At 44.6% G+C, this 72,089-nt stretch overlaps 2 protein-coding genes across 2 annotated transcripts; one reads left to right on the top strand and one right to left on the bottom strand.

Moving 5' to 3' along the window:
• Positions 1 to 2,543: 2,543 nt before the first annotated feature.
• ube2ql1 (ubiquitin conjugating enzyme E2 QL1) lies at positions 2,544 to 14,717 on the bottom strand. Its single transcript, XM_068576369.1, has 3 exons — positions 14,425 to 14,717; positions 12,780 to 13,711; positions 2,544 to 4,788 (listed from the first exon to the last, which is right to left on the bottom strand). The coding sequence occupies exons 2-3, from the start codon at positions 13,482 to 13,484 to the stop codon at positions 4,657 to 4,659; spliced, it is 837 nt and encodes a 278-aa protein (XP_068432470.1). The 5' UTR covers positions 13,485 to 13,711; positions 14,425 to 14,717; the 3' UTR covers positions 2,544 to 4,656.
• A 1,394-nt stretch (positions 14,718 to 16,111) lies between these two features.
• med10 (mediator complex subunit 10) lies at positions 16,112 to 18,415 on the top strand. Its single transcript, XM_068575700.1, has 4 exons — positions 16,112 to 16,357; positions 16,447 to 16,530; positions 17,044 to 17,146; positions 17,571 to 18,415. Exons 1-4 carry the CDS (start codon positions 16,236 to 16,238, stop codon positions 17,664 to 17,666), a joined length of 405 nt encoding a protein of 134 aa, XP_068431801.1. The 5' UTR covers positions 16,112 to 16,235; the 3' UTR covers positions 17,667 to 18,415.
• Positions 18,416 to 72,089: the final 53,674 nt, after the last annotated feature.

Raw genomic sequence — 72,089 nt, forward strand, 5'->3', positions numbered from 1 at the left:
CACCCTCGCTCATGTCGGACGAATACCGACGGTTTGGCGTCTTGTTACCTTTAAGCGTCTGTTTGAGATGCACCAGGTTTCAACTGACTGCAATGTAATTCTATACTTTATCATTCTAATCATTGTAGTGAGTATTAGGCTCTTTGTCTTCTCTCTTTTTCGTCTTGTTTTCTCCTCGTCAAACACCTTGCATTGCATTTGGTTTGTTGAAAAGGTGCTGCATGAATACAACATGGCTTTATGATTGATCATTTGACGCTCTTAGCAACAAAGCTGGTATTTGTAGTGAGAAGTCCTTTAAGGGCAGATGGGAGGTGGCGCTTCGCCACTGAGTCACATGACGTCACATCCAGTAAAGCGTACTTACTCTCAACCAAACCATGACGTTTCTCTGACCTCTGTTGCCTGAACAGCCACCGTTTCACAGCGTTACCAATACAGCAACCTCCAGCGCAGAAGGCTTCTACCCGAGCTGCAAAATATCACTTGAATGGAGAAGATCACGCTGCCAGGAGGACGTCTCCAAATACCAGCGATAGAGTCGGAGAGAATCATCCCAGCTGGTAGAAATCATGTCACTGAATTCCCCTTTTGGATTGGTATCGTCTTTTCAATGCACCTTACCTAACCTTTAAAACAAATAGCTTGAGCGTGACGTTCAGTAGGGAGTCCAGCCGTAAGCTCTCAGCGTGGCCCGCACACACACTTTCTTCAACACGTCCATTTACGGCCGCCGGTGTCCTCAGATTAGGGCGAGCGCTTCACGCTCAGAGAAGGGAACACAGTGTTCCCGTCACGCCGGAGGCCGTCTGATAAAAGCCCAAAGAGTCGAGGACGGATGATTACGGTCCGTCCCCCCGCTGAGGACGTTAGGAGACAGCGGATGAAACTAGGACATCGCAGAGGCCACGCAGGCGACACAGCTGCCGGAAGTAGGTCATTAAAAAATACATGCGCGCGTACAGCAGAAGCTCCCAGGAGTGACTTCCAGCTTCATGACGCAGGTGTGAAACAAAAACCACAACCCGAAACAGCAGAGTTTGAATAAGCTGTAACTTTTATTGCACATTCCTGTTTGGTCTTGCAAACGATCTTTCACCTCTTAAACTTTTTAAGACCTCGGCCTCGACCGGACACTCAAGTCGGGAGTGGGACAGAGTCGCCCGGAGTAACTGATCACAGGTCAGATGTGCACATTCCCTTTTACGAGCGAGATTTGAAGCAGAGGGAGGTCATACTGATCCTTGATCTGTGACTGGGGGGAAACTTCAGTCCAGATCGTTGTGTTCACTGCATTACCCATAAGCCAAATCACTGACTAGAGCAGGACCAATGGGGAACAGTAGTGACATCACGGAGGGGACTAGGAAGTATTCAAGGGAGCGTAGACATTTTCTTAATTCCACTTTGATGCACTCCTAATGAAGAAAACGCTCCCTTTTCATAATCTTGAGGCCTTGCAACCTTCTGTCCTTCTTTACTCCCTGACCCCCCCCCCCCCTTCATAAACACACATTCCCCATCACACAAATACATAGGCTATCATTTCTCAGTACATTTTTTTTTTTCCTTCTCATTTTCTTTTTTTGACAATACCTGCAACATGCTTCAAATCTTCATTTTGGCAAACCACAAATAAATTAAAACACAAACATTCATATAACACAATGTGACATTTTTTCAGGACGCTTCGAAATAAAAGAAATACACATACAATACAGAACCCAAAAAAAGAAGAAAAAAAGAACAAGAAAAGAGAAGCATTTTGCATTTTTGTTTTTCCCCATATTTTTTCTTGCTTTTCTTGAAAAAAGATATACAGTAGCTAGCTACCAATCACGATTCACATGCAGATATAATACAACATAATCAGTTCACCCAGTTAGTGTCTGCAAACTACCAATCTAAAACTATATCACAAAATTATTCTCTTGAAACCAGCAAACACTCAGCGTTTGAGATATTTTGTCTCGCTAATAATTCAGTTTATACAGTTTCCTCCGCCGACAAAGCCGAGAGATCACGATGCGATCGATCCTGAAATGACGAGCCAAGTTCAAAGAGGACTAACGCGCTTTCGTACACGATCACATACCAGATGGTGTGTTGTTTCTTTTGAAACTCTGCTTTTTTTCTTCTTCTTTTTTCTTTTTTATTTTTTAAATCCACACGTATTTGCTCACACATGCACTCGCACTCGCACTCACACACACACACACACACACACACACACGGACATTTGTTATCGGCCACGCAAACTACACGCACATGAGAGGAGTGACTTTTGAAACGCGGTGCAGCCCGATCCAAACGCGGCATGCTGGCATCCTCCAGCTCAGCCTCCAGCTCAGCCTCCAGCTCAGCCTCCAGCTCAGCCTCCAGCTCAGCCTCCAGCTCAGCGGTTTAAAGTATCCTGCTGCAGGATTACGGTCGTAGGAGGTGGATGCCCCCTGCTGAGACGCTCCAAGGCCCCCCCCCCTCCGCCTCCCTCCGTCTCTCCTTCCCTAACTCACCGTCTGCTCCTATGCCCCCCCCCACCCAAAAAAACAGAGCAGGAGCAGAAAGTTACCAAATGTCAGCGCCGAGCGGGAGGTTTGACATCCTACCATCCTTCCACTCGTCTCTAATGACGCTCCTCGGCTGAAATGTCAGACCAATTAGCAGCTTTCCCTTCTGACATTTAACTGGCAGACAGCAAAACAAACACACGCGCAGCCCAACCGGACCGGACCGGACAGACGGTGTGCAGCGGGCCGGCGTCCGGTTGATTGAGATTGACGTTTGCCGCGGCCGTAGAGTTAGTATTAGATATTCACAATGTCCTTCTAAAGGTTGGAACTGGGGAACTGTGTGTCTCTTAAGTAATCACAGCAGGTCACAGCAAATAGTATCTGTCTTCGGCCATTTTGCAAGCCACCTGACATTTCCAGAAGCAGCCGGTAGTGATCAAAGCTCTGCCTCCGCTCTCCTCCTCCTCTCCCCACTGCCTTCAGTCTCTCTCTCTCTCTCTCTCTCCCTCTCTCTCTCTCTCTGCAGACATCAATCAGGCGGGCTCTGAAGCGTGCGCTCATTTAAAGCTCCACTCCATCCACAGCGGTGCTCGAGCGCCTGTCTGTCTGTCTTCATTCCTGGGCGTCATCGCCGCCGTCGAGGAGTGCGCACGAGTGTGTGCGTGTGTGTGTGTGTGTGTGTGTGTGTGTGTGTGTGGAGCACAGCTAAACGTCCGAAGCGTTTACTTGCCTAACCTTTTTATGGATCGAGAGAGAAAGAGACGGAAGAGATATTCAGTCACACACTTGTTTACAGTACTAATAATCAGGAGCTGACATAGAAAGTAGGACAAGACGGCGACAAGTAATTCAGCAAAAAAAAAGAGAAAAAAACAGCACTCCCTTTAGGCCTTTTAGTGTCATTCACAGTAAATCATATTATTCTCTGTTTAAAGGGTTGTCTCCCTTGCTCACATACACACAAGCACACACATACTGAAGCCTGGCCTTCAGCTGTACCATCTGGTATCTAAATCATGGGAAATACTTCTTCCTCTCCTACACACACACACACACACACACACACACACACACACACACACGGTAACATCAGAGTAGAGAGAGAAAGAAAGAGGAGATTAACCTTCATTCTATTAATCGTAGTCTACATAGTCTCTGCGTAAAGCAACGAGTAACTTTTTATTCCTCCATTAGAAATCAACATCCATCTACGCAACAGTGAGCTCTAAATGTAGCCGCAAGAGACGGGAGAGAAAGGGAGGAGAAGCAGAGTGAACGAGCGAGCTAAGGAAACAGATGTAGAGAAAAAGAGAGAGAGAGAGAGAGCACAGCTCCATGTAAATTACAATCTTGTTGCATTGAACTGTGAGCAACGGCACAGTCGAAAGAAACGGGAAACGAAGAAGTGACTGAGTGAGAATCAACGCCAGCGAGCTGCCGTCTATTAAACATTAACAGCTCCATTTATATGGAAATGACCCGACAGCTACAGAGAGGGAGAGGCGGCGGGAAGCGATGCCAGTTCAGTGCCGTAGAGGAGAAGGGAGGGAGGAAGGAGAGAGAGAGAGAAAGAGAGAGAGAGAGAGGATGGGAGGAAGAGGACCGAGGAGGAGGATGAGTCTCCTTCATTCAGTAGTCTTTCACATGGGTGGAGGAGTCCACACTGTCCGATTTTTTTCCTGTTTGCTCGTCGGTGTGTGTTATGACGAAAACAAAATCCACCGTACACACTTCGAGTCCGACAAACAGACACACACACACACACACACACACACTCACACAAACACACACACCTCCCTCTCAGGTCTTTCCAAAATGGGGGAAAGTATCTCCCTGGGTGAGAGGGAGGGGAACAAAAGTTGCTTCTAGGTGGAGGAGTGGCGATGACGTGTCTGCTCTCCGCGAGTCTCAGTAGAAATGAGGGCAACAAAAAAAGAATTAAAAAAATCCCAATAAAAACGCAATAATACAAGACACACACAACCAAAAAAGACAAAAAAAAAAGAACATCTTTTGGGTGAAACAGCAGAAGGTGAAGATGGGAGATTGTTGAGTTAGCGTGGTGTGTCGTTTCGCGTGTCGGGGCTAGCTGGGTTTTGCTTCCCGGCTAGCGCGCGGGGGGGTCGGAGGGCCGGCGGCCCGGCAGTCAGCCGTCGGACACGGGCGGGGACACCCAGCCGTACTTCTCGTGGGTCTTCACCAGGGACTTGAAGGTGGCCTCGGCTTCCTTGCGGCTGAACGCTTTCTTGGACTTCCCGGATTTCCTACATATACGCCCCTGTGAGAGAGAGAGAGAGAGAGAGAGAGAGAGAGAGAGAGAGAGAGAGAGAGAGAGGAAATGAGGTTAGCATTGTGCTACAAAATCAAACACCAGCAAACTAATGGAACAAATTGACATGTTCTTTTCATTTCTTCAGGCCTCTTAATGGGGTTTGAACACATTCACACTTTCATAAAAAGCCTCAATATTTGCTCATCTCAGTTCGGGGACACGGTCACAAAGGAAGTAGCTAACGTTAAGGACAGCAAGGTCATGTCTTTCATCATGTCTTTAGCAGAGATCGTTGGAGGGTTTTAATTGTTAAAAAATGAGTGTATATTCTACAAATGTAGCAGCAAAAACACGATCATTTATTAGCTTCCAACACTTTAGTTTTTAGCTGAATGAAAGATACAGCGTGCAGGATTTGTTGGCGGCGCTAATCTACAGAAATGCTACACACGGGTCCATAAAGAAACATAACGTGTCATTTATTCAACTGAAGCTGCTGGTAGAGAAATGTGCTCGCTGGTTCCAGTCTTTGTGCTACGCTAAGCTAACCACCTGCTGGTTTAAGCCTTATATTTAACAGACATGTCAGTGTATTTCCAAAAATGATAGAATTTACAGAAAAAAATGAAGAAAAAATGAATTGTCCAAAATATTATATTCAAATGTTGTTTGTTTTGAAGGTGTTGTCGACTAAAGAAGTTTCTTTCACGCAATCTATTGATTTGTCCGGCTGTCCGTCAGACGGAGAATTATGAATGAAATTTCACCAAATTCAACAAACAAATAAATGTTGAGTCCAAGAACAATTGATTGATGGTTGATGGCGATGATCTCAATGAAGATCTCAGCCGTCATGTGAGTCATGTTTTCTTTGGTTATACAATAATGGAGATAGAGGTTTCCTTCCATCCTGTGGTTGTGTTTGCCAACTGAGCCGCACAGATTTTTAGCTGATAGCAGCTTCTATTTAAAGCTGCAATTATTGCCAGTATTAATACATCTGTCAGTCATTTTGGATGGCCTGTAAAGTGTCAAAAAGTGGTGAAAAGGACCATCACCATTGTTTAAAAGACGCAAAATTATAAAGTTTACAATCATGTAAACAGACAGAAGTGACCACAAATGTTCAAAGTGTCTGTTAGTAGGAGGAAAGAAAGTCTTCAGTTTCCTGAAGTCTTCTTGCATGTTATAAGAGGTTTTACTTTCTGGGCCAAATGAAGAATTTCATGATGTGAAATGTAAATATAAGCAGCCTTATGTCAAAATGATTATTTGTCAGATCTGGATTTGCATTTTCAGATCAAAAGAAAGTTGAATTGTCAGCGGTGCCGTCAAGCTCATTCCAGAAAACAAGAGTTTCCAGTTTCTCCAGACAGAAAGTAGGAAGACAGAGATACAGCCCACGAGACATTGATGAGCTGCCGGAGTGGAGATAAAGTGGTCTGAATGCGGGTTTAACGTTAGATCAATGTTTAAAGGGCTTTTAAGACCTCAGGTCCAGTCTGAAGTACCCTCCACTCCACTGGGCAACAGAGACATGAGGACCAGAACCACCTCACGCCCTGAATGATGGAAGAGTTGAAAATATGTGATCGTGTAACCCTCTTGTGTGAAAAGCATCTCACTCAGGGCACCGGGACATCTCACGGAGACATTTTTAGCCGGGCAACACCTTGATGAAGCCCTCCCTCCCTCACACACTGGAGCTAATAATAAGCGTGGGATGACAAGGGACAAAAAAAGAGAAAAGGAAATCAAAGAGAAAAGAGGCGTGACGATAAAGCTGCTCATTCGGTTTTGTTGGCAGCGTCGCTAATTCTTCCCCAAAGAAAAGCCTGTGGGAGGAACCGTCTTCCCATTTAACTCTCTGATAGAAACAGAGCCACGGCAAAGGCGTACAGCAGATGAAAGTCAGCGTTTGAATAAAAAGCACCTCAGAATTACAGAAACATCAGAAATGGAAGGTAAATTGGTCTGACGGCGCAGCAAATCTCTGGGCGTACTGAGGCAGCATGCACCCGCTCGAGAAATTGGAGCAAACGCGTAGGTGCCTGAAACCTGCGTTCTTTCTAATGGCCATCAGGGGGCGACTCCTCTGCTCTGACTGTATAGACGTCTATGAGAAAATGACTTTTTTACTTCAATGTACAGTGTAAACATGAGTTTATGACCATAATCGCTAGTTTCAAGTCTTCTTCAATACTCATTTATAGCCAAATAGACCTTAAAGTAGGGTATGCTTTAGGGCGGGGCTACCTTGTGATTGACAGGTCGCTATCACGGCCTGGCAGTTGTCTTCATCTTATAATTTCTGTTCATGTAAATTAATTGTAACATTTTGGGCGCCTACAATGTCTTGTTCTCAGCGTTCAGTTGTACTTAGCTCCACCCTCGTGTCCCTTCTGGTTGTAAAAAAAACAAGATGGCGACGGCTAAAACGTCAAACTCAAAGCTTCAGGAAAACAGTCCAGAAACCAACGGGCGATGTCACCGTGACTACGTCAACATATACACTCTCTGAGCTCCACTGATGTTGTTGTCGTCACCTCGCTAGACACTGGCCTGCTACACTGAGATATGCCTGGTAATTTACTGTAATTGTTTGTACGCGCTCTACAACAACACTGCACCACTTCCCTCTACCCAGAATGCTTCTTGGCAGGGAGAAACTGGAGGCCACTCCACTCTGCTGAAACCACCACTAATGAAATTATTGTATATGGTGAGCTCCTCTGCATGCTGCAGTGCAGATAAATAGCCTCATTTTGTGAGACACCCATAGTTAGTCCTGCAGCTGTACGATCCACTGTCTGGAGTGTTTGAGGAGCAGAGCGCTGGGTGAAGGCAGCCATGTTGACGTCGGCCATCGCTAGTGACGCAATGTCTGATGCACAAAAAATAAACTTCTTCAATCTGTTTAATTTGGTGCTTAAAATAATAGTTTGACATTTTGAGAAGTGTGGTTTTGAAGACATCCCTCTCATATTTGTCTGTAGCAGCCGGTTAGCTTAGCTTAGCATAAAGACTGGTGACAGTTGGAAACTGCTAGCCTGGCTCAGCTTACCAGCACTTCTGAAGCTGAAGTTAACATGTTATATTCTTGGGACTTAACATTTTTCATTAGTGTCGTGGTAGAAATCTCAGACATAAATATCTGAAAACCTGAATGAATGAAATCAAACTATTTGCATATCTCGTAGAATACCATGCATTTATCGGCCGTTTTTCTCAATTCATTCTAGAAAGAAATCTATAAACACAATGATTTGTATTAATCCCTGTAATAAATCCTACGAGCTTAATACAATAAGATTAGCAAACTACTAATGCATAGTTTAAGGACAGACACTGTGAAATCCAAAAGGACACAGCTTACATGTTTTTTTCATAACTACTTTTGTCTCAGCACCAACAAAAAAAGAGCCCAAATACAAATTTAGACGAGGACTAGAGAGATCAAACAAGATAAGTGCGTCTGCATAATCTTCAACATTAGCCTTGGGTGAGCATTAGTGCTGTATTTGAAGAAGAAGACAAAGATAAAAAGCTGTCAGTCTCTTGAACAAGACGTGGATTTTAGGACAACAATTTTGATCTGCATGCTTCTTTCTCCATGCAGCGAGACACATCAGACACAGTCCAGCATTAAATCTCCAGTCCCATGACATCTAATGGATGATCGGTGCGTCCTATTGCGTACTCGCTCGGCTATTTTGGGTCAAAAGTGATGCCGGGGATAAAGGGAGATGAGGTGATAACGCTGAATGATCTGGAGATTATAGGGTTACAGTTTCCATTCCTGTAGCAACACTGGCCTCGTTTCAGAGCGGGGCTTAGCGATACTCTCTCTCAATTTGTCCTCCCGCTGCCTCTCTCACACAGACATGCGTATTGAAGAGCCTGCCCTATCGTTTCACCCTTGTATTTGAATCAATATTGAAATCTAGCTTCCGCTATAAACGACCGTCGTGTGACGCGGGGGACGCTCCGAACGAAGGCAGGTTCAAACGAGGCGTCGCAGGGCCGATCTCACCGGCCAGCAGGAGGACTGCGACTTGACCGAGGAAGTTGAATCGCGCTGGGAACGAGAAAACTTTTCCTCTTTCGGCGCGTGACGCAACGAGTGACTCATTCGGATGGATAGAAGCAGCGTTCCTCGGGGACTCGCTTTGATCCGCGCAGCCATTAAAATGGAAAACAAATCATGCGGTTGTCACCTAAGCGACGCTGTCTGAAACCTGCTCTGCCTCTCCGTGCAGCCAGAGGCCCGTAATACAGATTACCAGCGCTGAAAAACACAGATAATGCACCGCTTGCCTACTGTCACGGAGCATCGGTGGAGAGCCCGGATGTGCGGTTCTCCTGGTATCGTCACGTGTCACCAACACGGAGATGGATGGCAGCGCCCTCATCTTGTTGTGAGCATCATGCTCACCTGTTCGTACATGGATGTGTGTGGACACATTTGATCTATTTGTGTGTGTGTGTGTGTGTGTGAGACAGAGAGGCAGATTAGGAGTCTATGTGACTACGACATGAAAAGGGGAAATTGAGCATTAACTGGCGGCATTGTGTTCACGGGCTTCTACAAGAATTGCTCGGCGTGACGCATCCGCAGACGGACGGAGAGAGAAAGTAAAAATATCTGCTCGTGAGAGAAAGGATGGGCAAACAAAAGTGCGTGTGTGTGTGTGTGTCTGTGTGTGAGGGCGTCTGTGTATGTCTGTGTGTGTAGCCAGCTGAGTGAGCGCCCCGGGCCTATACAGTGCCATGTCAGTGTTTATCTATTTCAGCTAAGTTGAGAGGCCCACACTGTGCACACACTGTAAAGTGGCTGCCGGGTAATCGTGTGAATGGAGATCAGTCAATGGGCAGAGGAGAGGATGCCCCAGTGCATGTTGGGAAGCAGCTCTGGCGGCAATGGGGTGTGTGTGTGTGTGTGTGTGTGTGTGTGGGACAGGGGGGGGATTGCATAACGCAGACATGTGCTTAACGGGGTCGGGATAAACAAACAGGGATCAATGTCATCGTCATCCTCTTCAGATCATTAGGAGGTCATTAAAGGATAATACCAACGTTTTTTTTTTTTAAGTTGGTGTCATTGGTTTAGCTTCCTCTGTCTGCACACAGTGTGCATCACACGTTGCTCCCGTTCATCCTTCTACAGAATCTCACAGATTTCAATTTAACAATGAAATCACAGGAAACAGGAACATCAAGGGTCGTAATGTAAAACAAATAACCCTTTTCATGTCATGGGAGGGAGTCATCTCGGCTTAGGCGTGGGAAGAACACACTTTTTTCTAGAGTCTACATTACTTACAAAACATTGAGAAAAGCAGCAAATGTAGTACATGTACACGTCTGTGTGTTTTTTCGCTTCATAAATGTCTCACAATTGTTGTCACCTCGCAAACGGTGTCACATCTTGTTGACTGGGTGTCGTCTTTAACACTTGATAGCGGCTGAGTTCAGGTTACGTTTGTGATATAAAATGAGTGACGCGCCGCTGACAGTTGATTGGTACGCGACGCAGGGCTGAAGACGTTGTCAGCGTGAGTGTGAGTGACTGACAGTTTACAGAAATGAATAGGGAATCAAAATGGTTGCAAAGAAAATCTACCTCGCCTCCTCGTCTTCAGTGCAAAGTGAGAAGAAGAGAGAATGTTATGAGTCTACTTCCTGGTGCCTCCAGCGTACTTTCTAAACCGATGGACAGATCAACCACCACATTGGCTCCCACTACAAAGGCACCTGTGTATCAAACATGAGGCAGAGTAACCCCCCTCCCCCCCCCCCCCCCCCCCCCACACACACACACACACACACACACAATTGCTCCGACCACCGGCACAGCACCAAGAGACTTCATTCACTGGCATACAAGATGGAGTACAATGTGCCGTGATTGTCTAAAAATCGGAAGGTAAGTATCCGAAGGCCAGACTGGTGAACTGATGTCGAGCTTGTGTGATTGTGTGTGTCTGTGTGTGTGTGTGTGTGTGTATGTCTGTGCGTGTATGTGTGTTCCCTCACATCCCTCACATCTGTAGATGGAGACGCGTGAGTCTCTGTTGACTTTCACCTCAGCGCTTTGTCACCGTGCGCTTCCTCTCGCACTAGAAATAGGCAGGAAGCTTCTAAACAAACCATATCACGTATTGTCGTAGCGAAAACCGCTGCCCAGGGACGAATAAATCCACCCCGTGTGTTTGAGCGTTATAAATATAGTTCCTTGTTTGTCATGAGACACGGGTGACGAGTACGTGTCCCAGAAAATTAGGACATGCGAGGGCCTGCGTGGGCTCATAACCCCAGAAGAGGCGAACAAAGACATGAAGAAGTGCGTGCGGACACACAGCCACACACACACACACACACACACACACACACACACACACACACACACACACACACACACACACACACACACACACACACACACACACACAGGAATAATTAATCAATATTGTTTCCATTAGCAAACTGGAGAGGGAAGACACTGCACCATAATTAGGGAGCACTGCGGAGCTGCCAGCTCATCTCCTCAAGCTGCAAATCAAGAAGAACACACACACACACACACACACACACACACACACACACTTCTATTTCTCTCAGCTATGGGTACATCTTTTTGTCGTTGTTGCTTGACCTCGCTTGGTCACAGATGCTTAATGACAACAGAGGACTCAGGAATACTGCTCAGTTATATCATCCACAACCAAAAGAAGCCCTGTGGGACTCGGGGGGGTTGGGCAGGAGAATCCAGTGACAGTTTACATAAGGTCTCCTGCCACAGCGCTGTCATGCTGCTGACGTCACACGGAGAGTCAGGGGAGGAGAAAGGATCAAAACTCTACAGAGGAAACGACTGGGATACAAAGGCAAAAGTGAGCATTTGAAGGAGAGAAAAAAAGCTTATTAGAAAACTGTGATTCTTGTCGTGGTGGAAACCAGACAATCGATTCAGAGTTTAAACGATTGGAGCCCGGAGTGCATTCGGAGATGCAGCTTTTTCCATCGAAATTGCAGAGCTGCTGCTGCTGCAGTGCACTGAGGATGTGAAAAACAGATTTGACAGGATTACATAATCCATTCAGTCTATAACAGAGAACCCTGCTGGTAGGCACATAGGCTACCTGCTGCCTCCCGTTATTCAAATATATTTCCATCCATCAGGCACGTTGAATAACTTTGTCCAATAATCTGCCCTAGCACAGATATTGTGAGGCTGCATTAGAGAGGGGACCGCTCCATCGCATGGCAAGCCCGTCTTTGTTGTCAAAGCATTCTGATTTATGGAGGCAATAAAAGGAGAGCTGCAGAGAAGAGCTGGAATCAGGGAGATACTGAGGTTTGCGCTGCATGAAATGGCTGCTGTAAAGTCACATAAAGATTAATAATATTCACATTCATGGGTTGGCTCCCAGCAGGGAGGAAAGGGGAGGAGACTATACAGGCCTGCGACGTGACAGCACAGCAGCAGCTCACACTGAGCATAACGGATGCTAAAAATAGGCTAAACATATAGCAAAAACATCAATACTGAATGTGTTTTTCATCTTTCAGCTGTCTAGCATTGAGGCATATTTTCTACTGGGATAAACTCATGAATTTTGGATGTTGTCTTGAGAGGCCACTCCACTGGTGTCCGACGAAAATCAGGAACATGATAAGTAGATCAACAAATAGAGGACATTACTAAAAACACATTTCCAGATATTTCTCCAGATGTATTAAACGAAATACTGCTTTAAACATTCATATTAGACTAAAGCCTCACCGTGGTGGACATGTGTTGTGCGTGCGTGAACGCAGTTCTTTATTACGCATGACGCACGGATGCCTAATAACACATTGCTCACACTTCCTGTGCGTGTCCCGGTGGAAAATTAATCTACTAGACATGATGAACATGCTGCATGGTTGATGGACCCCTCCCTCCCTCCTCTCTCCCTCTCTCTCTCTCTCTCTCACCCGCCAGCCCCCCTCACCTGTCCTTTTACGAGGCTGGCCGCAAACTGCCTCATGACCGCCTCCACCGTGTAGGCGCTGGACCATCCGCGCGGGGTCAACAGCTCCATGCATATGGCCCCGCCGTCCAGCACGTAGCCGTTCTCCAACCGGGGCGTCAGGACCCGCATGAACGGCGGAGAGAAGGGGAAATTGTCGGGAAAGGTGACATTGAGTAGTATGAACTCGGTGCTGGTCTCCTTCATGTCCTGCCACAGCGCCGAGTCCTTGTCCACCTGGTGCAGCTTGACGTTCCAGTCGTACAGGTTGTCCTCCACCAGCTCCACCGTGATGAAGTTGTCCCCTAACCTCCGGATCTCCTGGAGCTCCTTCATCAGCCTGCGCGTCCGGACCTGGGTGCAGTGTTGCCGGTGAGGCGCCAGCGGAGGTATCGAGGAGGCACTGGTGGCTTTACTCCCGCCTCCTCCGGTCTGCTGCTTCTCCTTCGCATCCTTGCCCTGCTTATCCTTGCCGGACGGCTTGTCCTTGCCCTGCAGGTCCAGCTTCCTCGCCTTAATCTCCGGGGTGCTCAGGATGTTGGTTTCGTTGGCGGTCTGACAGTGTTTGTTGGCGTTGTTCTTCTGGTTCCCTTTAGTCCCCTTTAGCGAGCCCTGATGGTGCTTTGGGTCCTCGGTGTCCCGGTCGTGCAGGCGGATGAGACCGATCTTCCGCAGTAAGGTGGCCATAATTTTCTAGAGATCTATTGTTTCTCCGCCGGTCTCTCCCCCCCCGCCCCCGCACAGGGGCAAGAATCACCCTTTAAAGTCGGGCCCTGCTCACAGAGAAGACCTTTCTTGATTCTGAAGATCAACCTTGTGCCGCAATCGCCTCCTCCGCTCACTGCAGCCACGGGATGAACAACCGGGGAGCCTGTGCACTTCTCTCCTCAGCGCATCATGTCGACGCGGCTCGGCTGAAGGACAGAGCAGCAGAACGAGAGTTTAGGTAGAGTATTCACTTAGAGACAACACCAAAATAAAACAGCTCTGTCTAAATAGATTCATGGAGTACACCCCCCCCCCCTCCCTCCCTCTCCTGTCACACACATACACACCTCCCACACACACTAGTGGACCGACACCATGACTGTCACTGCAGTTATTCAATGAGAGGTCGATACATAACCCACGAGCACTCGGGATATTGTAAAACATATTAACAACTGAGCCTCTGTTGTGGGTTTAATCAGAATAAAAGACATGCATATACTCGGGATGTCATAGAAGAAAGGAGGGATGTCAACGGAATGAACGCCAAGGGAGGAAAAAACACCATATTGCATCACAAGGTTGTTTCAACAAATGATCCTCTCACCAGTGATTAGACACACTAGGCTCCTACAGGAAATACATATGTATATAGGCACATTATATAAACACTATGATTAAAACACGTACATATTCATATGACTAAGGTCAGCAAAGGCTTTGAGGATATATAAGCCGTTTAAAAAAAATGAAATGGATTATATTATTATAGGGAATTAAAAGGCCATAAATAACATATGCGGCCAAACAATATCCCACATTGCATTTCTATCATTATGACTCGTTCTCCTTTATCTGTGCTCGGCCGCCCACACAGACACAATATCAGACCAGCAAACCGTCGGCAGCCCGTGCTTACCGTAGACGGGTGAGAGTCGAAGTATGTCCGTTTCAAAAAAATATATCTTGTGTTATTATATCCCGTTATGTGGACCGAACAGCGATCCCGTTGTGAGCAAAAGGAAGAAATGTCTCCACCATCCAGAAGACGTGCCGCGGGACGGGAGCTGCAGCGAGGAGAAGGAGAGCCTTTGATGTGTGTGTGTGTATGTGTGTGTGTGTGTGTGTGTGTGTGTGCGTGTGTGTGCAGCTGCGGCAGCTCCGGTTTTAATGCAGCCGAGGACAAACCAGCCCCCGGTAATCCTTCTCAGCCAGTCTGTTCTCACCGGTGAAGCTCTGCAACAGCTAGACCTTTTGCTTTTCAAAATAAAAGCCCGGAAGTTGCGTTCAAGGTAAACTGAGCACCAACATGGATACGTTCATGCTGAATCGTGACAAGGTATAGAGCCAACTGTGTGTGAAAATAAAATCCAATTGGCAATCGCAATAAAGACCAAAAATGGATCAACTATAAGCGTCTTTACGTTGTTAACCTTCTCAATAAAACGCTCCACATCTTTAATGCTCCATCATTTGACTAACTATTTGGTGTACAAAGAAAGTCAACAAGCAAAATGATAAGATATGATTTAGATCAGGGAAAAATAGAAAACAAATCTCCTTTAGCATAAGGTAGGGTTGGACACTATAACACAACCAAAGATTCCAATGCATCACGATAAAGAATGGAAATATTAAAGAATATGAGCCACAACATTATGAGCAGTTCCACAGCAGTTGAACAAAGGTTTATTACAATAATCACGTTTTTTTACAATGGTACTTTTAGTTTGAAATGCAATGGTATATTTCCTGTTTTAATCTGTCTCTGTCTGTACAGCTTGACTTTCTTGTGCAGAGAATAGACTATTCAATAGCATCAAGGGAAGAGGATGCCGGAGGAATGTAATCTCAACGTCACTGACAGTCACTTTCACTAGTCTCCCATTTTCCCCGATGCTGTCAGCAAATGTATATATTACCCTGAGTAAAAGTTACTGTGCGCAGCGAGCAAAGCTCAGATTTATTTTGGAGGACCGTTGGAAAATACAGGGAAAAGCTCTCTCTCTCTCTCTCTCTCTCTCTCTCTCTCTCTCTCTCTCTCTCTCTCTCTCTCTCTCTCTCTCTCTCTCTCTCTCTCTCCTCTCTCTATATATATATATATACATTGATAGATCGATAGACAAGACCAGTGTCTCTGCATTTGTCAGACATGCTTACATAAGTCTAATTTTGAATGTAGAGTTGCATTGCAGTAATATGTTGTATCTTCCTATGTATTGTGTGAAATCTCCCCTTGCACTTTGTAAAACGGCGGTAGGTTAATCATGTATATAATACAAAATATAGCTGGATGAGACATGTTGGCTATGAAACAACAAGTGTGATTTTTGTTTCTTTTTCCGATAATTTATGTATTGACATACATTCTCATTATGATTAAAATCAGTAAACCGATAACATTTGGCTTAGTAATTGTACAATACTGGCTTACATGCAATACAGTCCCTCTGCCGTAATGAACTCAATTCAGTTTATGGTTTTGACAAAGAAGCCTCCTTGACTGGCAGCGCGACACTTTGAGACTTTACATGTCAGTTAACGACACTCTGTCATTGGTCGTTGCCTTGGCAGCACACCAGCACCCATAGGGATTGGCCAGTACATTGCCGTAAAGCACTTCGGCGTTCTGACTGCCGTTGAGTCGGTGGCTACAGAGGCAATACCGATAATTTGACAAAAAGGGGGATATTTTCTTTTTTTTTAGTAGTTTGAGAACAGTCAGCTGAGATGGCTGAAAAATTTGATAACCTGGAGGAGCACCTGGAGAAATTTATCGAGAATATTCGACAGTTGGGGATCATCGTCAGCGACTTCCAGCCTAGCAGCCAGACGGGGCTCAACCAGAAACTGTGAGTTATAACCGAGACCGTGACGACGACGACAAGTCCGCCGGTTGAGCGTCGTGTTTGACCGGCTCTCTTCTGACTTTCCCTCCCAGAAACTTCATGATATCCGGACTGCAGGATATCGAGAAGTGCCGTCAGCAGCTCCACGAGATCAACGTCCCGCTGGAGGTGTTTGAGTGAGTCCAGTGACGTCAACGTAGCTGTTATGTTATTGTGCCTGTCCGTTTATGACGTGTGTGTCTATATATACGACTATCTTATTAACACGTTTGCTGTTGTCTGTCATTGCTGTGACTACACGTATGTGTTGTGTTGCAAGGAAGAGGAATACAAATAGCTTTACGTTAAAGCCACGCCAAACCCTATTCGAAATTCTGAGGATTTTAAATTATCATTCGTTGTTGGCAATCTAGTCATGGCACATGCCACTTTTTGAACTTGTACTATGGTTGTTGAGAGACCCTTTTAAATTCGGCATACACATATATAAAAAGAGGGAAATAATTCCGTTGCCACTGTGTTTCTGATGAGGGTTGCTGAAATGATAATGAATAAGCAAACCAAAAACTATATCAATAATATACACGAAGTTACCCAAATATAGCTCATGGAATTCCTACATCCTTATCTTTTGTCTTGAGAGCTTCTTCACGGTTCCCTAAAACGATATTTGGCCTTGTGTTTCGTAGATACATTGACCAAGGTCGAAACCCGCAGCTGTACACCAAGGAATGTCTGGAGAGGGCCCTGGCGAGGAACGAGCAGGTCAAAGGGAAGATTGACACTATGACGGTAAGTGATTGGGTCCCATGGTCGCTGACATTCCCCACCAATGACACAGCAAGAACAAACAGACTACACAAACACACTATTTTACTAAGGAAATGCTCCCCAGTGTATTTCAAAATGTCCTCAAAGATCAATATAAATGTCTCTTAGAAGCCTGGCCTTAATTATACAAAGATGTACTTGAGTTATTCCTCCCTGTTAAGTCGCTGATTAATTAATTGTACTGGGACTCAATGCTTGAATAGTTTTGTGGTTCAGTAGAAGCTCAGCTATTTGATTTATTTACATTTATTCTATGTTCAGATGCTCAATTAAGCAAATTTTTGTCGTTGTGCCGATCAACGCGTCTGTGTCCTTGACATAAAGGTGGTTATCAGTGTTGATAATAAACCAACCTCTTCTGCTGTATTGTCTTTTTTTATTCCAGAAATTCAAGAGCCTTCTGATCTCCGAGCTCGGCAAAGTCTTTCCAGAGGAGATGGTAAAGTATAAGGCTATACACGGAGAGGACGTCCCATCCTAGTGACCGCTGCCACACAGCCCCTCTGACCTTCAGCCTGTGACCCTTGAATTGAAAGCCTGAAGGGAGTTGGACCAAGCAGGCTCCCTCCGCCAGAATATGATGAAAACCCATTATTATTTTTCATAAATATTGTGACGAACTTGCTGACTACGTACACCGACGGACGAGGAGGTTTGAATTTCCGCCGAGCGCCCGTGACTCAGCCAATCCGGTCCTTTCTCTCCATTTAAATTTAATTTTAAGAAACGTAAATCAACACGCCAATACACAGGAAGAGTAGAGAAAGGGAAAACCGATAATATTCAGCACTGGGTCGTTGTGTGTTGCCAGGAGACACATTTGTTTTAATGTCCCGTTGATGCATCGGCACTCAGCGGGCGGCAGAGGCCATTTCCACAACTCAAAACTGTACAAAATCAAAAGGTTCAGGAGCGCCCGGCACCTGTCTGACTCTGCATTAGTTACTCCATCAGATGTACATACAGTATATTTATACTCTTACACTTTGCCTTTTGTAATGCTTCCGAATATTTGTGCGACCTGCATTTGTACCACAACACAGTTCATGACAATTTGTGTCGAGCTCAGGTTTCTAAAAGCCACGATAATTGAATGCAAACGCTCTTCGATGGTAATTCTGTGCCTGATCGCATGACGCGGTCAGAAATGAGTCCACTCTTTATTTGTAACTTGTTTGTATTATAATATGTTTTTTGTTATTAAATGATCCTTGTTGGACTGGTTCTGTAGTTGGACTTTTGTTGGACACGCTCATTGTACATGCACAGAAATACAACAAATATAGCTTCAAAACAAGGACAATGAAAAGATGAACAAGAGTAAAGAGAATTTCTATACATATATAAAGTATTTATTTATAAACAAAGTGCAATAAGTCAGCCTGTTTCTGTGTATTGTAAACTATATTCCATTAGAGCAATAGTGCAGAGTGAAAATATGCTACAAAAGACATTTAATAATTAATGTACAGGTTTCTTTATGTACAGTACAAGCATTTATATATTTCAGTTTTTTAAAGTCTTAATGTATACAACAACTTATATTAGACAGTGATGTACACATGTTACAAATTGAATGGTATATCTAAAAATAATAATATATGAAATATTTAGTGTCATCTGATATTACCTGTTCATCAGAGTGACTGCATCTGGGAAAGACTTTTGCAAATTTAAAATGGCATTTTAGTATTTGACTATTTGTTAAAATGCAAGTATTCAAGTACATGTTTTCCTGGAAAATCTTATTTTAAGGGATGAAAAATACCAAAATACGAAAGAATAACAACTGTTGAAACTAATGCTCCTGAAGTATACAGTATGTCTATATACTGTATATACAGATATATATATATATATATATATATATATATATATATATATATATATATATATATATATATGTTTTTTTCTTCTATGTTTCCTGTTGATACGACAAATAATATTTATAGCATCCAAAACATATAAAAAAGGTAATTTTGTGTAATTCTTTTCCACTCCCATGAATCGAGATGATTGTCAAAATAAAAGTCTCTAACACGGCTAAATGTGTCAGTGGGCCACCAGCCAGAGTCTCCTCTCATAGACATCCTGTGTGTGTGTGTGTGTGTGTGTGTCTACAAAAGGGACAGATGCTCCGGAGAAAGGGCCGCGTCATCAGGCAGGTCACGGCCCGCCACGCCTCCTCCTTCCAGGGGTTCAATCACGACGCCGCCCCCCCGCTGACCCTAGAGGCCGATCCTCTGGGAGAGAAGGGAGGGAAATGAGCTCTGTTATTGGTTTGTGATCTGCGCAGCGACGTGATACGGGCAGCCCTTTCCCCTCGCTGTCACTCTCCCCTGACGTCTACCAGACACGCGTGCCGTTTAGTCAGAGGACTCGGCTTCCATCTTTTATGAGAGGAGGAGCGTCCTGGAGGCCATTGTTTGCATCTAAAGAATTCCTTGTTTCTCAACTTGGTTTTTTAGTTTTTAGATATTGCACGTATTGTAAAATATTTCTCTTAATTCTTGCTTTTTTTTTTAAAAAAAAGAAGGGATAGTTTGTTCTTCTGATAAATACACTTATTTGGCCATGTTGTGTGAAATGGACAGACGGATACTGACATCTCTGAAGTCTGCAAGAAGTTGTGAATTGAATTAAAAGTAGCAATACACACAACATGGGAGTTGTCATGAACACTGGCTCGACTCCTCCTGCTCCTCTTGAGTCTCTTCCTCGGCCTTGTTTGCTTGCATCGCAGTTGGGAGGGAGGAACTGAGATGCAAGGAAAGGAGAGAAGGAAAGGAAATGTGGATGTACAAACTGAGAAATGAGGATGAGCTGCTGGCAGGCTCTCTCTCTCTCTCTGTCTCTCTCTCTCTCTGTCTCTCTCTCTCTCTGTCTCTCTCTCTCTCTCTCTCTCTCTCTCTCTCTCTCTCTCTCTCTCTCTCTCTCTCTCTCTCTCTCTCTCTCTCTCTGCAATTAGCACACACTATTCCTGTTGAGTTCATACTTTCTCTTAGCGAGGGCACGTTTGTGCACATCCACATCACCTGTGGGACAGGTGGTAGAGACAGAAAATAAAACTGAATACAAAAGAAAGATGTATTCAGTGTGTTAAAAAACAACGACAAACCATCAGGGAGGTGTGATTCCAGGGTGCATGGTACCTTTCTTTTGTATTCATCATTGTATTCCCATGTCCATGCCGTTATTTAAATGCACTGTGTGACTGCTGTGAATAAAAGCGACACATAAAATACAGTCCTTTGAAAATGATTTTACAACATGAGAGCAGACCCAGAAGGGACCCATGGAGATTTAGACCCAATCCAAAGTGTTGTCAAGCGGGACCGAGAGGACCATCAACACCAGCAGGATGATGCGTCTCCTCTTTTTCTACACGGACCCCGTCGCCGACAACAGGGAAAACATGCAAAACTCAAATTACCGTGACTCTTCGGATAGTTACGCTATTGACGTTTATCCAACGCATTCTGAACCCTAAAGCTGAGCTTTCCATTTTTCTTATGAGGAAGAGAAACATGATGAAAATATGTTTCTTCATTTTGAGTTTTTACACATTGTTTTAAGCCATTAAAACAAATAATAATGACAAATACTTGCCAGACTTTGAAAGTTACATTTCTCATAAAAAAAAGCTAAATAATTTAGCCAAAGAACATTTTCCTTCATATTCATTAAAAAAAATAAGACAAAAAAGGACTAGCGCATTGTCATCATTACATATTTAAAAGGGTTACAGCATCTTTGTCTTAAAGGAGGAGCGATACGTTTCATTCTTCCACTGCTCGAGTATGACGGCATGAGGCCGCAAAACACTCACGTTTTTAACATTTCTACAACGTTGGCCCTCAGCCACTTCTCTATTCCTCTGCTCCTCTCTTCGGGCATATTTTTACCCTTTGACCACGCTTCTCTGGCTCCAGATGACGAACATCCTCTCTGCAGCGAGTCACAGTGGCGGTGGTCAAGGGCACCCTTTCAATCCAATAACAAGCCAATTCGGAGGGGTGAGGAATGAAATGAAATGCTGTTTTTGTCCAGTTTGGGGTCGTGTCTGCTCACCCTCACATTACTGTAACCGGGTGACTCTCTGACTCTGTGTGTGTGTGTGTGTGTGTGTGTGTGTAGTGACGCTTGACTAAACAGAGACAGTTGTGCTGTAAATGTGTCTCAGTATGAAGTGCTGAGGTGTGTTGGATGACTCATCCAAGGTGACTGAGTCTTTCTCCCTCTTACTTTTTGTGCTCTCAGGCCCTTGAACAAACATCATCTTCCTTTAGTTTCTTTCTTACGTCTTTTTCAATGGCCGACGTTTCTTTTTGTTTGTCTCCTGTTGTGTCCTTTGCTGCAGTGGTTGCTTTGGGACACGTGGAGGTGGGCTCTCTTTCCCTTTATTTAAAACGGTATTAGTCATGTTCATTGGCCTGAAGGGTGCTTTACTGCAGGAGAGCAGAGTTCGTGCAACACGCTGCGTGGAGTAAACACAGCAACAGCCAGAATCGAGAGATGTTTCATTTCGTCTGCGAGGAGAGCCCCCCCGTTCTCCAATTTCGTGGTGTAAATGGGCCACTCGACAAATTGCTTTTCAAAAACAAAAGGCATGCGCTGCAGTGCCGGCGGCGTCTTTGTCCTGCAGGTATCACATCGTGCAGGAATGTTTGGTATCAGGTGAGCTGTCGCCACTGCGGCCTCTAAATAGTTTATTGGATTCTCTGAAAACATTAATCCGGTCAGGAAGCGTGCTGGAACCAGAAAGCTGATCCTCTTATAAAGCATATTAAATAAATATGATTTGCTTATGTCTGTTCTAACTATACATTTAGTTTATCCAGCCTTGCATCTCAAAAAAGACACTTAACTCGAGCTTTTTAAAACAACCTTTATTGTCACCTCTTGCCCTTATAAACCAACACAGTGCAACATAAATAAATTGTATTGTGTCTGCATAAATCATGTTGTTATTGTGCATTCTTTACTGTTTTTATTACCGTTTTACTGTTGACTCTATATTCTAGTATTGCTGTCTTTTATCGCTATTCCAAGTGAGTATGCTGACATGTTAGAGTCAACCCTAATTATGTCTCATATCAGTGCTGTGTACTTCTATTAAAGTACTTTTCCTTGAATACAATCTCCTTAAAGTACTTCTAAGTGGAATATTCAAGTCCTGTTTTCATCCCTGTCCATTAGACCAGCTGTCTTCCTTCATTCCTCATGGGCCTCCTCGCTCCGTCTCCGTTCGTGAGCATCACACCAGTGACACCAGTCCGTCACGCCGGGAGACGCTTGACCTGCAAAGGTGTGAGCCAGTGTGCACCTCGGACCCAGAAGCTGAGCGGCAACAGCGGCTGAACGAGCTTGTTTTAGAAATCCTGGAGGGGTTGGAGGAAGAGAAATCTGAGTGCGTTGCAGCGGAGCAGGTAGAGAGGACTCACGGGATCACAGGAAGGTAATGAAGCCGAGGCCGAGGCAGGAACTTTACATAAGCTCTTTATTCCGGCCGCGGCCTCGCCACCACGCTGGCGGACCGGAACGAGCGCACATCCGAAATACCGCAGGAGCTGGATGGGAGGATGGATTGCAGGTGTGCAGGTTGCTTGGCGGCAGGAGTGGAACGAAGAGCCAAACAGACGGAGAACGAGAGGGAAAACAACCGAAGAGCCCACAAGAAACTCAAGGAATGCGGGAGAGTCGCAGCAGAGAGCGTTGAGCTGGTGGGGATTAAGAAAGATAACACTTTAAATGAAGTCAACCGCAAAAAACTGTTGAGCGAGGTTATCACGCTGGTTGGGATTCTCAGGACTGTCGTTACAAACGCCAACAAGACTTTGGAGGTTTGGAGAATGTGTTTCTACCCCTGGACAGTCCTGTCGCCTCAAAAATTGCGTTCCCTGACAACATAAATTATATTGAGAATTACGTTTCAAGGGGAATTTGCTTTTGAGGAATCGCAAGTAACATTTAAAGGAGTCAGCGAAGGTCAGCGAAGGTCAGCGAAGGGAGGAGGTCAGAGTGGTGGATGCGTCGCAGGAGACTGCTGGGAACCAAGTACTTTGCTGCTGAAAGCAAAAAGTAGAAGTTTTGATGCTAAAACATAGTCAAGTCTTTATGGTGTGCTTTTGTTGAATGTCATTGTCTTTTAAACCAAGCCATTGTGTATTTTATTTGATTCTTTTAGCTTCTGTTCCAGTTTGAACCTCACGTTTCAAACGGTTTCAAACCGTAGTCTGGGAAGAAATCCTCTCAGTGTAACTGAGAGTTCAGTTGGAGCCAGGCTTGTCCTGACGCAGAAGTCTTGATTTCACTTTGACTTGCCCGTGTTTCTTGTACAGAGTTGGGCTTGTGTTACCCGCCTGCCTCCAAGCCTTTTCCTCTCCGTGTCTGTGCGTAATGTGTCACATTTAACTCTATTTTACCTCATTTCATCTTCATGCAAATGCTCTGGGCTGGAACGGCGGTTGAAATGTAAAATCCTCCCTTGCCCTTGGGTCGCGCCCAGGAAACACAAAAGTGTGGGGAGGGGAGCTGCCGCCTTTGATCCTATTAGCATAATGTCTTTCTGATGCTAATGCTAAGTGCCTCAGACTGAAGCTCTCGCAGGCCCGCAGCCATGACGGTCTTCCACGGCTGCCGGTCGCTCTCTCTCCCCTCGCTCATTGTGACGACACCGGCCGCCTCGGCCTCAGCTTTGTGATCGTCGCTCACCTCGATGAAGGTCAGGAGGCGGACCCCCTCTCCCTTCTGTCGCCCAGGTCACCATGGAAACACCCCTCCCATTAGCCATCACCCACTCTTTCTCTCTCTCCTCTCTGGACAATGGCCTTTTCTGTGTGTGTGTGTGTGTGTGTGTGTGTGTGTGTGTGTGTGTGTGTGTGTGTGTGTGTGTGAGTGTTGGGGTGATAGGCTCTGTCTCATCACAGCTGATTTGTGTTGCTGATCCTACAGTAGGCCGGAGCTCAGATATGAATCACATCAGGAGTTACACTCCTACGCGGCCCTCACTGTACATCTATTAACTCCATCCCCACACAAACAAACACACACACACACACACGTGTACGTGCATGCATAAGCACACAGCGTGAGTCATGCCACGGAGCTCCGCTGCGGAGGTGAGCGGAGCCGGATTGTGGTGGAAAACAATAATGAGACACACAACACAAAAGGCTGCTGAGCAGCACGACTGTTACACCTTGTGGGACCCTCTCCGGGGTGCCAGTGTTTGTTTATACGTGTGTGTGTGTGTGTGTGTGTGTGTGTGTGTGTGTGTGTGTGTGTGTGTGTGTGTGTGTGTGTGTGTGTGTGTGTGTGTGGGCGTAATGACCAGTAATGGCGAGATAAAGGCGCTAAATGAAAACTATAAATTAGCCAAATTCTATCTGCTGTCCGGAGCTGCTCCACCTGCCGCGTGCAGCAGAGCATCAGCAGCAGCGTTTGCTTTACTGAGCCAAAAAAAATAAAAAGGTGACAAAGAGAAATATGGTTTTCATCCACGCTTTGTGGATTAAAACTACTTGCCATGCTCTTCTCTCCTTTTTTTAAAAATGATTTAGGATCGCCATTTTCATCTGCAGCCGGGCGGATTGGCTGACGAGCAGTAAGAGCGGGATAGTGAACAAGACAGGAAGTGAGAGAAAAGAAATGGAGCCGGCGATGGGAGGACGGGGCTGTGTTGTTATAATTTCCCTGTGGTTTAATTATCTGAGTGTGCAGACATCCCTGCTCCTTCTCTCTTGTCGTTAAATGAGCGTGTGAGACGTCTGATATCTGCGTATCCGTCTCCATGAGAGTGTTGCCGGCGTGCACAGCAAAGCACCATGGGTATAGCTCTTATCCTTACCCCTATGAAGTTTACACCTTGCTGATTACGAAGTGAAAAGAGGAAATCGATCATTTCCGTCCCCCCCCGCATGATTACAAGTCAATGAGCCATCATACTCAGTTATGATTTACCGTACCCTCGTGCAGCGCTCCCTCCGGGCGCCGCAGAGCTCCCAAAATGGTTCTTCCTCTTTTTTTTTGAACAATGCGTGGGAAGACAATCGGTGGAGATTCTCACATTTTTTTTCTTCTTCTTCAACAACGGCTGTTTGCCAGAGGCTGTTTTGGCCCCGGGGCCGTGTGTGTTTTCAGGGTATCAAGACGAGCGCTGCGGGGAATTGTGCTTCGCTCGGTGTTTGCTGTTGTCGGTCTCTTTGTTTCAAGTGCGGTACGTCTTGTGGTGGGAATCCGTCTGTTATTATTAAACATATCAGAATATAGAAGAGAAGGAGAACGGACATTCCTCTTCAAGTCCAAGGGGCAGGACGGTGGCCAGGTGGCTTCAAGACTAATAACGTGATAGTTTCTGACATTTTGTTAACCAGATAGATGATGAATAGATGTACGGGGAGCAGTGTCTTGCTCAAGGACTCATCAACATGGATAGCAGAGCCAGGGCTCGAACCGCCGACCGTTTGATTGAAAAATTGGGACGCTAACACTGAGCCACAGTCGCCGGTGACCACATTGAAACCTTATTCTGCCAGGTCCTCCTTCCACACAGAATTACAATAACGTAAAGGACAAATGTGAATTACAATTTTAATAAAGGATACACAAAGTGCTATGAATGCTAATAGTAGGAGAAACATATATACAATAAGACATATTACACAATCAGCTTCACTGAGTGTATTAAGTGCACTATCCATTGAGAAAATAAAACGTTTTAAATGAGCAGGTTGAATCGCAGCTGAATTATAGTCTGTAATAGTGAAACAGAAGCGTTTTATGAAGCGACATGAGATTAAGAGGCGGAGTCCCAAGTGGTCGAGTGAAATGTTAATTTGTTTCTTGAATAATTTCTCCTATAGTCAGCTGCTACACACAACCTTTTATTATCCTCAGGGTGTCTCTTTTATCCCTATGGACACACACACACACACACACACACACACACACACACACACACACACACACACACACACACACACACACACACACACACACACACACACACACACACACGCCAGGCTCCATAAAACTCACAGCCACGCCTCGCCTTTGTTTCGCCATTTGGCATCAACTTCTGCCTTCTGATGTGACCTCCACAGAGGTCGTCATATAAATGCCAAGCTGCCCCCCCCCCCCCCCAATAACATGCAGCACACACACACAACCACACACACAAGGTTACCTGGTCACATGCACAGACTTCTCACCAACGCACAGCTGAGCACCAGCCCCCCCCCCCCCCCCCCCCCTCCACACACACACACCCAAACGTCAAGAGGGCTGCATGGATGCAAGAAAGGGAGAAGACTTGGAGAGGAAAATGCAAACTCTATGGCACTAGAAGTGATTGTGTCTCCACAGGATCTGGAAAGAAATACATATTTGTCTGGTTTAAGTAATCCTGCGCTCACATTTCATGCTTTCTCTCTTGATTTGATCAGTTCAGATGTTATCAACACCCTTTATTGCAGAAATGCAACATGAAAAAGGGACAAATATTCCAGTTTTGGTCCAGCAGTGTTTGTTGACCATCAGCAGGTCGCAACCAGAGGGGAGTGTGTGTCGAAACCCTGAATGAAGCATTCTGGGAGTTCTTAGGGATGCTGGTGATATGTATAATGGGCATATGTGTGTTCGCAGGGGTCGTGTGTGTCTGTGTGTTAGGAGAGGGGGTGGTTTGGAACAAAATGAGGTTGCCACCAGCATAATGAGGGCAGAAGTCTGTGTGTGTGTGTGTGTGTGTGTGTGTGTGTGTGTGTGTTTCCGTCCGACTGGCCACTGTATAATGGGCCAAATGGGCCATATTGTTTCCGGCTCGTGCTGAAGTCCCCGTGGCAGCAGATGTGGTGTTACACAGCAACAACAAAAGCTCATTAATCACTGTCTGGACCGTATGGATTGGTGTGTGTGTGTGTGTGTGTGTGTGTGCATGTGTATGTGCGTGTGTGTGGATTCTGAGCTGTTTTGAATGCATACATTTTTTCGTCTGCCTTTTCAGTGCGTGAGCATGTGTGTATTTTTTTGTGTGCATTTTGCATGCACAGTCACTGCGAACTGTTTGATCCCACTGCGGCCTGACGACTGTAAGGGTGAACTCCCCGCTGTGTGTGTGTGTGTGTGTGTGTGTGTGTGTGTGTGTGTGTGTGTGTGTGTGTGTGTGTGTGTGTGTGTGTGTGTGTTGGGACCGGGTGGGGTCTCACAGTAGTCTAATTCAAAGTCTAGCTGGGGGGGAGACTACATGACACCAACATCATAAAACACCACTAGCAGCTCTAAAGCTACTCTCTGATTCTGTTTATACACACACTGCACCAACACACAACACCACACAACCCTCTTCTATTCTTGTGAGGACACTGGCTGACGTACAGTGTACCACATCCCCTTAGCCTAACCTTTACCATCACAACTAAATGCCCACCACTTCCGCTCTCTTTCAACTCAAAGCAACACGTTCTTCATCTCATCTTGTCACGTTCTGGGCAGCTATGAGGCTCTGTGTGATTTAGGCAACAACACCACTTTGTTTGGTCGAGGAAAAATCATGCTAGGGCTAAAAATAGAAGGTATTATAAGTAAGAAAAACAAATAACCCAACACCGGTCTCTCACAACTGCTTCTTGGTTGAAAGTCCTGAGTTTTCTTTACTCATCCGCCTTCCAGTCGTCACTCTTCCGGTGTAGTTTTCTCTGAGTGTCTTGTTATGAAGTGGATGAGTTTGTATTGCAGTAAAAAAGCCTCGACCTGCACACATGACATGTATTGCTTCTGTCCATTTGAGAAGAGGGATCTTCCCGTCGCTCTCCCGAAGGTTTCCGCCCTTTTTTTTCTCCCCGTTAAAGTTTTTTTTGCGTGGAGTTTTTCCTGAACCCATGTGAGGGTCCCAGAACCGAGGATGTAATTTATACGTGTACAGATTGTTAAGCTCTCTGAGGCAAATTTGTGATTTTTGGGCTATCCCAAATAGATTTAACTGGATTGACATACACCTGCCCGTCCCGAGCCTGAATCATCAAACATGTTTTACGAGCTAACAATGCTTTCAGTGCGCTAACAGACATTTAGGACAGACGTGTGCTTTCTCTGACAAACGGTTCAGCGCACACCAAAAATATGTCATATGAGAGACTATAAGGTCTGCATTTTAAAAAAAAGCCACAGGAAATTGGTGCAAACACGACCAATAAACCCGCGGAGGAAATTACAGTGTTGCAGAGAGAGCTGCTGTAATCTGATGAACACGACTCACTTTGTTCCCTTTCCCTGGATCCTCCAAACAATTACGTGCGATATCGGATCCGGTCGGAGGCAGTTTTTGCCGTGATGCCCACACACTCAAACACACACACCTCCGCCACGGATGACTCAAACCCACACTGCCCTGAAACCTCCCCGCTGCCTACACTTGACTTTTTCTAAAGTAGTGAATTGACAAAAGAAGCACAATCACCCCTCATCTCCCACTCTCTTCTTTCCTGCCCTTCTTCTGGCTCGTGCCTTCGTCAGCGCCGGCTTTCTTTTCCTGATCTGCGGTGGGAGGATCACACCGGTGTTTGCCCACGCGGCTTGATAAACGACTTTTGATCATACGATGTTCTGGCAGGATTCGTCAAAGTCCTAATGATTATAGAAGAGGTCCAACTGTTTGCTCACGGGCTCAGAGGCTCCACTTTACAGCAACATTAACAAGTTTAATTTCCATTTCCAAAAAAACAAACACTTTTTGAACTGGAAACATTGTGAAATTCATCGTGGGTAACAATACGATGTGATCATGCAGATATCTGTTGTCTCCGACAAAAAAGATTTTAGTTTGATGTTTGAATATGTCTGTATGTTAAGTAGCCAAGACCGAAGCATTATAGCAGTTTTAAACAGCCCAAAAATGTCTTTGCAATTAAATTAATGTGGATGGATGGTCTGCGTACAAGTCGAGAAAAAAACATGATATGAATCCCCCCCAAAAACATGTTACCTATCAAATTAAACTTAAAAACCAGAGCTACAATAACATATCATCCCCCTGTACAACCTCCAAACACAACTCAAACAATAAACAGGATTAGGGGTTCGGGTGAGGGCTTAAATGTCTTCACTGTCTCCATGATTCCCACTTTCTCAAAAACACTTGTCATCGCCTGTTTGATACTGCTGTCGATTGACCGCTGACTCCTCACTCACTACTCCAATCAGCCCTGCTGTAGAAATAGTCTCTTGGAAGCCACTGGAGTGTTTTGGGTAGGACACACAACCAAGCAGCGCTTAGCCTGGAATCACACCCAGTCAGCCAGAAACGTAGCAGCCGAGGGAGGAAACGCTGCCGCTATCAGCATGTCACATAGCGGTTTTATTTTTTTGGAGGCCGACGAGCCCTCAGCGCCACCGAACACCTAAATCCTGCAGCGTGTTACCTTCACGGCGGCTGCGCTTCGCCCTCCGACCCCCTGCTGTTCATCCAAACACACACCACGCACTATCGCGCTGGAGCCAGAGCGAGCTTGTGCACGGAGTAAAAGCCGCTTTTTCGGTCAGTCAGTGCATAAACGCCTGGTTGAGCCTCAACCGTCAAATGTAGACGCTGTTAACGTGTGCTCACGGGGCGAGCGGCTCAGCGGCAGAGCGGCAGCGGCAACACTGGCCTTCCTCTCTCGACTCACAGCTGGGACGCTGCGGTTCTTGGACCCATTTTGAGACATAATCCGAATGTTAGGCCAGCGTTACTTACGGACATGAAGGTTCGTGCCGTCCTAAAGGAACCTCTGCGAGCGCAGCGGCGAATTCATTAGACCTGAGAAAAACCTGCCAAGACAGGGTCATCAAATATTTAGGATTTTTCTCATGGAAGTTGCAATATTTTCACCTTTCCGAGCCCCAAACCAAACACTTTTGAGAGAGAATGCACTCAGTCAGCTTCATGAATAAGTTAAGTTTGCGTGGGTTTGAGTGTTGTAAATGGTTGAAAGGACGACAATTTCTCCTGTGGTGGTGAAAGTGTCTCCTCCGGGTTTAGAGAACACAATGCCTGTGAACTAGCAAAGCAGCAGCGAGAAGCTACAACGTCTGCTTAAAGTAACGATGCACGTCTGAAACAATCCTTCCAGACAGACTGAAAGTTCTTCACGTGCCTGCTGCACGTTATGCACCACGACGCATTAAAGTCAGGCTCGGCGGCTGTCCACACATCTGTGACCGCACGTGTGCGACTGACAGCTCTACCTGTGTGACGTTAGGGAATTATTACAACATCGGGGATTTATAATTGCTTTGTCTGTGCTTCGGTCCCTGGAGTGTTCGGGTAGAGGTGGGTGGGAGGGATTGGAGGGGGTTATTTTAAAGTGCACTGTTGTGAGCTCGCCAAATTTAGACTGAGAGCTAAACTGCTGACTTTCCTACATCGTCAGCGATTTGTCTGGTCAGGGCAGAAGAAATTAAGGGAGACGAGAGAAATAAGGGGGTAGAAGGGAAGTCCATGTGGAAAAAGAAGCTTCTGTCCCAATTAGCAAAGATCCAGAAACCTCACTTTATGTCTCCTTTTCACACCAAGGCTCGTTCCCTGGTCATGAGAGGTATTAGGGTTCGTCGGGATAAAACAACCCGCATCATTATATGAGACAAATTTATAACAGGAAGCCTGCGTTGCAAACTGGGGTCATGGTGGCGGACTTTTAACAAGATGTGCAGGGCCAGCGCGATCTCATAAAAACACTACTGTTTTTGCATTATGGGAAATGTAGGCTCCAGCATTTGACCCTTTCAGAGGACTGAAAGTCAGGTTATCTTCGCTGCAGAAGAAGGACTCGGCTTTCTAGATCTGGGCCCAAAAAGGATTGATTGCAGCTATCGTTTAACTTTAAAGGTTGCATACTACCTGGGACTGGGTTATTTTAGGCGTTGCCACAAAGGTAACGAGTACCGATACCCAATTTGTGCCATGAGGATGATGATCAGATCCTCCATACGTCTGGGACATATCTCCAGAATGATCACTTCAAGAGTTGAGCCAAGGGGATGCGGGATTCTTCATCTGAAACACACGTATAAAACAACAAAGACCAACACTTTCATTTGGTAGAACATGAAAGGCTGCTGATGTCATCGGCCACGACGCACTGTGATTGCTGGAAAATAGTCATTATCCCGCTAAAGGTTCCTCTGACGCATCAGCGAGCTGTTGAGGTCAAGGCTTTACGTGTCAGATCAGCAATCATTCCTCTTTCCCACAGACATTGAAAATGTGTCGGAGACCTTTGTGCATCAATCTTTTCACCCTTATAATAATTCTCATGTGATATCTTGGACTTAAACCCGCGTCTTCGACGACAGACTAATCCCTCGCCAAAGACAGAGCAGCTTTGCATAACATTTTTCAGCTCCTCTGCCTTCATCTCTCTTTCCCCTCAGCCCACTTTCTCCCTCCTCGTGCCGCCACACAATGAAAACCACCAGTGCGCTGAGGATGTCTGGCTTTTTCTTGTCCACGTCCATAAGCTTGTTTAAGACAAATAATCTGTCTGTGTTTACAGGTTTTAATTCTCATGCGTGCAGAGACTGTGTTGCAGTGAACGCAGGTTTTCTAAGCACTCATCTGACTCTCTGCCTCCTTCAGAGTCAGGACTACAAGTGCAATCCTCTCAAATATCACACTTGTATTCACACCCAAGCACAAAAGGGCATGCGTGCACGAATACATCTTTTTATACATATTCATCACTCAATCACTTCAAAGGCCTTTTTTTTTTTAGAAGTTACCCTTTCTATCAACTTGCAGCTGCTGCTTTTTTTTAAATATTGGTTGGCTTCTCTACCACAATCCCCAAATAAAAGATCCATCACATTGTGTCTCTTTGAGGTGCTTACAGGCTGGCAGACCTGGAAAAAGCTTGGACATGTGTGATGATACTCTCAGAAAATCCTCACAAACGACACGACGTCTATGTAAAGACTTGCTAAAGGTTCTGCGTCTTTATTTAGAAGCACGGGTCATCCTCACTGCTTTACTCCGTGCTGTTCACCTGACAGGAATAGGACGGGATAAAGATGGATTAGACGGTGACGTCATGAATTCACGCTCTAGGAAAATGTCAACCAGTGCTGGAAGTGTGTGTCGCAGAGCTTCCTGGAATAATAAAACTGAGTCCAACTGCATGGGTTGTGTGGGGAGGGGCGGGGGGATCTTTGCCTGGGATTCGTCCTGTCTGTATAATATACAGCTGATCATTGTAAATTACAGCAAACCTTCTTCACCTCATTTTAGTATTAGTTTCACTACCATTGGCACTGGCTTTAGTGAAGCTAATTGTAGCCAGCAGAACTCCTGTGTCGCTGTTTGGAGATTTATAATGCACACTGCTTTCCAACAGACCACTTCACATTCACAGCCACTCTCACTCACATTAGCAGCTCTGTAGTATTAGTACTGTCTTCTACTTGTACCACAGAAGGATGGTGTTAGTGTTTTACACAAGGGCACCTTGATTACGGCTGTCGAGGGAGGGGAGAATTTATTCCACACCTTGAACTTCCTGGTCACAGACCCTCTTCTTTTACCTTTAGCTGATGCAGCTCACAGCTTTCATCTGACACCAACAGGCCTGCAGGATGATCAGCCTGTGAAAAAAATACATCAGAGTACAAGCTATACCCAGGAGCAATCTGAACCACCAACTGAAGGTAACCAGTCCTCCGTCTGTACGGTTATGACAGTAATCACTGTTACTGCATTGAAAAGAAGTACGAAGCGCACAATCCGGCGTCAAATTCCATGCATGTGAAAATGTACATTGCCATTAAAGATGATTCTGATTATATTGAGATCACGGTTATTTCTTTCGATTATTTATTTGCTTTCTTTTGCTTTTTAATCAACAGAGCGCTGCTTTCACTTCCATGTCGCTTCGCAAGCATTGCATCAAAATAGGAGTTTTAGTCGAGGAAGCGTTTGATCTGCTATGCAGCGGTGTTTTGTTTGAGCGGAGCAGACATTTCAAACGTTAATATTGCAGTGGGTCATGTTCATTTAATATTTGATTATTTGTGCAGCCCTATTTCTGACAAATTCTGCTGCAACTTTCAAACCAATGAACACACATGAAATATTTAATGAAATAACTACAGCCACGCTAGCGGCATGCTAACATGCTAACATGCTGCTGTATAGCAGGCGACGTTCATTGTCTTATTTTAGCTCGTTAGCATGCTAACATTTAATGATTAGCACTCATTATGAAGTTCACTTGATGCTGATGATGCGGGTCATACATCAAATGCAGGGACATTTTGTCCTGATGATGGCGCTGGATTAACAGTTAGGGATCCTGGATATAAACACAACTCATCCAAATAGTTTCCAAAAAAGACGTTTACTCGAAACCACAAAAGTTGAACTCCTTGTGATGCGAGAGGAAAAGTCAAAGGGTGAGCAGAGTCATATAAGCCAGCTCCTCTGAAGATATCTCGCTTATTTAATCTGGAGCCTTATGTGCTGGACGCCCTCTTTCTCTTCATGCTAACATAAGCTAACGTAGCGTCATGTTTAGAGGTCAGATATGAGATGGCTTTTAATCCTCTCATTTAATGAAAGGTGAATAAAAAGTCAGCCGAACTGTACTCAGTCGATTGAAATTCCGATATGGATGCTGACAAAAAAGATGGCCGGACTGCCACAAACAGAAATACAGACATAAATACAGAACAAACGGACCACACACAGCCATCTGGTTGCATCTGATGTGACAACATTAAAGCGAGACATGTGAGGGTCCACAGCTCCACTGCAGCCTCCGCTGTGAACCTCAGACTCCCTCGATGCTTTTGAACTCAGCCACCTAAAAAATAATGGACCACCTGCGGCCTTTCCCTCTGTGAGCCGGTGACTGGACACATTGAGTTTGTGGAGCGTGTGTGTGTGTGTGTGTGTGTGTGTGTGTGTGTGTGTGTGTTTGTTGGACCCAAATCACATTTCCAATGAGTCTTTTTAGAGAGAACACCTCTGGGAGTTTGCTCTGTAATGGAGGTAAACAGAATTATACCTTACAGATGCTGCTCGGGAAGAGATGAGGTATGATAGATACCACATTATATCCGTCACACACACACACACACACACACACACACACACACACACACACACACACACTCTCACACATCTACCCAGAACTCCTCCATACATGCAGGTTGTTGCTATTTATACCACGTCACCCGTTCTGGCTCATGACTACGTGTGCCGCACATGAATTGGTTGTGTGGATTTTATACACGTGAAAGTGCAGCCAGCAAACACACAAAACACATTTGCACTCTTCTGTTCATCATAACGACACTCACACTTATTGAGAGGGCTTGGACTATAATTTCTGCGTGATTAGTTTAGTGTGTGTGTGTGTGTGTGTGTGTGTGTGTGTGTGTCTGTGAGCGTGAACATGGGTGCCATATCACCCTTACCAGGGTGTTGGTGAGATAACGTTCATGTTGATTGATGGGCTTGTGTGCACATGCCTGCTATATGTGTTAATTATGGAAAGCAGTCACACTCCATCTGAAGAGTAGGCCTGTATGTACGCATGTATACTCTCTAACCTATAATTTCTAGCTAATGAGAACATGCGTAAGTGTGTGTGTGTGTGTGTGTGTGTGTGTGTGTGTGTGAGAGAGGCACAGATTGAGTGCAGTGAAGACAGTCAGACTGTGTGGAGGGTAAATGACGCAGACGGGTTCATAATGTGTCATCTGGCCTTCTGCTCTCTTTGAATGTCAGTGTGTGAGCCTGACTGCACACACACACACACACACACACACACACACACACACACACACACACACACACACACACACACACACACACACACACACACACACACACACTCCTACTAATACACACTCAATGTTTTGGTCACTTAGAGCGGTTCAGCTCCTTAAGCCTTTGTAAGCACCTGTGTGCTGCAGTCGGCACAGACACAGGAATAGACCTAATAAGGGGCTTAAACACAGTTACCGATCTTTGAATTGGCCTCAGGTGTTTTTTTCTTTTTTAATTAAAGATCCACGATGTTATTTAGGACTCAAGATCTTATTTCTGGGAGTTATCTCAACACGTTTATATGATTTTATTACCCTAAATAGAGGCGCTTAAACCCCCTTACCAGGGTTAATTGGGTTTGGCCTTACGTAATAGAAAACACACTTCAATCACATGTATAATTCTATAAAATAACAGCCAGTGACCTGTGTCTGCAGTCCTGCCCAGGGCTGCTCTTATGTAACAGGCTTTATGCAACCTCGCGAGTCGCTGGTGATTCTCCCCTAATTTGGCAAACGGCTGACGGTGACACCGCGAAAAAAAAACACACTGCTGCCATGCCGCGTCATCGCGAAGCTATTTTAGGATAGCATCCTCACTTGGCTCCATGTGAGGCGTCTGTGAGTTTTTCATCATCAGAGTGCCTTCTCATCTGTTTAAAGCTCGGCAATCTGTTTTTGTGTGCAGGCCGCCGTGAGTAACAGGGTTTAAATTTAACCAAAGTTTTATAACTTTCTGCATACAAGTGTGAAAATAGCACTGCACAGTGCAAACAGAGGCAATCGATCACGCAGTACTGTGACCACGAGGTCCAGGCAGTCAGTTTAGTTGTAAAGTAATAACAGAAAAACATTGTATCCATGTTTCTTTTTTTATTTCCTCAACCTTTGCTTTTGATAGAAAGGGGATGTTTAAAAAAAACAAACATACTTAATGCTTGATGGTTCATCTCCAGCGTTACTTTTTGAGGTGTCCAAAAACATTTCAGATGTTGGTCCAGGTGCGTAACTATGAATCTCACTGCTCTTCATGGCAACACTCGCCTCGCGTAGCTGGTTAAGGCACAGACTGTTACTTCCAGACCTCCTGGGTAGTTCTGTGTTCACTGTGTGTGTCTGTTGTGTTGACTGTCACTCACCTTGTCTCTGCTTCCAGGCTCCTCCCTCCTCGTGTGCCAGCCTCATGTGTGGTTGCAAGCCCCGCCCTCATTGTTTCCACCTGTGTCTCCTTACCTTGTGTGTGTTGTCTGTGTCTACTCTCTTTCCTGAACCAGTGTGTCTTTCGATGTCGTCTTGTTGTTGTGAGTTTCGCCAGAGTAAACCTTGTTTTTGCAACAAACTACTTCGCCTTGTGTGTCTGCTTTTGAGTCCTTGCTGCCTTGGTCCTGTTTCCCTAACAGAGACGATTGGTTAAGTAGTTCGGGTCATCGTGACCTGTTTGTCAGGGAATAGGAGCTAAACAAATCAAGTTACCTGTACCTCAGGGAGCATCGACGCCTCCCGGAGAGCCTGAATGCTGCACAGGGTGAGACTCACCAGACACTCACACGGTCCAGACCCGTCGTAGATGTCGTGTTATTAGTCTTTTCACTGAGGAATTGTATATTTTGTTACTTTGAAGCAATTTTTCGTTTTATCTAGATTGACTCTGCAATACGACTCAGGCAAAGATCATCTTTAGCAAAGTCGGGTGTTTCCTGTTGTAAATGCAGGTATAGGAAATGCAGCGCATTTGTCACAGAGTGAGCGGAGCTTCATTAGCGAAGCCGGTGAGCACAACAGCAACAACAGTAACGTTCTGCATATTTTATGTTTGGAATAAGGCAAGCAGAAACAACCACAGTGGAGCTAATGTAGAGCTGCAGGCGACCGGCTCGAGTATCCCCATCCTTACATAACAATATTTTTGCAAAACAGGACAAAAAAAGAGCATGCCTGGGCTTCCTGGAGAAAGACTGCATTCATATTTACAGTTGACGACGATCTTTTAAAAACATTTTTTTCGACTAGTCAAACTCAAGCATTGCTTGCTGCTCATCGTCAGTAAAACCAACATGAAGGGAGCAACAAATACACAATGACAAATGATTCAATCTTGCTTTTTTTCATTTTCATTCACATTTTCACGCCCCATACTTTCCCGAGGATGATAATTAATAGCCTTTGTTATGTGCAATCCTGCGCGTGCAATAGTCCTGACATCTTGACAGCGCTGAGGTATGCAGAAAGGAAAGGTTGAGATGTTGGGGGTGGGGATGGGGATGGAGTTGGGTTGGGCGGGTGCAACCCCAGCCGAATATAAAATGCTATCAAATTACCATGCTTCACATGTCTGGAATTAGCATACATCAGATCAAACAGACAGGGACTCCTCAGCGATTGAGCATCAGGCGGATGTTCAGTTTCAGACCTATTTTACTCCCAATTATCATATCATTATCATAGCATTGCAGTGTAGTCAATTTAGTCCACAGTGCACTCGGGGGAGTGGTAGACATGGTGTTGCCAGACAGACTGTCTGCATATCAATCCGTCCATCTATCTCCACTTTGGTTTCAGTTCAGGGCTCCATTGAGGAAGACAAAGAAAGAGACAAAGTGATACAGAGAATAAACACAAACTCCCAAATAACTCATGCTGATGTCTGCGTTTTGTTGGACTTCGCTGTCGTGATGCTTTAAACTCTGAATCATCCCCCCCGCCGCCGCCGCCGCTCCAGTTTGACCTGCGGGACTCGCGCTGCTTTTCTGACGCAACTCTGGGAGACAAAAATGTTCGAATGCCTTCCTCGTTTGCACGCACAACATGAAAGCGCTTTTCTTGTTGGGATTCTCAGTGTTTGCTCGGTCTATCATTTTTTTTTGTGGCGCACACAATGCTCTGATGCATTCAAAGTATTTGATGTGCGGATGATCTCTGGGAAGCTCTGCACCAAAAAGGCCACAGCAGTGAAAGCCGAGCACAAATGCAAACCAAATGTGAATTGAGCGTCTCCGCAGATGAAAAGGTTCATCACGTGACGCTGACCGTGATTTGGTGTCCCGCAAAACCGCATCCGTGAATAAAAAAGGCTGCACCTTGTTAAGGTGAATTAAAAGCAGCAGCAAGTTGTGAATTATATGAGAATTTAAGTGACGCAACGACAAGCTCGCACCATCCTTGACTGTCAAAAACCACTCAACCTGTCAGTTGGCCGCGGCAGACGCATACCCGCCGTGATGCACGGCGTTAATATAAGCGAACAAAGAGAGTCTGAAAGCGGCCCCTAGGAGGAGAAGAAAAAGGATGGTTTAATAAAAGGACTGAGACAGACAGAGACAGAGAGAGGGAGGAAATACTGGGGAGAGCATGCGCTCCTCAGAGACGGCGATTAAGATTTGATTGGCTGTCTTAGTGAACTCCTGCCACGCTGTCAGGGTCCTTGGAGGAATTAATGCGTTCGATTGTTTAGGGTTGAACAAGGAAAAAATAGAAAAAAAGAAAGAGAAGAAAAGAAGGGCGGGGTAACAAAGAAGAAGGAGAAAAGCAGGAGGGAGGGAGGATGGAGATGTGAGGGAGGAGTGCGTTAATTAGAGGAGAGAACACTGGCAAATACCTGTCAGGTCTGTTAACTCTTAATGGGCCATATGGAGCGCCACCATCCCCCTACGAGTCCCCGTCCGTGATTACACTAAATGATGCATGATACCGGTTGGGTTGTTGGGAGGAAGACAGAGTGAGAGAAGGTAGAGAGAGGAAATGGACGGGACCGGAAAGGGATGGAGGCAGAAAAGGCAGAGGACAGGACCAGTTACATAACCTGCCGTGGGACCCAAGGGGATCAGGGAGGCAGGCTGTGGGAATGTCCCACAGCCTGCGTCAGGATTTCATCTCCTCCTGTTGAAGGTGCACGCAATGATATTTAGTTTCCATATTTCCAATAGAGTTGGTTCTGTTTTGTTTCTTCGTGGTGCTTTTCCAGGACCGTAAAAAACGATTTTTTCTATGTTTGCTTGAAACGATGCAGAAAACACTGCAAACACACGACGGACGTTACTATGGTGAATTCATCAGATGCTTTTTTTTGTACATATCTAGCAGACAAAGGGAAACAATGGGAGACATTTGGAGTTGTTTCTTCGGCAAAATGAAGTCCAATGTTAACCACACTTTTAACTCCATTTTAAATCACCACAAACAGAGTGCCTGACAAACAAAGCTGTCAGCCGCTATCTCACTTGTGCATTGCCGTTGGAGTAAACAGAAAATATTGAACGCTATATAACCCTAACTCAAAGAACAGCAATAGATGATGTTTGATGTGCAGAAAAGACTTTTAACACAGAGGCGATGAAGGAACCTTTAGAAAATAAATTGTATTTGGCTACTACTAGCAGCAACACCCAGCGCGTGTTGATGATCCTCGTACTCTATCCTGCTTTGGTGGGGACAAAAACTGAACCAGACAAAGTGTTGTCGCTGCCGTCTTGACAAAGTGGTCTGGGATGCTTTCGTAGATCGTAGTTGTCCTACTGGGATAAGACATTTCCAATTTGCAGAGCTTACAGAGCGCCACACTGTTGGGTCTCTGACTGAAACACTCCCACAGTTGAAAAGGTCACAGGCAATCTTTTTACGCTGCAGCTCGTTCATCGAGGGGGGCGAATGCTTCCGGCATGCTCTGACCCGGCACGGACACTTCTTGCCAAACGCTGCAGTCCGGAAGCAACGTCCAGGTCTGAAGAGTGAAGTCAATGCAGAAGCGCCTTAAACTTGGACTCTTTGTCATTCTTGTTCTTCAAAATGGCCATCAGGGATCAACTCCTCTGATGGATGCAAACGTAAGGCTTCAATCACTATTTTCAACTCTTCTTTAACACAGCTTGATGTTCATTTAATAAATTATGATCCCATTTTAGAGTAAAGCAGGGTATGCTTTAGGGCGGGACTAGCTTGTGATTGACAGGTTTCCACTAGGGCGTTTTCCAGTCTGGGAGCCGCACACACGCAGTGTGTGTTCAGTTTGTGAAAGTCCATTGTCTCGACCAGCGTTCAGCGGTCTTTAGCTCCACCCTCTCGTTTCACCACTGGTTGCAAAAAAACAAGATGGCGTCGCCCCAAATTGCTGCACTCGCGGCTTCAAAGTGACAGTTCGTGCGTGCATTTTCTACCTAGGCCTGCTGTCGGATATCGTGTATATATAGACATAAATACGTCATCCTATTAGAGAGCAACTGTGGCTCAGTGGTGAACAGGGTCGTCTTTCAATCGGCGGTTTGATCCCCGGCCCCGCTAGCCCATGTCGATGTGTCCTTGAGCAAGACACTTAACCCTAAAGTGCTCCCGGAGCTGTGCCTATGGTTGATGATACTGATGTGGCACCTTGCACGGTAGCTTCTCTCATCAAAGGGTGAATGATGTCATGCAGTGTTAAAGCGTTTTGACTGGTCGGAAGGCTAGAAAACCGCTATACAAGTACGGATCCATATTATTAAAAAAATAATCAAATGTCATTATGAAATAGCTATAAGGACTACGAGGCATGGCATGCAATTCGACATTTGCAATTTGCAATACCATTATTTTGGTAATCACAGATGTCGATCGCGTCTCAAAAGTCCCCCGGTCCTACAAATGAGATGAGGTGACGTAACTGTAACACGCCGTTGTAATGCTCTGTGTCAGATGAAGCCGTGGTGTGATCCCCTCGCATGAGCCTCCCACTACTGCTCTCTCTAAATCAACGGCTCCTGTATGGATCCCTCTGTCAGGAGATGAAGGAATGAAGGGAGACGAACATTGCAGCTTGTTACAGTGACGGACAGATGAGATGGAGGTTGTGAAAGAGGGAATGAAATATGGAAGGAGCAAGAGGGGGAGTCAATGACGAGGCATATAGGGGAATGAAAAACAGAGTTTAAAAAAAAAAAACATTTCAATTTACGGTGCTACAAATGGATACCCTTTGATCTCCGTCACGCGGTATCCGTTTGTAGCACCGTGAATTGAAATTGAATCTTATCATTTCATTGATTTGCGGGAGAATTGGATGAAAAGACACCGAGCATCTAATTTTCTGTCAAAAATACAGGCAGCCACTTCAGAATATCGCCATATATACACTGTTTATTAAAAAAACCTGTTGTTGGTTATACATACAACTCGTATGCCCGAAGCATGTATCGTCATATGCAACTCATTTATCCGCCTGTTGTGACAGTGAGAGCGAGTGTGAGATTTAGCAGCATCCGAGTAAAAAGTAAGTAATACCGGATTTATTATTCATTTGATACGGGGTGAATATTTCATGACCTGTGAGTAGAAATTGCCCCGAGATTATTTCCCAGTCTTGGTCAAAACTCAGTGGAAATCATAGGAGTCTGAACCAGTAAAAAAACATTTACGTGTTCCCTGTGTTACTGTAAATCTTATCAGGACAGTTGTTTTGGGGAACGAGCGACGCACACGTCTGCTCTCATGTCTGCAACAGAACAGGAGCTCCTACGCAGCGTTTGAAGTGTTGGCTTCAACTAGCGAGTGAATAAAATATACCACTTATTGTCTATTTATGATGTTGTGGTTATTTTGTTGTTGGAGCATCCAAAGCCCCTTCGGTAGCTTCTCTCTGTGGTCTCGGTAATAAACAGTGACTCTCCAGCACGTCGGTATGCTACAGGCATCACTGGAGAAAGATGCAATGCACCAATTTGTTGTACTCACTGTAACAGCATGATTCATAGTGTCTGTTTGCCCACTCCAGGCCCCCCCGCACAGAGGAGCAGGCCGCACTGATTTTAAATAAAGCCATGACGCTGTCGCGATATCAATTTTCTCAGAATCATTTAAACACCAACGCGCCGAAAAAAAAGAGACATAATACCGTTCCGAGCCGCCACGTCTCCGCGTTTCCAATCCTCGGAATTGAACAAATCGGTTTTGCATTCTGTTGAATATTCGCGAAGGCTGCGAAGAAATGAAAGGTTAATGAAAGATTTCTATCTACTCGGGCTGTTGACTTCCGCGATGACCTCTCAGGATAAGCCCGTAGTGTTTTTGGAATGAAAATGAAAAATGTTCAATTTAGCGCTGAAGTGCACTGGCTGAGGACGCCGGTGTAGCGCTCTTTGTGTGTTTGGGCCGAGTCAAAAATAATGTGACAGGATTGGAGACGAAGACATTTATTTACCACTCAGAGCCCGACTTCTCACTCTGCCTCTCCCCTCATGAACGCAACAAGATTCACCTTTTTTTGAACGTGACTGAAATTTAACATGACGCCTTCCTGACAGTGAAGTCTACAGTACGCCGCTGACAGCCTCCACGCTGACGGCCTCCACGCTGACAGCCTCCACGCCAACAGCCTCCACACTGGCAGCCTCCACGCTGACAGCCTCCACGCCAACAGCCTCCACACTGGCAGCCTCCACGCTGACAGCCTCCACGCCAACAGCCTCCACACTGGCAGCCTCCACACTGACGGCCTCCACGCTGACAGCCTCAGCACTGACAGCCTCCACGCCACTGACAGCCTCAGCACTGACAGCCTCAGCACTGACAGCCTCAGCACTGACAGCCTCAACACTGACAGCCTCAGCACTGACAGCCTCCACACTGACGGCCTCCACACTGACGGCCTCCACACCGACAGCCTCAGCACTGACAGCCTCCACGCCACTGACAGCCTCAGCACTGACAGCCTCAGCACTGACAGCCTCAGCACTGACAGCCTCCACACTGACGGCCTCCACACTGACGGCCTCCACACCGACAGCCTCAGCACTGACAGCCTCCACGCCACTGACAGCCTCAGCACTGACAGCCTCAGCACTGACAGCCTCAACACTGACAGCCTCAGCACTGACAGCCTCAGCACTGACAGCCTCCACACAGACAGCCTCAGCACTGACAGCCTCAGCACTGACAGCCTCCACACTGACGGCCTCCACGCCAACAGCCTCAGTACTGACAGCCTCCACGCCAACAGCCTCAGCACTGACAGCCTCCACACCGACGGCCTCCACACTGACAGCCTCCACACTGACGGCCTTCACACCGACAGCCTCCGCACTGACAGCCTCCACACTGACAGCCTCTACACTGACAGCCTCAGCACTGACAGCCTCCACTGACACCAACATAATGCAATTAAATCGCAGCATGTTGCACCTGTGGCTTCTGTGTGTGCGACTCTCTCTCTCCATCTGTACTGGCTTCCATGGCAACTATGGTCAGTGCGCTTTAGCAGAAGCTAATGAGCGTTACGCGCAGCAGAGCTCGGGCAACAAGCGAGTGTTTCCTGGTGAGGAAGAAACACAGAGGAGACTTTGCAGGGAGAAGCTAGACGAGGTGCGGCGGCGGAAAAGGAGGGAAAGAAACGGCCGACTTTAACTGAGGGCGGGAAACTGAATTATTCCTTCTGAAAGAAAGAAATGATGAAATATGTTTTGTTTTGCGCATCAGATGAGTTAGATGAGAAGATTGACGCCAATCCTATTTCTGTGGACTAAATAAGATGCTGCAGCCAGCAGCCGGTTAGCTTAGCTTAGCTTAAAGACAGAAAAGAGGGGGAAATCATGAGAAGTGACTGGAGTCACCGTGACGTCAGCATTTTTTTTAAAGGGCGAATTACACTCTTGCAACTACAGCTGTGGCTGGTCACGCAGTTGCATCGACGGACTCGTATTGGTTTATGGTTCCCGTGCGTTTTCCATACGCCAGACCAGCAGGTGGCGCAACGACCGTTTAAGAGTCGACCTGCACACTGACGTTGACCGACATCTCCCTCCAGGAGTTCACCTCCATCTGCGTGTCCTGATACTCCGTCAGACGGGTTTTATAAATGCTCATATTTATGGACCTCTTCATCCAAACGTTCTTCAACAGGATCCATTGTTTGTGTTTCTGCTGTGGCTTTTAAAAACAGCGGTATTATGCTATGAAACCGGAAATGAGACTCAGAAAGGACGTGGTTAGCGTCACAGTCTTTTGGTCTGCGAAAGCCTCGCGTTGCTTTGACGGATATTCAGAAATTTTGGGTGACGCACGCAAGATGGCTGACGGGATGACGCAAGGGGGTCCACGCGTGTCTTGCGTGCTCGCGTCTCTGCGTAAAACCCGAGTATAAATCAGCCTTTAGGCTTAAAGTTTGTCATTTTGTCTGTCGCCATCTTGGTTTTTGCTAGACGCCATCTTTTTATTTTTACAACCAGAAGTGACACGATAGGGTGGAGATAAGTACAACCGAACACTAAAAAGAAATTATGACACCAACATAGTTAAAAATAACCTGCAACTTACAGTGACTCCAATCACTTCTTACTTCTTATTAACTGTAAGAGCAAAATGTGGACAACTCTCAGACCGGTGTGGCAGCGACGAGTCAATATGTGTTGTTCTACAATGAGAGCGGTATTAATCTTCTCATATAGCGCTCAGCAAAAAATTAAATGAACACATTTTTGAAAAATGACCTATTCCTTTAATGTTCACGGGGGAAAAAAAACCTCATCCCTGAATTTAATTCTGGAGCCATCTTCTTATTCACACGCTGACTTCCAGTCTGAAGATAGCGGGAGACATTTCCTTCAGCGCCTTTTGTTTTTTCATTCCAGGCAGTGCGTTTCACAGTCGCCATGGAGATTTATATCAAAAAAGTTGGCGCTCCAGAAGGGAAATGAACTGCATCACATTGAAAGTATTCACCAGCCTTGACTTTTCAAACTTCTCTGTTCCTCCGAAATCCATTATTTATAGTTTGTCAGATCACAAGGAGTCAGATTCAAACGCTGCACACCTAAACTCTCAACATGGCGAGGCAGGTCTCTTGCACTGCTACGTCTTCTAAATGGAGCCGAAAACCCTTTTAAATCAACTCCCATCTCCCATTTTCTCTGAGATTTGAATTTGTATTTTTTTTCATAATGACGCGTCCCGGTCTGGCTGTTTGATTGCTGCTTCGCTTTGTTTGTTTGGATTATCGCTTTTTTTCATAAATTCTTTTGTTCTCGTTTTCCTCGTGAGACCGGGATCTCGGTCTGATTGAAAGCACCTGATGAAATAATGCCAAACAAAAGAAAGCAGACAAGAGGAAGACGAGGAAGAGGAGGAAGAGGATGGAATAAGGAACGGTGTTGCAGAGGAGTGACTCAGTCCCTCTGTCCTCACGCCAGCTGTGTTTCAATCTCTCTGACTGATTGGTTTTTGGTTCAATCGAGGCTCCGCTGGTGCGTTTAGAGTTTGACGGACAGGTCATTGGCGCTATCGGTTGATTTCATCCAAAGGCCACGCCGTTCTGGAGGGGCGGGTCTTATCTCTGCAACGGGGAAAACAAAAACAGAGGACAGTCGCTTCGCCTTCACAAGGATTGCTATTCTGTCTGACTCACATCTGGATCTACGTCAGACGAGAGAAAGAGAGAGAGAGAGAGAGAGAGAGAGAGAGAGAGAGTGTGTGTGTGTGTGTGTGTGTGTGTGTGTGTGTGTGTGTGTGTGTGTGTGTGTTTACAGACTTGTAAATGAACATTGATTTCTTCAACTGTCTACCTCAACAATCAGTGATCAGCCTGCGCACTGAGAGCACAGTGGGAGAGAGAGAGGGAGAGATAAAGGGAGCGCGACCCTCTCTGCTGCAGTTCACCTTATCTGTGATTGACCGCCCAAACCTGTGTGTGTGTGTGTGTGTGTGTGTGTGTGTGTGTTTGTGTGTGTGTGTGCGTGTTGAAAATCACAAAGCTGAAGCGAGAGGACATGTTACATCGGCAGCCACATATGAGGACTCACTATAAAAGCAGTGGCGTTATTATCTGGTGCATTGTTCACGTTGCGTGTGTGTGTGTGTGTGTGTGTGTGTGTGTGTGTGTGTGTGTGTGCGTGTGTGTGCGTGTGGTTCTTTTGTGGGGACTACACCACAGAGGAGGTTTTGAAGTACCTTGCCAGGAGTTTTTATTTGTGATGATGTCACCACGTCGATGTGTCACAACCGTGCGAGTTGCAATCACAAAAATGTCCAGGTGTGTCATAGCGGTCATAATGAAGGCCGCGGGAGAAGACGGGTGTGGCCTCAGCGAGGAAGTATGGATGTAGAAAGAGGTGAAGGGACCAGTGGTCTCGAGTTTATAGTATCAATTATTTGGACAATTAATATTCTTGTATAATGAATTCATATATATATATATATATATATATATACATATATATATATATATATATATATATATATATATATATATATATATATATATATATATATATGGAAGCCACAGTGGGCGGGCACATCCTTAGAAAAACACACCAGTTGGAGATATTGGACATCACATCATCATGAAAATTGATTAAAGATGAGATGACCTTTTCACATTTCCAAATCTCTTTGCCCTCCAGTCTATCAATATACATTTTCTTCTTTATATTCGGGCTTTGCCTTCTTCCCTCGTCTTCCGCCTCATCCCCATTATTTTTGTGGAAACCTCCCTCACTGTGGGGGAGTACGAACATTACACAGCATGAGAGGAACTCTTCTCTCGTCTCTGCCCACAACCTCCCCATGCAGCGGACACCATATGCCCCACACACACACACACACACACACACACACACACACACACACACACACACACACACCCTGGGGTTAGGTGCTTAGGTGCAATTTTCTCAGCATCTCGATAAGCTTTCTGTGTTGCCGTTGCCATAACGACGCGATGTGGTGGAGCAGGGGGCGGTGGGGCGGAGGGGCGGAGTAATGAGGTGTCACAATACCGCCGTGGGTTACCGGTGACCCCCTGACCCCCAGGGCCAGGGAGAACATGGCGACGAGGGAATCCAGGGCGGTAATCATCCCGCTGAACCTAATCCCACGCCCGGCTGTTTACACCTCCGACTGTACCTGGAACAACACGGCGGCCGGCGGGCGGAGGCAGGAAGTGGATGGGAGGGGATTCGGCGAGGGCGAAAGGTTGACACTCACCTCGCCTGCTTTGAAGAGATGGATTCTCCGCCGGCTGCGTGGCGCTGACGGCTGCAGCGACCGGGACGCGTGCGTCTTCAAGAAGAAGCCTGATATTTGGTATTTGGATACAACTCTCGAATCTGTCTGTTTTTTTTTCCAAAATATTTGGCTTCAGCCGGCCAACCCGGTCAGCTCGAAGGCCTTTAAACACGCCGGGGACGCTTTTTTGTTGTGCGAATAAATTAGCTGGGCTTCGATAGACGATAAGCGGAGACTTTCAGGTGGAAGCTGGAGACAGATTGCTCGCTCTGACAGACTTCTTTCTTCCTCAGTCAGTTTATTTTCTAGTTTTATGTGGACGAGCACAGAGTTGAATTGAGTCTAGGTGTTTAACTTTCACTATCCGAGTGTTTAAGATGGTCTGACAGAAGGTCTCTCCATCTTTTCCGACTACACCTTGAATAAAGAACATAGCACTTAAATGTCTCCTACTGACAGCACTTTGTAGTCTTGCTTTCTTGGAGAGATTCTTGTTGTTCTGAGTTTGTACTCACGATTGATTGTCGCTTTGGATAAAAGCGTCAGCTGAATGTAATGTATTGTAATGTCATATGTTGTTGCCAGACGGGAGCACAAGCCTCTCCGCCCTGCGAGTACAGTCCCTCCATGAGCTCGCTACGTTCCCGTGTATTCTTCCCCGCCGCTGAGATCTGCACGTCCCCCCCCGGCTGCAAAGGAAGCAATCAGTATCTCGGGTAGAACTTCAAAGCAGGTCGGGCAGGAAAAAGAAGGTGACACACTTTGACGTACGTTCACTTTGCAGTGTGAGAAATCACACCAGACAGAAGCGGCTTCGGAAGAAAGAAAGAAAGAAAAAGGACGGGAAAAGGGGGACGAGCGTCGCCGGTGCAGCTGCTCATGAAATTAAATTCTGCCGCCGCGGTAACGTACACAACCCGGAGAGATTCTCGTTCCTCTCGGGTGGATGCCGGCTCCCCCGCCCCCGTTCTCGCTATTTCAGCTACTGTATCTGGGTCAGGGTGATAGACAGACAGAGAAGGAGCCGGGTGACTCACAAGTGTTTTTTGTGTGTGTGTGTGTGTGTGTTTTTGTGTAGATGTATGCGTTTGTGGGCTCCTGGACAGAGCTCAGCGCAGCTGTGACACACTTCTCCTTCGAATACAAAGTTTTTTTTCCACAGTCCTCGTCCTCTCAGGATGGTCGGGCCCGTCTGCAGAAAACCCATCAGGGTTTTGTGACGGCAACTGCGTCAGAATCCGTTGTGCTGGTTCTTTGTGTGCGCGTAGCGATTCGCGACGTATTTTTGTTGTTGTTACGATTCCTGATGAAAAGAGAACGCGCGGCAAGGTGTCCAGCTGCCGGTTTAATCATGAATAACACAACGATGTGTTGTCGTGGCAGGTATCAGCTTGAATAGTTGCCGTGATTGCCTTCGGCAACGGTGATAGCCGCACACCAAAAATGAAAGTGGAAACCACAGCTGCTTCCCTCCTCACATTAACGCCTGCAAATCACTCTGAGGAGCGCGTACGGAAACACATCCTCCAGCTTTTTCAACTTCAACTTTTGCCTCGTCATGAATGCGCGTTATGAATATGTTGCGCTGCGCCGTGTTGAAGGTGAACTCCATGAACATATCATCAGAGTATAAAGCGGTCGACGCTTAAGGCTTCAACGATGTTTCATTCTTCTTGGACAACACAGACCGGGCCAGCGGAGACGCATGGCGGTGTGGAGTGGAGTGGAGTGCTTTTCAAGGTTTTTTTTAAGACCGTAGAAACCTTTTTGAACCACAACTACACATGCACTTAGTGACCATAAGTCAAATGAAGAGGAGAGAAGGAAACCTTAAGATGGTTTTAAATGTAAAGAGCTGCCTTGACTCTTTTTTTATAGAGGATGTATTTGTTTGACTTATTTTTATGTGACGGACCTTGGAGCTTGAAATACAATAATATTTCAAACAAATGAAAGATGAAATGTTGATGAAAAAGGCACCGGTGCTCTAATGTGTGCGAGCCAATTCACAGTTTGCAATCATCGCTGGCCGACGCACGGAGATTGTCACGAATCCGAGCGGACTGCAGCTGCCGAGAAACGATTTTACAGCCACCTGTCAAGTCTGTGAGGACGAATGTTCTGCTGAGATTTTGGGCCGAAGCGTTACTTTACATCCCTGAAACACTGAGAGAAACGTTGACGGAGGGGGGGTTGTGGAGCGGCGGGGACTGTGACGGTCAACACAAGAAGCACAGCAGCAAATATTAACACTGCGATATTTAAACTGCTTATGGAAAGGCGAGGCCGGGCAAGTCTATTTGTAGAGCGCATTTCAACAACAAGACCTGCAGCTTTCAGGGACCTTGTTCCAGATACGTGGAGCAGGAAAGCAGAACGCTGCTTCTCCGTGTTTAGTTCAAGGACCCATTTGTTGGGTGTAGTACCGACAAAAGGAAAGAATTACCATGAGGAACTTTTAATTGGTCCTGAAACGGTCTCAAGGTAATTCCCCTGAATGACCTACATGAGTTAACCAGAGCGTCAGAGAGAAGATTGGCTATTTGGAAACAGTTACTGTTAATGCCTCTCATCCGTTCCACCTGGTCGGGTCCCTGCAAAGTCACACAAAACCCTGCAGGTCCACCAGAACCAGAAGGCGACGCGGGGCAGACTGTGAGACCCTGCTGCATTGAAGGGACTTTGCCGCTCGGAGGCATTACCGCTTTTGTCCACAGGGACCGCCAAAATCCTTGTCGTAAATTTGAGGCCTACGCTGGTTGCAGTCATCAAACAGCTGAGCGACTTTACATTTTCCAAATGAGTCCCTGCGGGCATATTGCGGTCGTTATTCACGGTTTTGTCGGCCTCCTTTTTGTGTCTATATTTCATGTGTTCCCTCGTGGCGATACCACACTCCATCAAAATGAATTGTGCGCGTGTGTGTGTCGAGACAAAGAAAACGCGGCCTTTGAAAAAAGTGAATATTTAGCATCTTGTGGGTTTGCCTGAGAGTCAAGAGTACAAACAGTGATAATAGAGTCATTGAAATTCAGCTTATCGTGGATTTATTTAATTACGTGCTCGCTATCAGCGGCTGGGTGATTCTTTGTCCCGTTAGCTGGCACGCTTCCTGTGCGCTCGGTCCTCTCACCTTTGATCTCTCCTCATTCTCTCATCCCCTTCTGTCTTTCTGTGCCAGCGGATCCTCGTGAGTCATCTGAATCACAGATGATGCTCCCTCGCCTGCTCTAGTCCCCTCCCTCCCTCTCCCTCTCTCTCTAATGCATTATTGATCAGAGCGATCCGAGCAGACTCACCCTTGTGACGCTGGTGTTCACACAGAGCGGTCGGACTCGCCCTCCCCTCCTCCCGGTCATGATTTCTGTTGGATAAGACCGTTAACTGAGCCAAGGGAGGGACAAAAGGTTGTTCCTGTACAGTGTACCGCAATCCCTCATTTGTGTGTGTAGGTGTGTGTGTAGGTGTGTGTGTGTGTGTGTGTGTGTGTTTGTGCAGCAGCAGTAAACTCGACCTGAGTGATGTCTATAATTGAACACCATATTACATCTCGGTCTGCTTCAAACATTTTGTAAAGGCCAGAAAATCCATTTCATTGTCCTTGGTTATGATGAAATGGTTGAAAGCATTTTTAACTTTAGTTTCGGGGATTAGTGAGCAGCATTTTACTCTGTGTATTTTGTAGTATTTATGTACTTTGGATGCTCTTTTTCTGGTTATGGGGAGCAACACTTTGAAGACTTTTTGCTGTTTTCTTCCAAGAAAGGTAGAATGCAAAATAACATTAATGAACCTCGTTCAGATTTGTTGTGGCAAAGAGTTGAAACTAAATGTTTCAGTGTGGCATTCAAAATAATGTTCTGAACACCATGAATTCACAAATTCACGAATTCATGAAAAGTTGAATTACATACAATGGCCAGAAATAAAAGGTTCACTTGAAGCTGCAAATAAACTAGATCCTAAAGGTGCACTACTCGGCTGATGACGCTTCATAAGCTCGTTTTGCCTTAAAGCTTCAACATTCACAAGGTATTTACTGACTTATCTTATAGAACATAACTTCAAAACTATTCAACAAAAGTGCAAATATGCTGACTCATGTTGTGTTTTTAAACTCACTCCTGCAGCACTCAGGCTGAACGTGGTTGTGAATTTGAGTGAACTTCTCCTTTAACGCTTGGCGCTCAGGTTAACGTAATGAGAGAGGAGATTTTACCAACGCGTCGTCACACACGCTACGCCGGGTCAACATGTTTGCGGGCTCCAAATCACAACATGAATGCAATAATAACCTTTAACACTGTCGGTAATTAGTCAAAACTAGAGCAGTGTTCGTGCCACGCTGCTCACCGTGTTAAAACCCCATCAGTGTGTGTGTGTGTGTGTGTGTGTGTGTGTTTTTAATTGCTGCAATGCTTCCTCGTTACAAGCGACAGTGGAGGGACGGCTGCCAGTGTGGTAGGAGGTGGTTGGCTCTCGGAAAACAATCTGATCACAGATGCCGTGCTCGCTTTGCTTGTTAATCACTACCAATCAAAAATACATCAGACACACACACACACACACACACACACACACACGGTCACACAGTTGCGCATGTAAACGAGGTGATTAAAGCTACATCTAGAATGAACATTTTTCTGGATCACGTTCCAATAAAAATGATTTATGTGCGATTTTACGCAATTCAGCATGTCAGATTGGCTTAGTTGTGGCCCGCGTGATATTCCATTAACCTCATCAATGCTGAAATGTAAAGACTGCGAGGCTGTGAAGACATCAGACGCGCACGTCTCGCCGGTGACAGCAGAGCCCCGACAGGACAATAAGATCACTGTGATTATTCAACACCGGCGTGTGGAGAGCAACGCAAACACGAGCGCAGAAGGTCAGAGCAGCAGAAGACAACACACACACACACACACACACACACACACACACACACACACACACACACACACACACACACACACACACACACACACACACACAGGGGAAGCAAGAACTATGACATTTGGCCATGAAGGCTATCTGGACCTAAAGGGTGATACGAACATAAGGTCATTGTTTCCTCATCGGCTTTTTTTCTTCATTTCTTTAGGTTTTTAGGTCAGATGTGACGAGTGTGTGTTTGTGTGTATCAACTTTTAGCTTTTGAGTGTGAACAGAGGTGCTGTTGCAAAAGAAGCACTTATTCACGTTTTTTCGTTTCCTTTTCAGACCCCAATCCTGCATCAGCGTGATTTAAATCATCAAAGATTCACATCAGCGCTAAAAAAAGGTGTCTAACCTGACTCTGTGCGTGCGATGACGGCGCCCGGCTGGCGTCTGGATCCATAATTCAACAAGGACTTCTTTAGTGACGCTGTCCTAACCCAGACAAAAGCACAGATGAGGGGGAGTCATCTTCTTCATCTTCCCTTTAACTAAACCCCCTCATCCAGCCATCCACACAATTACACCTCCCTCTCCCACGTTTTTTCCCTCTTCTCTTTATTCCCTTTTCCCTACAGTACAGCGTCTCTTTCATCTTTCTTTCATGTTTCTCTCTGCCCCCTGCTTTTATTCTGTCATCTTCTTTTTCACCTCAGAGCCTGCATGCTTCATCGCTAAGTTTATCCCTCCCCCCTTCCATCATCCTTCAGGGTCATCCATTTCTCTCCTCCTCTCTCGTTTCTTTCCCTCTCTCTTGTACTGTACTGCATCAGCCCCTCACCCACTGTTACTTTTCTCTCTGGCTCTTTTCTTCCATCTCCGTTCTCCGTGGGGGGGGGGGGGTTCAAGGCTGCCAGTCTGTCTTGCGCGTGCGTGCACACACACACACACACACACACACACACACACACACACACACACACACACACCCCTCCCCAGGGTGCGTAGGGCATCGCCCTGTCCTGCTGGGGTACCGATCTGCTCACCAAGGTGAGGGGGCGTCTGTCCGTGTTTCATCACTCTGTCCGCTCAGCTGAGAGGAGGAAGTTCTGCCTCTCTGGGTTCGGGTGTGGTCACCACCATCAGTGCTATAACAAGCAAGTGGGTCGGCATCGTAGCACATCTTTAGTATGATCACCATCCTAGTTTAGCCTTGTAGCAGGCTAATTAGCAGCAAGCATACAGTTGAGGGTGGAGGGACATGTCCTTTGTTTAGCAGGTATTAAACATGAACTAAATATACACCTTTAGAAGAATACACTATATACAAAGTGAAGGGATCATCTAAGTTTTTAAAATTCATCCTCAGGAGGATAAGAATATATGTACCAAAATGTTATGACAACCCATTTAATAGCTGTTGAGACGCTCACTGAAATAACACAAATTTCAACCTCAAAGGAAAGGAAAAGTCTGAGGATCACTCCATACGTCAATGGGATTCATTCTCTCGGGGCCATGAAGATCTGAACCACATGTCACTCCAATGCATCAGACAGTTGTTGAGATGCTTCAGTCGGAAACAAAGTGGACCGACTGACGGACCGTCATGGAAATTCTGCTGACACGGCTAAAAACACGGCTAAAAATACAGCTAGAAACAGTCACATGGGCGATATTGCATACACGGTTTGTGCCCGTACACTGAGGAGGAGGTCAGGAGGAAGTTGGGCTGAATTATTGTTGAGAAAATGAGAGTAAGATTCATCCCCAGTTTGGCTTTCAAGGTGCCAAACCTTCAGCATGTTGAGCAAATTACCAGATTCAATCTCAAGTCGGGAATGTGAATTATCATTCAAACTTCTCACTGCTCAACTAATCTGGTGAAACCTGATGACGAGTTACTGATTATTTAAGAGATCCCGTTGAATATCTGAACATCTAAGTTAAAACTAAAGAGTTTTGTAGCCTCTTGTTTTGCATTCTGACAAATCTGCATTATGTGAGGTCACATCTTCTCTCAGTTGCTGTTTGTTTACTACGGACAGCTACCAGTTGATTACTTTTGTCACCGGGGACAATGCAGCTCTGCATAAAGAGTGTGTTCAGCTCATCGGAGCGGTGTGACGCCTGCGTGTTTCAATTTGAGTCGCAGAAGATGTGACGGGGAAGAACCAAACAAAGCGGCAGAAATTCAGATGCTGTTCGTAACCGTTCACAGCACACGCAGGTGTGAAGGCGGGTAAGTGTGTGTGTGTGTGTGTGTGTGTGAGTCTTATCGCTGTTTTGTCTTCACCACACCGTAAAAGCTGTATACACAAAGCGACACCGGCTCTGTTGAAATGAACGAGACATGAAAAGACCTTTAAGCTCCGCTGCTTTAGCGTTCATTCAGTAAAGTGCTCCCAATCACTCCCTCATTAGTGATGACTGATTGCCTCTTATTTATTGTCCCGATCGTAATAACTCAAATTATCAAAGACTTGAATTGCACTTAAATGCCATACTTAATTCTTCCAATCTTTCACTGTGAACAATCGAAAATCATCACTTGTGTTCGCCCCCCCCCCCCTTTTATTCCCCGTCTCCCAACAAAGTCAGCCTCTACTTTCATTACTGTCTTTTTGTTCATGCACCACTTACAACGCCACTCACTGATTATGGCCTCTCAGTTTCCATAGTGATGCTGAAATGAATGATGGTTATAATTTGGACAAAAGAGAGAAGACACTCCAATCCTGCTCTGCCCCGTCCTTCTAAACGTTCACTTTATCTCCATCAAGGCCACACAGCGCCGGCCTTCACTGCATTAGCCCGCTGAACCTTTTCTGTGAATACAGACCATTATTTTTATTTTTTAGTTGTGCCTGGTGGGCGCTTTAAATGACGAAATTTGGGATAAATTACATAAACATACTGTACCCATAAATGTCATCGGCTTGTATAAGTGTCTAAATGATGTACCCACATTGAGCTTGTCCTTTAAAAAAAGAAAAAAGGAACATGTTTTCCAAATCATTAGGACCATGTTTGCACTCTCCAGCCTCTCATCGCTTTTTGTAACGATGATGCAAAGAGATGCAATAAAAGCCTATTAAAGTAATTCTGCTGTGAGTCATCTAAATATTTCAGTAACCGTAATGAAAATACCTTTTTTTTAATCATATCTTTAGGGTTTTACAGACAAAGAATACCTTAAAAAATGTAGCGTTTCCAGCAGTTTACTTGCAAACATTTGCAAATAAGGCTATTTGAGGAGTTGATTGCTTGAAGATTTCACCAATGACATCACGAGCAAGTCATGTTTAAGAAGCCTTTAGGACTATCTGCTGAAGGTGACCTGAAAACCATGGACATTTGTTTTTACAGGCGCTGTAGATTGAATTATAGCCAATTTATGAGTGAAGGATCGCATCCACAGTCAACACAGTGACGGTTGAGCCGGCAGCTAGCAGCTAACAGTGCTAACAGTGCAACAACAGCAACAGTGCTAACAGAGCTCTCGACATGCGGTGTGTCTACTACCACACTTGAGCACTTCCAGCACTTCACGCACTGACTTTTACTGCTTAGGGCGCCACGCTGACAAAACCAGCAGCATTACACTAGCAGCTAACAGCGCAACAACAGCAGCAGTGCTAACAGAGCTAACATAGTTCACCAGAGGATATGAGCATGTTGTACTGGCAGCAATAAGCTAGCCTTGCTAGCACATGGACACCAGGCTCGGCTATCAAAACAAAGCTCAGAGAAGTTCACATCACAACATTCTCTGCTCAGGTCGACATTACTCCAGGACATTTTTGCATTACAATAATTACTATTACTGTTATTTGATATGTCCTGAATGTCATCTAAAGAAACTGTAGAAGTTGTACTGTAAGTTAGAGTGGAAATTACCCCTCGAACACATCAGCTAGTTCTTGTAGTGTGTAGGACGCAGTTGTCGTTTACATAAAACTAATCAATTATGACATCTTGAGGTGTTTTACTATTTTGATATTTGTGTAGTTCCAAATCGCTTGTGGAAAGATAAACCAACCAATCACAAGACATTGATTCCTGGCTGTTAAACCGACTTCATCCGGCCGTAACTGGTTCAAACCAAAGCAACTCTTATTTGGCATTTTGTTGTAATATTTCATTATTACTCATAGTTACGTAATGACCTTTCAACCTTTTCACTTCTGCTAAATTTGAGATAAGTCAGAGGACTTGAGTCACATTACTGTATTTCTGGTCCCCTCTCCACCAGCAGTGAGTAAAGGGGAAGTTGAGTCAGAGCTCGGCTCCTGTGTTGAGTGTCGGTGTCGCAGACGGTCGGCCGCTCGGGTTGCTTATGCACAGAGTAGTCATGCTGCAGCGCAGCGTCAGGTTGCACGCAGATGATGTCACCACATCGGTGAATAGCTTTATGCAAAAAAAAAAAAAAGGTGAAGGGATGGTTTGGGGCGAATGAGGGGGGACGCGGGTGGTTTGGCTTGCTAGCGACCGGTAAGGTGACGAATGAGGACCTGCGATTGGGGGCTCGGTTGTGACATATGGTGGCGGGGTGACTTCCTCAGTTGGACGTATTTGACCACCAACTCTCCCACTGAGAGCAAACACAGTGTGTGTCTGTATGTGTGTGTGTGCTCATGCACCGTGAAAAGCACCCCCATCTGCAGACCACAATGCTATCGTAGGGGCAAATAAAGGTCACACTACGAGTATGTGTGTGTTCCATTTGGACCGAGCAGGTAGCGGCGCTGAAGCACTCAGCTCGTCATTACAGCCTCCATGAAACATTCAAAAGTATCCTTCAGTGAGCGGGAACGCTGAACCATGACAGCGTCGGAACGAATCCGATGTCTATTTGTTTCTATTTTTCAGCACAGTGGAGCGAGAGGAAAATAAGGGAAAAAAATAAGCACAAAAAAAGCTCTGGAGATGTCTTTTCTGTCTCCGCTTTCAGCGCGTTCAACACACCGGAGAACATGAGAACAAGGGAGGTCAGCGGGGAGAGAAAATGATCGAACCCGGACAGACAAAGAGAGAGAGAGAACTACGTAAATAACATTAGTGCACCTGCTGTGGGGAACGAGCTGAGAGAGGGAGATTGAAGTATTCTTTTAGACTGAAAAAGTGAGAAGATCGCTCAAACCAAGCGCACCTGCATCCCCGTGAGCCTCTTCCCGTTTGTCTTCCTGTGTTTCATTGGAGTCTTGTCTCTGTGTCCATGCCTCCCCTCCCCAACGAGCATCATGACACCCAGCGGTCTGCGGTCCAGATGGACGGGCATCGCTCATCCCTCTTTCATGTGTTTTTGTTCATCTGGTAGCGCACGTCGATATGCATGTGTGTGAAGGTTTACAAACGGGTTGGGATCACAGTTAATTAGACTAATGCATGCGGCGCCAATTATTCATTTCATAGTAGATCGTCTGTCGCCTGCATCACATTTATTTTATTAGATGTATTATACATAACCGTAGATGGATGAGTAAATTAAAATGCATGTGGGACTTTTCTGGGAGGAAGTGTCTGTCCATATGTATAAGGAAGCTGTTTTTTTTTTTCCATGAATAAGCTCTATACCGGGTATCAGGGCCTTGTTCTGTTTGACTGAGACCGGCCCACCAAAACAGACCCAGCGATACAACACCACCCACACGACCCACGCCACACTTTATGCAAACAAATTGACTGAGCGATTGTTGTGACTTTAGTCAAATAGATGTTTAATAGAACAAGAAGAATGATTTCACAGCAAGGTGGCAAGAATACCCGGCACCATCTGACCACTGTGATATAATGATATCAATTATATAATGTTATAGGGCACGTGTCTAGGATAGTGTAACACTTTAAGAACCAACGGTCTTGTTGTTCCAGGTATTGCTCCTCTAGATTGGTGGTTAGTCTCCGATGTGTCAATGCTAAAGTATAATCACACTCGTTCATGCAAAACAATGAGATCAACATTTTGAACGTTTGCTGTCTCACGTCAAGCTGTTTATTTTAATGCCCCATCCAGGCGGTGATTAGTCAGCTAAAAAAAGTGCTATTAATGCATTTCAAGAGTGTTTCATGGGTGTTGTTGTTAGGGTTAGGATAAAAAACACTATAGTATGTGCGTAAAGTAAGTAAAACACAAACAATGTAACTTAAAAATAAACAAACACAAAGGTCTCTGGTTGTTTGTTGTCTCGTTAGATGCTTTCTGGTATTAATGTAAACGGGGTAAAGGAGGAGTGCAGTATGGGATCGCCTTCCCTGTTCCACCTGACAACAACAACAACGACAACACATCTTTATGTATATAATCATGGATTGTATATTAATGGAGGGGAACCTGAAGCCATTCGTTGTCATCAGCAGTGAAGGATTGGCTCCTGTTCCTCCCCCGGTAGGTGGGAGAGGGGCGATGTGTTTGGATGCACCGCATACAGACACATCATTAACTCTTCTGTCCGTGCAGATCTTCATCTGCTCTCTTTCCCTGCCAGGTCGTCTCGTGTGCATCCGCTCAGCGTCTCCAGCCATCTGCTCACCTGGCTGCTCCACCCTTTTCCGTCCGACCTTTTGCACTTTGGGTTCCCCCGGCTGCCCCTCGTTGGATTTGTTTGCCGGTCGCGTTCACGTCACTCTGATGGCGCTCTGCGCCGCGCTTTTGGGTTCTCGTCGACAATGAACAATTCAGTCATTTACAAACACAATAGTTTGCAATTCATTTAATATTCCTGTTCCCAGCGCCTAGCTATTTTAGGAAATGTAACACAAATATCTTTTAACTAAATGCAAAGCAAATGAATAGACTTTTAAAAGGCAGTGATATTTAAAACCGGCAAATGTATTCATTCACTGAAACTGAAGCCCTTTCATCCTCATCAGTTATTGTCATAATTAACTGGCCTATTCATAGCTCGACATGCAGTTTATTAAAATGTCCGTATGGAAACGTAACAATTTTACTGCTTTCTCCTTAATACACTTGTTTTTATACAAACAGATAAATGATACATGGCAGCGTGCTTATCGCAAATATCGAGCATGCACGTGTCAATTAAGAATTATTAATATTCACCATCATTTGTGCGAAGAAAAAAGCAAAATTTGCGGGTTCACTCCTTTTGTACGCAAAGAACGAACATTTCTATGCACATTAGTGACACAAAAATAAGCTGACACATAGAAACATGAACAGACTTTTCTTCAAAATGGTAAATATATATATATATATTGAAAAAAGAAGAAAATATTATGTAAAAGGTGCAAATTTAAAACATAAGCCTAACTTTGGAGCAGTTCATGTGTTACTATCGTGCTGTGGAAGGAAAACATTTATTCAAGGCTATACTGACAAGAAACTCAACTCTACTACAAACATGTTGTTCACTGGATGATTGATTTTGTTCATGGACAATTTTACGTGTCAGTCAGTGTTGTTTGACCCAGTTTTCCAGTCGTACAGTTGAATGAGCCGAGCGAGAAATAGCATCTTTATTGAACAGCAAAAGAAGCTGAGAAAATCAAGTGAGCCCGAGTTCATGTGAGCTCTAATTATGTGATATTCGGGTTGTGCTTAAAGGCTTGCTCACGTTCCCGGAGATGTCAATCAATCCATCCATCTAATTTAATCATGCGTTCAGAATCTTGCTCAACCTTTCCAGATGGATAAGTGCAAGTCACATGACTCGTAATCCTCCCACTTTCCAAGCTGTGTTGAGGAATACATTTTATACAAATTTAAATGTCGCTTAATGTAATTATAAAAGCCTAAACTGAGCCAACAGAGTGATGCGAGGTATCATATATGAACATATACCAATTGTGGAGCAGCTTTAATTACAAAAATCAATAAGTTGGAACGTTTGTATGGAGTGCGACCCTCATAAGGAGTTTCATCAAGTCAGTGGAGAGATCACAGGGAGAGAAAATGAAATTTGGGAAGTGGCGACCGGCCCTTTGATTCACCTCCCTCAGTCTCATCCCTCGTCTTCGTGCTCGCTCTTCCTCGCTCTCCTTTACTTTGCCAGTTCAAAGCAAATCCTAAGAACCCTGCTTCACTCGTGTCTGCCTGGGTCTGTTTGATCTCTGTCACACACACACACATGCACACACACACACACACACACACACACACACACACACACACACACACTTAACACATGCCCAAATATCCACCAACTCAAAGGGGACACCATGCACTCAGAGGTACACACATCCACGGACAAACTTACAGACACACACGGTGCATTATTCATGGGAACAGTAAACACAGATTGTACATTATTCATACTTTGTGTCATTATGTAAGGCCCTCTCTCTGTCCTCCCGTTCTCTTTTCATGTCTGCTGCCTTGTCCTGCCCATGTGTCGGCCCATGTCTCGCCACACACAGAAAAAAAAGAGCTTCATCACACAAGTGGGCCTTGAATCTGCACGTATGTGCGTCATCGCCGAGCACGAGGACTCCAGTCTTGATCACCGTCCCCTCGCGTCGGCCATAACGCATGTGCGTGTTTGGATGTCTGCGGATTCATTAAACAGGAAGTCGGCCTCATAATTAATTTCCTGTCTTAACGTCAGTAAGATGGATGAGGACGATTAGCTGCAACGGAGACAAATTAAACCCAAAAGGCAGATAGCAGAGGATTTGGCTTTCTATTGCCAAATCGGCGAAACTAAATGGAAACTCTGGGGACTTTTTCTGCTGATAAAACGTGCGTCATAGCGAGAACAACAGCCACGCGATATCTATTCACTTTTTCTAATCCTGCAACTATTAACAGATGTAAAAACATGTCATTTGTGACGCTAACACGCGACACACATGAAGGATGTGGCACCTTGTGCTCACACGGCACGTTTTAATCTGCCGGTGTGTCATTTCGCCTTGAACTAAATCGTTAACGTCATTGCTCTCTGAGTTACCTTCTCTCGACTTGCTGTCGCTCATCATGTGAAACCATAGAAAGTCCAAATACCGTTGATTCTCACACGCAAACATGCACACAAGCAAGAATATGGGCACAAACACAACCACCTGTGTGGGTGTGTGTTGTGTGTGTCCACGGCTGCAGCGTTCACTCACAAACACGGGAAAAGGCAACTCCGCCTCGTGCCACTTCACAGCCGTCCCTTTACGCACACATACGACATCGATTGGTCACACCTCATGTTTTGCTTGTTGGAAAGACATTTTTTAATAAGTTTTTGCGTCTTCTCCTTCTGTGAGTCGGCGTCTGATCGGATTTCGATTCAACGCAAATGCACACGGTTGACAAAGAATACCAAATATGAATATAAAAATAAAACTCTGAATAAAAAGAACATTAAAAGCCACAACCAGTTTCGTTAATGCGAATGAACAAATGTGGCAAAATTAATGAAAATAATGTATTAACATTAATACAATTTTGTTGTCACTCGAGAGAAATAGAAGAAGATTAAAACGCAAACACCGTGGCCTTGTAAAAATACAAGCTGTTGCCTATTTACACATTCAGCAGACAAAGAGCAACATTAGCATTCATTTGGAGACGTGTGTCTGGCAGCCGGACAAATTAGCTCTGCGTTGGTCCGCTGAGGAGAGGATTTGTCTGTTTAGCTGTCTGTCTGCGGTGTGATGCTGGGGAGGAAGCCTGCACCGGGTCCATCAGAGCTCGATTTGATAGATTACGTATTTATTAATGTTACATTAAGGTTACGTACTTATTCCAAGCCCATTACCATGATGCCCGTCACTAACTTAACTGATTTTTATTTGAACTAGAAAATTTCGCAAGAAATTTTGAAAGTGTGGCTACTACTGCCGTAAGACGTCGCAATATATAGCTTTTGTTTCTGACGCCCGTCTCTCCTCCAAAGCACTTGAGTTGGTTTGTGTGTTAAACTGATTGGCTGATATGAAGCACCTGTGTGCTGCCGTCGTCATGGTGACCAAGTTAGCGCCAGCAGACTGATTAGAGGCAGACTGGACTGTGGACTTAAGGAAATAAACTACTGAACGTCCTGAACACACACAAACGTATATGAAATATCATATGACCTTATTAATGATCACAGTGTTGACAACTACACAATATAAAACACACGTAAACGTCTTTGTGTGTGTGTGTTTGTGTGTGTGTGTCTGTGTGTGTTTGTGTATGTGTTTGTTTGTTTGTGTGTGTGTATGTGTGTCTGTGTGTCTGTGTGTGTGAGACAAACAGACAGAGAGACAGAAGTCATCTGTGTTGTGTGTGCGTGTGTAAGTGTCTGTGTGTCTGTTAAACTGCCCTAACGAGAACACCTGTGGGTCGCTAGATCAAAGGTTGCCATGGTGATGACTTCAAAGGGACTTCCTTACGCTGAGCTTAATAGACCTAAATACTGTGGAACTCCTTTCAAACTATTTTTAAAAAATGGTACTTTAAAAGCCACTATTGCTTCGATATCGCATATTGAGCGTTAGGAAGACCTGCTGAACAGATACTGTGACTGGCGAGTCTGTACGATAAAACATGTGTCTGTACGGGCGATTTACAAATCAGGTACGAGCTTCAGGGGAGACGTGGCTTTGGAGGGAGATTTAACATGGCGGCGGATGGCAGAGCGAGGTGGACTTTCTCTCACATTCAGTCCGATTTCAAGACGTCTGAGTCTGTTGGATTCCTATCGACCACAGTTTATGACAGAAGACAATATTTCCAACGTTTCTATCCAACAATGGTGTATGAAGAGTGAACATTGTGGGAGTAAAGACAAAATAAGTTTTATTTTTTTAACAGTTTCTGTCGCTTCTTCTCACTCTGTTAATTGGTGCGCCACCCTCTACGAACGTTTCGTGAAATTTTTTTTATGTTTTTTGCATTTTTCGGGAAAACGTACGGGCGAATCTCTTAGAAAAGTCATACCTCACGATTCCCGCGCAAACCGCACGTTTCGACGTATTTTTTACGCATGTGCTGGCAACGCTCTGGGAGGAGTAGTGGTTTGACTATAAGAAGAATAATAACTAGAAAGAGCATTTCCTGCTGAAAATGCGTTGGAATGCAAAAGGCTGAAGCTTATAGCTGAAATATTTGAAGGAAATAGCTGAATATAGCTGAACATAGCTTAAATTAGCTAAATATAGCTAAATATATTTGAAAATGAAAGAATAGCTGAATATATGTAAAAACAGCTGAATATATTAATGCAGCTGAAAATTGCGGAATAGATGAATATATAAATAAATAGCAAATCATTACTGAAAATATAGAAAAGGCAAAATACCTGCTGAAAAATGTTACAGTTCAACATCATTTAATTGAACTGTTGAAAATCCTTGTCGTTTAAATGTATCATTGGAAAAGTTGAAAGGAAAACTGCATCATCTAAATCAGAGGTGTCAAACATACGACCCGGCCAGCCACAGTGTCCAGTCCAACAGAAGAAAAAAAAAGTTGTTTTTTTTAATATTGAAGTCTGCCATAAGTGGGGTTTGAACCACTGACCCTTTGCTTCTAAGACGGAGATGCTAACCACTGATCCACAGGCGCAGTTGGTGAGAGACCTGATATTATTGAGTGTCTACAAAACCATCTGTCAAACCTCAGAACGTGAACGTCAGTGACGCTGTTAATCCTGACGTCTATAACCAAAGTGACCTGCACACACGCGCGCACACACACGAACGTGCACGCGACCATAATAACACGTTAACGCGGCCGTTCGCGCGCACACGGCCGTGCACGCGCGCGGCCGTTGAGGCGCGGGCGCACCCGTTGGCGAGCGTTTACACGCGCGGCCGTTTCACGTTAGTGGGCGTTTACGTGTGCTGCCGTTCACGCGCGAGCACGGCCGTTCATGTGCGCGACCCGTTCGCGTGTGCGGCCGCTTACGTGCCTGCTGCCTGCAGATGCACAGACCAAAGGGCTGCTGCTGGGGACGGACCGGCTCTCCCATTCAGTCGGACCTCAACACGTCTTATCTGTTGGATTCCTATCGACCGCAGTTTACGGCAGAAGACAAGATTTCCAACGTTTTGAGCTATAAATTATGTCCAAAGAGTATACGGTTTGGAGTAGAGAGCAAGTTTAAAATATGTGTATCGCCAAGTGCCCTCGCTCTGGAGTCTGACGTCACCGCTGTGAGCTGCCCAACACACAATAATGAGAAAGGCAGAAAAGGTGCGGAAAAACTATAAAACGAAAACGCCGACAGTTAAAACAATATAGGATATATCAAAAAAGATGAGTAATACAATAACAGCTAAACGTTTTGTCAACATTTTAAAGGTGGAATGGTGTCTCTAGCTGGAGGCATGACAGAGCCTTTACCTTTTGAAGTTGAAGAGTTGAAAGCGGATTTGAAGATGTTCTTCATTGGAAACCATTCATTTTTTTTTAATAAAAAGCTGAATAATTTTAAAATTTGAGTAAATATGAAAAATGTAAAAGCGTAGATTAATAGCTAAAGGTTTTGTCAACATGTGAAATTTTAAATATTGTCTCAAGCTCAACGTATGAAGAAACTGTAAACGTTTGAAGTTGAAGATGATTTGAAAATTTCCCCATTGGGTCCCATTATAAAAAAAATCATAAAAAGCTTAATAATTCAAAGATTTGAAAAGTCTGAAATATGAAAAGTCTTAGCCATCGTGTCCTTAGGTAACTGAATATTTTTATAATTGAACTTTTTTCTGTAGCTGAAAATATGAAAGAGTTGAAGAGGTCCAAAATACGGATGGAAGAAATAGAATAATAATAAAAAGTTTAATAAAGATTTGAAGAACAATAGTTGGAATGCTTGCAGCATTCCAACTAATAATAATAACTAGAAAATTTCGCAAGAAATTTTGAAAGTGTGGCTACTACTGCCGTAAGACCTCGCAATATATAGCTTTTGTTTCTGACGCCCGTCTCTCCTCCAAAGCACTTGAGTTGGTTTGTGTGTTAAACTGATTGGCTGATATGAAGCACCTGTGTGCTGCCGTCGTCATGGTGACCAAGTGAGCGCCAGCAGACTGATTAGAGGCAGACTGGACTGTGGACTTAAGGAAATAAACTACTGAACGTCCTGAACACACACAAACGTATATGAAATATCATATGACCTTATTAATGATCACAGTGTTGACAACTACACAATATAAAACACACGTAAACGTCTTTGTGTGTGTCTGTGTGTGTGTGTATGTGTCTGTTTGTGTGTGTGTGTTTGTGTGTCTGTTTGTGTGTGTGTGTGTGTTTGTTTGTTTGTGTATGTGTTTGTTTGTTTGTGTGTGTGTCTGTGTGTCTGTGTGTGTGAGACAAACAGACAGAGAGACAGAAGTCATCTGTGTTGTGTGTGCGTGTGTAAGTGTCTGCCTGTCTGTTAAACTGCCCTAACGAGAACACCTGTGGGTCGTTAGATCAAAGGTTGCCATGGTGATGACTTCAAAGGGACTTCCTTACGCTGAGCTTAATAGACCTAAATACTGTGGAACTCCTTTCAAACTATTTAAAAAAAATGGTACTTTAAAAGCCACTATTGCTTCGATATCGCATATTGAGCGTTAGGAAGACCTGATGAACAGATACTGTGACTGGCGAGTCTGTACGATAAAACATGTGTCTGTACGGGCGATTTACAAATCAGGTACGAGCTTCAGGGGAGACGTGGCTTTGGAGGGAGATTTAACATGGCGGCGGATGGCAGAGCGAGGTGGACTTGCTCTCACATTCAGTCCGATTTCAAGACGTCTGAGTCTGTTGGATTCCTATCGACCGCAGTTTATGACAGAAGACAAGATTTCCAACGTTTCTATCCAACAATGGTGTATGAAGAGTGAACATTGTGGGAGTAAAGACAAAATACGTTTTATTTTTTTAACAGTTTCTGTCGCTTCTTCTCACTCTGTTAATTGGCGCGCCACCCTCTACGAACGTTTCGTGAAATTTTTTTTATGTTTTTTGCATTTTTCGGGAAAACGGCCGGGCGAATCTCTTAGAAAAGTCATACCTCACGATTCCCGCGCAAACCGCACGTTTCGATGTAATTTTTGCGCATGTGCTGGCAACGCTCTGGGAGGAGTAGTGGTTTGACTATAAGAAGAATAATAATAATAATAACTAGAAAGAGCATTTCCTGCTGAAAATGCGTTGGAATGCAAAAAGCTGAAGCTTATAGCTGAAATATTTGAAAGAAATAGCTGAATATAGCTGAACATAGTGGAATATAGCTTAAATTAGCTAAATATAGCTAAATATATTTGAAAATGAAAGAATAGCTGAATATATGTAAAAACAGCTGAATATATTAATATAGCTGAAAATTGCGGAATAGATGAATATATAAATAAATAGCAAATCATTACTGAAAATATAGAAAAGGCAAAATACCTGCTGAAAAATGTTACAGTTCGAAGTCATTTCATTGAACTGTTGAAAATCATTGTCGTTTAAATGTATAATTGGAAAAGTTGAAAGGAAAACTGCATCATCTAAATCAGGGGTGTCAAACATACGACCCGGCCCGCCACAGTGTCCAGTCCAACAGAAGAAAAAAAAAAGTTTTTTTGAAAAATTAAAATCTGTCATAGGTGGGGTTTGAACCACTGACCCTTTGCTCCTAAGGCGGAGTTGCTAACCACTGATCTACAGGTGCAGTTGGTGAGAGACCTGATATTACTGAGTGTCTACAAAACCATCCGTCAAACCTCAGAACGTGAACGTCAGTGACGCTGTTCATCCTGACGTCTATAACCAAAGTGACCTGCACACACGCGCGCGCACACACACACGAACGTGCACGCGACCATAATAACACGTTCACGCGCGAGCACGGCCGTTCATGTGCGCCACCCGTTGGCGTGTGCGGCCGCTTACGTGCCTGCTGCCTGCAGATGCACAGACCAAAGGGCTGCTGCTGGGGACGGACCGGCTCTCCCATTCAGTCGGACCTCAACACGTCTTATCTGTTGGATTCCTATCGACCGCAGTTTACGGCAGAAGACAAGATTTCCAACGTTTTGAGCTATAAATTATGTCCAAAGAGTATACGGTTTGGAGTAGAGAGCAAGTTTAAAATATGTGTATCGCCAAGTGCCCTCGCTCTGGAGTCTGACGTCACCGCTGTGAGCTGCCCAACACACAATAATGAGAAAGGCAGAAAAGGTGCGGAAAAACTATAAAACGAAAACGCCTACAGTTAAAACACTACAGGAGATATCAAAAAGATGAGTAATACAATAACAGCTAAACGTTTTGTCAACATTTTAAAGGTGGAATGGTGTCTCTAGTTGAAGGCATGACAGAGTCTTTCCCTTTTGAAGTTGAAGAGTTGAAAGCGGATTTGAAGATGTTCTTCATTGGAAACCATTCATTTTTTTTTTATAAAAAGCTGAATAATTTTGAAAATTGAGAAAATATGAAAAATGTAAAAGCGTAGATTAATAGCTAAAGGTTTTGTCAACATGTGAAATTTTAAATATTGTCTCAAGCTCAACGTATGAAGAAACTGTAAACGTTTGAAGTTGAAGATGATTTGAAAATTTCCCCATTGGGTCCCATTATAAAAAAAATCATAAAAAGCTTAATATTTCAAAGATTTGAAAAGTCTGAAATATGAAAGGTCTTAGCCATCGTGTCCTTAGGTAACTGAATATTTTTATAATTGAACTTTTTTCTGTAGCTGAAAATATGAAAGAGTTGAAGAGGTCCAAAATACGGATGGAAGAAATAGAATAATAACTAGAAAGAGCATTTCCTGCTGAAAATGCGTTGGAATGCTAAAAGCTGAAGCTTATAGCTGAAATATTTGAAAGAAATAGCTGAATATAGCTGAACATAGTGGAATATAGCTTAAATTAGCTAAATATAGCTAAATATATTTGAAAATGAAAGAATAGCTGAATATATGTAAAAATAGATGAATATATTAATATAGCTGAAAATAGCGGAATAGATGAATATATAAATAAATAGCAAATCATTATTGAAAATATAGAAAAGGCAAAATACCTGCTAAAATTTTACAGTTCAAAGTCATTTAATTGAACTGTTGAAAATTCTTGTCGTTTAAATGTATAATTGGAAAAGTTGAAAGGAAAACTGCATCATCTAAATCAGAGGTGTCAAACATACGACCCGGCCCGCCACAGTGTCCAGTCCAACAGAAGAAAAAAAAAGTTTTTTTTAAAAATTAAAATCTGCCATAGGTGGGGTTTGAACCACTGACCCTTTGCTCCAAAGACGGAGTTGCTAACCACTGATCTACAGGTGCAGTTAGTGAGACACTTGATATTATTGAGTATTTACAAAACCATCTGTTAAACCTCAGAACGTGAACGTCAGTGACGCTGTTAATCCTGACGTCTATAACCAAAGTGACCTGCACACACGCGCGCACACACACACACGAACGTGCACGCGACCATAATAACACGTTAACGCGGCCGTGCACGCGCGCGGCCGTTGAGGCGCGGGCGCACCCGTTGGCGAGCGTTTACACGCGCGGCCGTTTCACATTAGTGGGCGTTCACGTGTGCTGCCATTCACGCGCGAGCACGGCCGTTCATGTGCGCCACCCGTTCGCGTGTGCGGCCGCTTACGTACCTGCTGCCTGTAGATGCACAGACCAAAGGGCTGCTGCTGGGGACGGACCGGCTCTCCCATTCAGTCGGACCTCAACACGTCTTATCTGTTGGATTCCTATCGACCGCAGTTTACGGCAGAAGACAAGATTTCCAACGTTTTGAGCTATAAATTATGTCCAAAGAGTATACGGTTTGGAGTAGAGAGCAAGTTTAAAATATGTGTATCGCCAGGTGCCCTCGCTCTGGAGTATGACGTCACTGCTCTGAGCTGCCCAACACACAATAATGAGAAAGGCAGAAAAGGTGCGGAAAAACTATAAAACGAAAACGCCGACAGTTAAAACAATATAGGATATATCAAAAAGATGAGTAATACAATAACAGCTAAACGTTTTGTCAACATTTTAAAGGTGGAATGGTGTCTCTAGCTGGAGGCATGACAGAGCCTTTACCTTTTTGAAGTTGAAGAGTTGAAAGCGGATTTGAAGATGTTCTTCATTGGAAACCATTCTTTTTTTTTTTATAAAAAGCTGAATAATTTTAAAATTTGAGGAAATATGAAAAATGTAAAAGCGTAGATTAATAGCTGAAGGTTTTGTCAACATGTGGAATTTTAAATATTGTCTCAAGCTCAACGTATGAAGAAACTGTAAACGTTTGAAGTTGAAGATGATTTGAAGATTTCCCCATTGGGTCCCATTATAAAAAAAATCATAAAAAGCTTAATAATTCAAAGATTTGAAAAGTCAGAAATATGAAAGGTCTCAGCCATCGTGTCCTTAGGTAACTGAATATTTTTATAATTGAACTTTTTTCTGTAGCTGAAAATATGAAAGAGTTGAAGAGGTCCAAAATACGGATGGAAGAAATAGAATAATAATAATAATAATAATAAGTTTAATAAAGATTTGAAGAACAATAGTTGGAATGCTTGCAGCATTCCAACTAACTAGGAAGAGCATTTCCTGCTGAAAATGCGTTGGAATGCAAAAAAGCTGAAGCATAAAGCTGAAATATTTGAAAGAAATTGCTAAATATAGCTGAACATAGTGAAATATAGTTGAATAAAGCTTAAAAAAGCTGAATATATTTGAAAATTAAATGTATAATTGGAAAAGTTGAAAGGAAAACTGCATCATCTAAATCAGGGGTGTCAAACATACGACCCAGCCCGCCCGGGTGTCCAGTCCAAGAGAAGAAAAAAAAAAGCTTTTTTTAAAAAAAAAAATTAAAGTCAGCCATAGGTGGGGTTTGAACCACTGACCCTTTGCTTCTAAGACGGAGTTGCTAACCACTGATCCACAGGCGCAGTTGGTCATACGCCTGATATTATTGGCTTGCCGTGTGTCTACAAAACCATCTGTTAAACCTCAGAAAGTGAACGTCAGTGACGCTGTTAATCCTGACGTCTGTAACTGAAGTGACTTGCACACACGCGCGCGCACACACACGCGAACGTGCACGCGACCATAATAACACTTTAGCGCTGCCGTTCGCGCGGCCGTTTCACGTTAGTGAGAGTTCACTTATGCTGCCGTTCACGTGCGTGCACGGCCGTTTACGTGCGCGACCGTTCACGCACGTGCACGTGCGCACCCGTTCGCGTGTGGGGTCGTTCAAGTGCCTTCAGCCTGCAGATGCACAGACTAAAAGGCTCCTGTTAAAGAGTTGAAAGCGGATTTGAAGATGTTCTTCATTGGAAACCATTCATTTTTAATTTGATAAAAAGCTGAATAATTTTAAAATTTGAGAAGATATGAAAAATGTAAAAGCGTAGATTAATAGCTGAGGGTTTTGTCAACATTTGAAATTTTAAATATCGTCTCAAGCTCAACATATGAAGAAACTGTAAACGTTTGAAGTTGAAGATGATTTGAAGATTTCCCCATTGGGTCCCATTATAAAAAAAATCATAAAAAGCTTAATAATTTTGAAATTTGAAAAGTAAGAAATATGAAAAGGCATAGCTATCGTGTCCTTAAGTAGCTGAATATTTGAATAATTGAACTTTTTTCTGTAGCTGAAAATATGAAGGAGTTTAAGAGGTCCAAAATACGGATGGAAGAAATAGAATAATAAAAATAATAATAATAAAAATAATAATAATAAGTTTAATAAAGATTTGAAGAACAATAGTTGGAATGCTTGCAGCATTCCAACTAATAATAAGTTTAACTAGAAAGAGCATTTCCTGCTGAAAATGCGTTGGAATGCAAAAGGCTGAAGCTTATAGCTGAAATATTTGAAGGAAATAGCTGAATATAGCTGAACATAGCTTAAATTAGCTAAATATAGCTAAATATATTTGAAAATGAAAGAATAGCTGAATATATGTAAAAACAGCTGAATATATTAATGCAGCTGAAAATTGCGGAATAGATGAATATATAAATAAATAGCAAATCATTACTGAAAATATAGAAAAGGCAAAATACCTGCTGAAAAATGTTACAGTTCAACATCATTTAATTGAACTGTTGAAAATCCTTGTCGTTTAAATGTATCATTGGAAAAGTTGAAAGGAAAACTGCATCATCTAAATCAGAGGTGTCAAACATACGACCCGGCCCGCCACAGTGTCCAGTCCAACAGAAGAAAAAAAAAGTTGTTTTTTTTAATATTGAAGTCTGCCATAAGTGGGGTTTGAACCACTGACCCTTTGCTTTGAAGACGGAGATGCTAACCACTGATCCACAGGCGCAGTTGGTGAGAGACCTGATATTATTGAGTGTCTACAAAACCATCTGTCAAACCTCAGAACGTGAACGTCAGTGACGCTGTTAATCCTGACGTCTATAACCAAAGTGACCTGCACACACGCGCGCACACACACGAACGTGCACGCGACCATAATAACACGTTAACGCGGCCGTTCGCGCGCACACGGCCGTGCACGCGCGCGGCCGTTGAGGCGCGGGCGCACCCGTTGGCGAGCGTTTACACGCGCGGCCGTTTCACGTTAGTGGGCGTTTACGTGTGCTGCCGTTCACGCGCGAGCACGGCCGTTCATGTGCGCGACCCGTTCGCGTGTGCGGCCGCTTACGTGCCTGCTGCCTGCAGATGCACAGACCAAAGGGCTGCTGCTGGGGACGGACCGGCTCTCCCATTCAGTCGGACCTCAACACGTCTTATCTGTTGGATTCCTATCGACCGCAGTTTACGGCAGAAGACAAGATTTCCAACGTTTTGAGCTATAAATTATGTCCAAAGAGTATACGGTTTGGAGTAGAGAGCAAGTTTAAAATATGTGTATCGCCAAGTGCCCTCGCTCTGGAGTCTGACGTCACCGCTGTGAGCTGCCCAACACACAATAATGAGAAAGGCAGAAAAGGTGCGGAAAAACTATAAAACGAAAACGCCGACAGTTAAAACAATATAGGATATATCAAAAAAGATGAGTAATACAATAACAGCTAAACGTTTTGTCAACATTTTAAAGGTGGAATGGTGTCTCTAGCTGGAGGCATGACAGAGCCTTTCCCTTTTGAAGTTGAAGAGTTGAAAGCGGATTTGAAGATGTTCTTCATTGGAAACCATTCATTGTTTTTTTATAAAAAGCTGAATAATTTTAAAATTTGAGTAAATATGAAAAATGTAAAAGCGTAGATTAATAGCTAAAGGTTTTGTCAACATGTGAAATTTTAAATATTGTCTCAAGCTCAACGTATGAAGAAACTGTAAACGTTTGAAGTTGAAGATGATTTGAAAATTTCCCCATTGGGTCCCATTATAAAAAAAATCA

The sequence above is a fragment of the Clinocottus analis genome, unplaced genomic scaffold, assembly GCF_023055335.1.
Source record: "Clinocottus analis isolate CAN_PGR_092001 unplaced genomic scaffold, fCliAna1.0.p SCAF_14, whole genome shotgun sequence".
NCBI lineage: Eukaryota > Metazoa > Chordata > Actinopteri > Perciformes > Cottidae > Clinocottus > Clinocottus analis.

What these genes read in the sequence shown, in the direction of transcription:
- ube2ql1 (XM_068576369.1), bottom strand. Translation starts at nt 13,484, where the DNA reads ATGGCCACCTTACTGCGGAAGATCGGTCTCATCCGCCTGCACGACCGG. An exon ending in CCAGCCTCGTAAAAGGACAG is followed by an intron (nt 4,789 to 12,779) that starts GTGAGGGGGGCT and finishes TCTCTCTCACAG; the next exon opens with GGGCGTATATGTAGGAAATC.
- med10 (XM_068575700.1), top strand. Translation starts at nt 16,236, where the DNA reads ATGGCTGAAAAATTTGATAACCTGGAGGAGCACCTGGAGAAATTTATC. An exon ending in GTCCCGCTGGAGGTGTTTGA is followed by an intron (nt 16,531 to 17,043) that starts GTGAGTCCAGTG and finishes TGTGTTTCGTAG; the next exon opens with ATACATTGACCAAGGTCGAA. An exon ending in GGAAGATTGACACTATGACG is followed by an intron (nt 17,147 to 17,570) that starts GTAAGTGATTGG and finishes TTTTTATTCCAG; the next exon opens with AAATTCAAGAGCCTTCTGAT.